General features: G+C 47.7%; 3 protein-coding genes across 8 annotated transcripts; all 3 read left to right on the top strand.

The window, feature by feature from the left end:
* The first annotated feature begins 11,713 nt into the window (after positions 1–11,713).
* On the top strand, positions 11,714–27,640 carry PORCN (porcupine O-acyltransferase). 5 transcript variants are annotated; one of them, XM_056128592.1, is made up of 16 exons: positions 11,773–11,930; positions 12,242–12,414; positions 12,579–12,751; positions 13,942–14,134; positions 14,470–14,513; positions 14,865–15,046; positions 15,127–15,257; positions 15,373–15,390; positions 16,786–16,800; positions 16,911–17,036; positions 17,203–17,303; positions 20,841–20,917; positions 21,005–21,068; positions 21,187–21,272; positions 22,215–22,325; positions 27,196–27,640. In XM_056128592.1, exons 3-16 carry the CDS (start codon positions 12,616–12,618, stop codon positions 27,295–27,297), a joined length of 1,386 nt encoding a protein of 461 aa, XP_055984567.1. In that variant the 5' UTR covers positions 11,773–11,930; positions 12,242–12,414; positions 12,579–12,615; the 3' UTR covers positions 27,298–27,640. The 5 variants fall into 5 exon arrangements, with proteins under 5 accessions (XP_055984568.1, XP_055984569.1, XP_055984567.1 ...); XM_056128593.1 differs by lacking the exons at positions 12,242–12,414; positions 27,196–27,640 and adding an exon at positions 26,107–27,177 and having other exon boundaries at positions 11,714–11,930; XM_056128591.1 differs by lacking the exon at positions 12,242–12,414 and having other exon boundaries at positions 11,775–11,930.
* Positions 27,641–28,361: 721 nt separating this feature from the next.
* EBP (EBP cholestenol delta-isomerase) lies at positions 28,362–36,877 on the top strand. Its single transcript, XM_056128597.1, has 5 exons — positions 28,362–28,565; positions 29,764–30,126; positions 34,305–34,341; positions 34,451–34,581; positions 36,368–36,877. Exons 2-5 carry the CDS (start codon positions 29,826–29,828, stop codon positions 36,589–36,591), a joined length of 693 nt encoding a protein of 230 aa, XP_055984572.1. The 5' UTR covers positions 28,362–28,565; positions 29,764–29,825; the 3' UTR covers positions 36,592–36,877.
* A 7,807-nt stretch (positions 36,878–44,684) lies between these two features.
* TBC1D25 (TBC1 domain family member 25) lies at positions 44,685–64,785 on the top strand. 2 transcript variants are annotated; one of them, XM_056128651.1, is made up of 6 exons: positions 44,685–44,894; positions 47,448–47,557; positions 49,582–49,736; positions 62,504–62,631; positions 62,762–62,950; positions 63,172–64,785. In XM_056128651.1, the coding sequence occupies exons 1-6, from the start codon at positions 44,772–44,774 to the stop codon at positions 64,537–64,539; spliced, it is 2,073 nt and encodes a 690-aa protein (XP_055984626.1). In that variant the 5' UTR covers positions 44,685–44,771; the 3' UTR covers positions 64,540–64,785. The 2 variants fall into 2 exon arrangements, with proteins under 2 accessions (XP_055984626.1, XP_055984627.1); XM_056128652.1 differs by lacking the exon at positions 44,685–44,894 and adding an exon at positions 45,835–45,891.
* Positions 64,786–70,129: the final 5,344 nt, after the last annotated feature.

The raw sequence follows: 70,129 nt of genomic DNA, 5'->3' as shown, positions 1-70,129 counted from the left end.
CCTCTGACCATAGTCAGGAGTTATTCCTGAGCAAAGAGGCAGGATTAAGCCCTAAGCACTGCTGAATGTAGCCCCAAACAAAACACAATAGAGAGTTGAGCAGCAGAATAACAACTGCTAAAGAAAAAAACCAAAGAATTTCAAGATGAGATCCAGAAAACAGCTAGAAAATAACAGAAGATGGGAAAAGTCTGAAAAGAAATGAATAGCATAACAGAAAACAATGGGATCAGTTAAAGAGGAACAATATAAGACTCATCAGACTCCCTGGAGAACAGGAAAGCAAATTTGGTGAAGAACTACTAGTTAAAGAAATCACACCTTTGTTATTTTATTAAATAACAAAGGTATAAAACAAATAAATAATAAAATAAAATAGACCCAAATTTTAAAAAGTTCCCAGAGTTGAGGAACACAGGCACTGAGATCCAAGAGACCAGAAAGTTCCAGGTAAAATAGAGCCAAATCGGGGGACAGAGCAATAGTACAGTCGATAGGGTGTTTGCCTTGCATGCAGTTGACCTAGGTTTGATCATACACATTCCATATGGTTCCCTGTTAACCTCCAGGAGTAATTCCTGAGTGCAGAGCCAGGAGTAACCCTGAGCATCATAAGGTGTGATCCAAAAAGTCGATAAATAAATAATAAAATAAAATAGACCCAAATTTAAAAAACCTCAAAGACACATTATACTCAGACAGAGAAAAGCCAAAAACAGATACAGATTTTTGAAAGCAGCAAGATCAAAAAGGGAACTTACATACAAAGGAAAGTCTATAAGATTCACTGAATCTTATGTCTATAATCTTATATCTTAATCTTAGATCTATCAATGAATGAGCTAGAAGACAATGGTGAAATATAGTGAAAAAAATCAATGAAATCAATACCTCACTAGGACTACTCTACCCAGTTAGCTTTTTTGTTAAAAATTAAGGGAGCCTTATTTCAAGCCAGAGAGATACAGTGAACAAGGCACTTGCCTTGTGTTCATCAACCCAGGTTTGATTCCCCACACCACATATGATATAGTCCCTTGATCACTTCCAGTAGTATGCCTGAAAACAGAGTTAGGAGTAATCCTTCAGCACAACCAGTTGTGCCCACCCCAAAAGGAAACCTTGTTTCAGATCAAGTGACTTTTTATTAAGTAACAAAGGTATAAAACAAATGATTTTTGTGGGGTTCTTATTTTGTGGGAGGGTGTGGGGAGGTTGGGGTCACACCTGGCAATGCTCATGGCTCTACACTCAGAAATTACAGATAGTGCTTGGGGGACTATATGGAATTCTGGGTATTGAACCCTGGTTGGCAGCACACAAGGAAAGAACCTTACACCACTGCCTTATCACTCCAGCCCCTAAATGCTTCTCTTTCAGAAAAAAGATGCATAAGTAAAAGAAAAAGATTGATGAGTGTAAAATGTATAAAAAACTAGATCTTAAGGGACACTCCTTCACTGTTGGTGGGAATGTCCACTGTTTCAGCCCTTCTGGAAAACAGTATGGACGATTCTCAAAAAATTAGAAATTGAGCTCCCATTTGACCCAGCAATACCACTCCTGGGAATATATCCCAGAGAGGCAAAAATGTATAGTCGAAGTGACATCTGCACTTGTTTGTTCATTGCAGCACTCTTTACAATAGCCAGAAAGTGGAAGAAACCTGAATGCCCAAGAACAGATGACTGGTTAAAGAAACTTTGGTACATCTACACAATGGAGTACTATGTAGCTGTTAGAAAAGATGAAGTCATGAAATTTACATACAAGTGGTACAATATGGAAAGTATCATGCTAAGCGAAATGAGTCAGAAAGAGAGGGATAGACATAGAAAGATTGCATTCATCTGGGGGATATAAAGTAACAAAGTAAGAGATTAATACCCAAGAATAGCTGAGATCAGCACCAGGAGGATTACTCCATAACTTAGAGGCCAGCCGGGTATCCTAGAGGAAAGGGCAGTTCAGATAGAGAAGGGAGCACCAAATAAAGGATGTTTGGAGGATCCTCCCAGGAGGGGAGATGCATGTCGAAAGTAGACTATGGACTGAACATGTTTGCCACTCAATGCCTCTTTTGCAGACCACAACACCCAAAAGGAGAGAGAGAACACAGGGGATTGCCCTGCCACAGAGACGGGGGGATGGGGGGATGGGGGTGGGGGGATATTATCCATGGTGGTGGAAAATGGGCACTGGTGGAAGGATGGGTATCTGATCATTGTATAATCGAAACCCAAGCACAAAAAATTGTAAATCTACAACTGTAAAAAAAAATAAATAAATAAAATAAAGGGGAAAAAATGTATAAAAAACTAGATCTTGAGGCTGGAGAGATAGACCCGGTAGGGCTCTTGTCTTGCACGCAGCTGACTCAAGTTCCATTTCTGGTATCCTACATGGTCTTCTGACCAAGGCCAGGAGTGATTCTTTATTTAAAAAATTGAATCACAGTGAGATACAGTTACAAAGTTGTTCATGATTGGGTTTCAGTCATACAATGTCCAATACCCGTCCCTTCACCAGTGTACATTTCCCACCACCAATGTCCTCAGTTTCCCTCCTGCCACCCTTCACCCCACCCCAGCCTGCCTCTATGGCAGGCACTTTTCTTCTTTTTCTCTCTCTCTCTCTAAGAGTGATTTTTTTTTTTTTTGCTTCTTGGGTCACACCCGGTGATGCTCAGGGGTTACTTCTGGCTCTGAACTCAGGAATGATTTCTGGCAGTGCTCTGGGAACCATATGGGATGCTGGGGATGGAACCCAGGTTAGCTGCATGCAAGGCAAATGCCCTACCTGCTGTACTATCATTCTGAGTAATTCTTGAGTAACCGCTGAGCATCACCAAAAATATATATATATAATTTTTAAAAAAACAAAAAGCTAAAACTTACTTTGGGGGACAGTGTTCAAAAGCTACTCCTTGTTTTGGTGCTTGGGGCATCATGCAGTGTCAGGGATCACATCCAGGCCTTCCATATGCAAAACAAGTGCATTATCCCTTTAAGCTATCTCCCTGGTTGCTAAAGCTTGAACATTTTCCACTATCACACGGTGTTCCAGCTGTTTTATATGTGAATAATGGAACAAAGCAGAAATAAAGAATATATATATGAATTTGCTTAACTTTAAAATTAGAAGGATAATCCAGCAACATTGAGACCAGTTGCTTATAGGAGTTGGTGGTATGACCTAAAAGGAATTAGAGAAAGGGCACTTTTTTGAGTGTGCTTGTTGGTACAGTTCCAATTCCTAAAACCATGTTAATATTTCACATTCACAGAAAATAAGGACGAGGATGAGGAGAAAGAATCCCAGATAAGAAACAAATGAACCTTAACTGTATTTCCAATACAGCTTCACTGAAGAAGAGTTGGACAATTAACCCCAGGAACACTTTTCCCTCCCTACCCCCTTCCCTTCATCGTTGCTGTTGTTGTTGCTGTTGTTGTTTATTGTTGTTGTGATCTGGGATCACACACATGTGGCTGCAGTGCTCACACATCTTTAGCTGTGGTGCTCACACATCAAGTTGCAGTGCTCCCACACACAGCCTCAGTGCTCACCAAGATATGCACTCCTTTAGTTGTATGCTTACATGCATGAGTGTCAGGATCACACTCTAAGTTAGTGAGCACAAGCTATGGTTGCAGAGGTCACTGGGGAGGAGGGTCGCTGGGGTGCTCACACACTAACTTACCAGGGGTTGCCCTTTCAGCAGTGATTCTCACAATATCTTTTTGATATTGCAGTGCTCAAAGAAGTCACATCCCTTTTAATGGTATCCATACACACTGAAATCACTGGCAGCATCAGTGATTAAAGACAGTAGAGTAACCAGGCTCAAACAGCATGGCTTTCAGGATTGAACTTTAGCACATGTGAGACCCCCGGGATCAGAACTGGTGACCATATGCTTTGCTTGCAAGGTAGGCGCTTTAAGACCCTTGTTATTTATCTGGGTCAACCCTCGTAACTTGAATACAGCTTCCATCGGGCTAAAAACAAAGAAGAACTTTAACAATTATTGACCTCTAGTTGTAAATTTATTTTCCACAGTATAATTGGTTAGTAAAGCTGTAAAGATTGAGCGTGAATTTTAGAATGAGTAAATAAGTAAAATACTTGTGTCTGATGAGAGATTTATCACCATTGGTGAAGACAGCTACAAATAGAGAAAAAAGAAAAGCTAAGATGAACTCTGATGTTGGATGAATTTTGAAGTTGGCAGTAGGAATTTTTGAGTTTTATTTATTTGTTTGTGCATAAACCAACCCGAGTGTGATCCCCAGTATTCTATATGGTCCTCCGAGCCTACCAAGAGTAATGTCTGAGTGCAGAACCAGGAGTATTCCCCTTAGCACTGCTTGGTGTGGTCCCCAAACCAAACCAAACCAAGCCAAACCAAAAAGACTGGGAGAAAATATTTAGAAGTGAATCTAATAAGGGACAAATAATCAAAATATACAAAGAATGCCTGAAACGTCAAACAAAAACAAAAACCAATCCCATTTTCAAATGGGCAAAGGATACACACACGCACAGAGAGAGAGAGAGAGAGAGAGAGAGAGAGAGAGAGAGAGAGAGCAAATGACCACATGAAACAAGATGCTGAACATCAGTAATCACCAGGGAATACAAGTCAAAAGAATAATGAGTTACCACTTCATGCCTATTAGGACAGCTAGTATTCACAAAAGAGAGGGGCCTGGGATATGATTTGGCAGTAAAACATTTGCTTTGCATGTGTGAAGCCCTATGTTTCATTCTACTACCGCCAACAAAAAAATGAAATAAAACAAGTCTTGGTAAGGATACCTACATTTTTGGAACTCTTTTTAGTGTGTGTTGGGGTGGGGACAGAGTTAGACAGCACCAAGCTGTGCCCAGAGCTTCTTCTCTGCACTCTACTTAGGGATCACTCCTGACAGATGTCAAGGGACCATATGTGATGCCAGGGACCAAAATAGAGCCAGACTCTTATAAAGCAAGTCCCTTATGCTCTGTACTGTCTCCAGCTCCATAGTTAGAACTCTCATGAATGCTTGGTGGGAATGTGATAGGAATAGAGCCTATGGGAAACAATATGACAGTTCTTCTAAAAATTAAAAAATAGAATCACTGTGTCATTCAATCATTACATTTCTGGAACTGAAAAACAATTTAATCCATTGATGAAAATGGATAGTTCTATTCCTATGTTCACAGCAACAATATTTACAATAGGAAAGAAATGGAAACAGGGGTTAGAGATGTGTGGCTCAGTAGTTGAGTACATGCCTTGCACTTGTGAGGCCCAAAGATCTATCCCCGGTACTGACCCAAAAAGGGGGCGCATGAAGATAGCTCAATGGGCTATTGTGTATATTTGCATGCAGGATGGGCTGGAGAGATAGCACAGCGGTAGGGCGTTTGCCTTGCACACAGCGAGCCCGGCTGAGCCAGGTTCGATTCCTCCATCCCTCTTAGAGAGCCCAGCAAGCTACCGAGAGTATCTAGCCCGCTCGGCAAAGCCTGGCAAGCTCCCTGTGACGTGTTCAATATGCCAAACACAGTAACAAGTCTCAAAATGGAGACATTACTGGGCCCGCTTGAGCAAAATCGATGATCAACGGGAAGACTGTGTGACAGTGTGCATGCAGGACACCAGGTTCAATCCTTAGCACTGCAGAGTCCCTCAAGCACCAAGCTGGAAATAGTTCCAAATAATGCTGTGTATGCCGAGGATAGTAGAAATGAGAGCCAGGAGGACTGGTCCATGGTTCGAAGCTGGCCACAAGTTGGGAGGACGTGCAGTTAGGACAGAGAAGGGACAATTATGACAATGATAGTTTGAAATGATCACTCCAGACAAGAACTGAGTGCTGAAAGTAGGTAAAGGGATATACATGATAACCTTTCAGTACCTATATTGCAAACCAAAATGCCCCAAAGTTTTAGGGAGAGAGAAAGAGAGAGAGTGAGAGAGAGATAAGAAAAGTGATTGCTTTAGATGCAGGCTGGAGGGAGGCATGTGGTGGGAGGAAATTGGGGACATAAGTGGTGGGAAATGTACACTGGTGAAGGGACAAGGTGTTGGGACACTGTGATAGAAATTCTATCATGAACAATTTTGCAACTGTGATTCAATAAAGAACAATAATTCTGGGTATGGACTCCCCACCTAAAAAAGGAGAGAGAGGGAACCAGGGAGAAATCCCACAGAACTAGAGCACAAGTTTTGCATATGGGAGCCTTGGATTTGAGCTCCAGCAAGTCAGTGTCCCTTGAGTACTGCCAGAAGAAATCCCAAACATAGCCTGAAATTGCCCCCAAGAAACACCAAGTGTGACCCACAAACAAAAGAGAAAAAAGAAATTGAGGGGCAAGAGATAGTACAGCTCAGGGTACTGGAGCCATAATAAAGTGGAAAGAGCATTAACCTTACACATGGCCGATCCAGGTTCAAACCCCAGCACACTGTATGGACAAAGTCAGGAGTAAGCTCTGAGCACTGCCTGATGTGATTTTAAAAAATTTTTGTTTTGGGACCACACCTGGGCGTGCTCAGGGGCTATTCCTGGCTCTGCTCAGGCAGGGGTGATCCCTGGTAGTATTCAGTGGACCATATATGGTGCTGGGGATTTGAACTCGGGTTGGGTGGAAGATACCTTAGCTGCTGAACTATCTCTCAGGCCTGAGAAAGAAATTCTGACCCATGTTACCATGTCATCAGAGATGAACTCTGAAGACATTATGCTACATGAAATAAGCCAATGTCGAAAGAAAGTTCTATATGATTTCAGCTTATCTGTCTTTAAATGCTTTGAGTAGAGAGTATCAAAGGGACAAGAAAGTAGAATGATGGTTTTCAGAGCTGGAGGGTGATCCACAGGGAGTTACTGTTTTGTCTTTCTTTCATTTTGGTCGATAGGTTTTCAGTTTGGGAGCCATACCCAATACTACTCAGGGACTTCTTTTGGCTCGGTGCTCAGGGGTCAGTCTGTTGGACCATCTCTTTGGGCTAGGTAGGTTGGTATTTGATGGATCTAGAGTTTAAATGTGGGAAGATGAAAAATATTCTGAATAAGGACGATGACATTGGCACACAGCTAATATGAGCATGTTTAACACGGCTGAACTGTACAACCACACACTGAAAAATGCTTAAGAGTCTAAACTTTGGGCCAGTGAGATACTACCATGGAGGAGGGAGCTTGCCTTGCACACAGTTGACCTGGGTTTGATCCCCGACACCCATATGGTCCTCTGAGCACCACCAGGAATGATCCCTGAGTGCAGAGTCAAGAATAAGTGCTGAACACTGTCAGGTGTGACCCCAAACCAAAAGCAAACCAAAAGAGATAAATTTTATTCTCTGTTTTTATCACAATTTTTAAAATGTGATGCTATTGTTATCCAAGAGAAAAGAAACAAGTATTGGAGAGAGTGTGGTAAGAAGGGAACGTGTATACGCTGTTAGTGGGAAAGTAAATTGAGGTAGCCATTATGGAAAGCAGTGTGGAGCATTGTATTTATATTTAAAAAAGCCCACGTCCAAAATAAATATAGACCTTCATACTTACTGCAACATTGTTTGCAATAGTCATGAAGTGGAAACAATCTAAGGGTTCATTGAGAAATAATTGGATAAAGAATATGTGGTAGGTAGGGAATGGGGTTTGGAGTTTTACAGTAAAGCTATTATGTTGAATGTGTGAGGCCCTGGGTTCCATCTTTGACACTTCACACACATACACACACACACACACACATACACACACGGTGTGGTATGAATATAGAGCAGAATACTACTCAGCAATAAAAAATGAACTCCTGACATTTATAATATGGCTATAGCTTGAGGGTATTAAGATTAATACCCTGCCACAGAGGCAGGGTGGGATGGGGGGGGTGGGTGTGGGAGGGATACTGGGATCCATGGTGGTGGAAAATGGGCACTGGTGGAGGGATGGGTACTTGATCATTGTATCGAAACCCAAGCACAAAAATTTGCAAATCTACAACTGTACCTCACGGTGTTTCACTAATAAAAATTTAATAAATAAATAAACAAATAAACTGATAGTTAAAAAAAAAGATTAGAGAAATAAGACAGAGAAAGGCAAACAACTTTGATTTCTCTCCTAAGAGGTATAGAGAAAAAACAAAGCGAATGGAGGGACTAAATCCAGCAAAAAACAAAAATGGTTTAGCAAAAGGAAAGAAGGAAATGGGAGGGGAAATGGCAAAAGCGGGATATGGTAAAAGATAAAAAGAGAACTTTAAGTATTATTTTCCTTTTTGGTGGTGGTGGGGAGGATTGGGCATACTCCTGGCTCTATACTCCTGGTGTGCTTAGGGGACCAATGTAGTGATGAGGTTTGAACTTGGGTCTGACACATGCAAAGCAAGCACCTGTACTATCTCTCTACCCCCTATCCATTTGTCTGGAGGCCACATGGTGTTCAGGGGTGTCTCCCAGATCTGTGTTTGAAAGCTATTCCCTTTGGTGCTCATAGGACCAATGGGTGCCAGGGATCGAACCGGGGTCAGCGATGTGCAAGGCAAGTACCTTGCCTGCTGTACTATCAGTGCAGCCCCAAGATAGTAACTTATTTTAACCTGCAAATTAAAAGAAGAACTCTTGAGCTTCATACTGATACAAATGAATAAATACTTGGGGAAGAAGGGAAAGTACTTCTTCACCATAAAATCCCAGTCACACTCATAAAAGAAAGGCATCCTTCAGCCACCATCATAGTAATTGCCTCAGGCATGGATCCCCAATGAAAGTTAAACTTGTGAGTGGACAAAAAAAATTTGCCACATCCGTCACTGTTTAGAGCTTATTACTCCAGCTCTGCGTGCAGGGATCACTCCTGGTGGGGCATGGATGAGCCTATGGAGTGCTAGGTATTGAACACGGGTCAGCTGAGTGCAAAGCAAGCTCCTTACCTGCTATACTATCGGTCGGCCACAGTAAGTGGAAATTTGAGAGAAAACATGAGACTTGCACAGTATCAAAGTATCTTCCTACAAAACAGTTATTAACTACAAGAGGGAAATCACACATTTACAGGGGAGAAACTTGGAAGACTCTGCCTTAGTCAAATGATCAAAGCTAACACCTACCATTTTGGAATTAGTCAATACCTTGTGCCTCCTTTACACTGAAGAAAGTGTCTACCATGTGGAATTCCTGCGAAAAAGGCAGAATTCAGACCTAGTCCCCAGGAAATATCAGATAAACCAAAACTGAAGGACATTTCCCCCCAGGAACTGACCTAATCTCTTCAAAACCATCAAGATCATGAAATATAAGAGAAGAATGAAACTTGTTTCAGGTTGAAAATACTTGAAAATAGAATGCATCTCATGACCTAGGATTTTCCTGTAAGAGGATAAAAAGAGCACAACTCACTCAAAGGCTAAGAATCAATGTCTGATAACAAGGATTAGCAAAGATGTGGAGAAACTGGAACCCTCATACTCGTCTAGTAGGAATGCAAAAGAATGTCTTTTTTTCTTAGAAAAATCAAACCCAAGTATTTAGTTGAAAGGGCATTGTAGCTGCAACCTCTACCAAATGATTTAGAGCTTATTACTCCAGCTCTGCGTGCAGGGATCACTCCTGGTGGGGCATGGATGAGCCTATGGAGTGCTAGGTATTGAACACGGGTCAGCTGAGTGCAAAGCAAGCTCCTTACCTGCTATACTATCGGTCGGCCACCGTAAGTGGAAATTTGAGAATGATTTAGGGAAAGGTGGTGGGGAGATGGCCCTTGGGATTGGAACACATTTGCAAAGCTATGAGTTCAATTCTCATCACTGCTGGGAGGAGGGGCCCGCTGGCTGTAGGCCCTGTGGCCACTGTCCCCCAACCTTACCACCTCTGTGGGTGGCCCCCAAATTAGATATATACAAAAATAAGTATGTTATTGTTATGAGGCTTGACACTTTTCCTGGAATTTTTTTTGCCAACCCAAAGAGTGAGAAATGGAATCTCATTGTTGTAATTTGCATCTCTTTAATTACAGAGGAACCATGAAGAATGTCCCAGAAACCATAACCCCAAAAATGATGACAAAAGCTATAACATTTCAGACGTTGGAGTGCCCCCCTCCCTACTAAATTCCAGTGGTTTAAAAAAAAAAACCCTAACAACAAAACACCACACCTAGTAAACATGAAATGGTGTCTGATTGTTTTACTCTTGTATTTCCTTGATAACTAGTGGCAGGGTGCACCTTTCATTTATTACACATGCTGGTTATTTCAGGTGAATTCTCCTGTGAATTGTCTATACAGATCACTGTCCATTTTTGAGCACTGTTTGTACTTTTCTTATAGATTTGTTGATGTCCTTTCTATGTCTAAAATCTAGACACCAGTTCTTTGTCACAGAAATCAAAAGACTAGATGGAAACAAGTCTGTAAAGCTCAGGGTGACGCATTGGTTTTAAACGCCCACTCTTGCAACTCAGGAAAATATTTCTGGCATGTGCTGTGGGTCATTGTTGACTCAACTTGAGTATGTTAGACACCTGAAGGGAAAAAATTAGAATTCAGTCTAATTCTTAAAATGTATGATCTGTTGTCTGCTGTTAAGGAATTTGTTTTCATTCATCTAGCCCATGTAGTTATTCATTATCTATATATGCTCTGATGATGTTAAATTCTTTCCTTGGTAACAGGCAGATAATCACTTATGAGTTGAAACTCCATTGAACTTCACTTGAGCGTTTCCCCCCAAGAGTCAGACATTCCAGTTTTGCCATCGGTGTTTGCAAGCAAAGAACAGACGCTCTTCTGCTTAACAGAAAGGGTTACTGACGTGCATTGAGTAAGCATGTCTTGCCCTCACTATATTAGCAGGCGTTTATTTAATTAGAATCTATTTTCCTTAACCCTTCAGCTTACTGTGGGGTCCAGCCAGCTCGACCATGACTACCTTCTCCCTTCCACAACAGAGCCAAGCATTTAGTACGCTCTCAATCAATGCTCCTTCGGAAAATGGACAGAGCAGTCCCCAGTGACTGCACAGTGGAGGAGGCCGACAGCAAGTGCTGCATAAAATCCTTAGAGTGGGTGCAGATAACGCCTCATACAAGCCTTTGTTGGGGATGCTCTAAGTACTTTAGAAACGCGCCCCCACCCCCATCCGCGGGCTCTGTCCCAGTTTCCCGGCTCACAGGGAACGCGGACAAGTTGCTGCCGTCAACTTCAATTATAGGAGGTAATTAAGTAGGCAGATTAATTTTCAGCGAACATCCAAAGAGTCCCCAGAGGAAAAACAGGTAACGAAGTCGTGCTCCTAAGGGGACACTGCCAGTACAAATACCGCTCCTGGCGCCGGGAAAGGTTGCAATTTCCTTTCCTGCTCTCAACGAATGGGAAAGAGGGATAAGAGTGGATTTTCCCATCTGTGAAGCGGGAGCACCGCCATGCACAGTAACGTCAAGTGACGTGCGCAGGTGAGCAGTTTTAGGGGGGAGCCGGCTTTCCGTCCTCCCTCCCCCAACCTTTCCTAGTTCAACTCTCAGGGGCTAGGAATCTGGCAATTCGGACGTTTGCTGTTGGACAGCCAGACTTCCTGACGCGAACGTTCAGGGGCAGGGACATCAAGGAGACCGAAAGGTGCCAGAATGAAGAATCCGCCCGCTGCGGAGCTCCGGCGCCGCACTCCTCTCAACCTCGCGCTCCTCCTTCCCTCGATCCTCCCGCTCCCCTCCTCCTCCGACCCCGCCCCGATTCTGCCCTCTCATTGGCCAAGCCCGCCGGCCGGGCCTCCCCCCGGATTTAAAGGGCCCGCTCTCTGCGCCGCCTTGGGAACCGCAGCTGGTCCCGGCCTTGCGGCCTGCGGGGGAGGCTGCCCGGAGGAGGCGGTGACGGTGGCGGCGGCAGTGCGTCCCGGGCCCCCAGGACCGTGGCTTCCTTCCTGCCAGGTAGGTCTCCAGGAGTGCTCACGCGGCTCCCTTGCTCCCATCCTGAGCCGGCCTCCCAACGCGAATCTGCAGCGCGTGCCCCGGGCCCCCCTCTCCATCACCTTTCCGACTCCCCCGCCTGCTATGTCCCCTACCACCACCTCCACCTCCCTGCCGCCCCCGGGCATGGGTAGGGCTTTGTTGGCAGCTTCGAGAGACCGGGTGGGGGTGAGATGGGGTGTGCGGAGGATACAGGACACCCCCCACATCCGTACAAGGACAGATGCACACGGCCCCGAGTGTCACAGGATCTCCCTCTCTGCCCTCCACAGAGTGACTCTACCTTGGAAACCAGGGAGCCTCTCCCCCATTTGCTATAGGGGCCTATACACCATTCAATCACCACCGGACCGGACTGTTCACAGCAAACAAGAGACATTGGTCCTTCCTTCACCACAGGTCATGGGCTGTGTGTGTGCGCACCCAGGACACCCACATGCACACAGTTCGTGGCTCAATCTGTTGTGCCTGACACTTACATCCTCCCCGAACCCCCCAGTATCCTGTCTCTGCATGGGTTGGGCTGACCCACACTGAAATCTCAGTGCTCACGTCCATCCCTTGCCCTGTGGTCATCCCAGGCACCGTCTGTGTCCCCCACTTTGGCAGGTCTACCCATCTGTCCAACCATCCGTGGGGGTCCGCAATGGCTACCTTTAGCCGCCAGGAATTTTTCCAGCAACTGCTGCAGGGCTGTCTCCTGCCTACTGCCCAGCAGGGCCTTGACCAGATCTGGCTACTCCTTGTTATCTGCCTCGCCTGTCGTCTCCTCTGGAGGCTTGGTAAGTGCCTGCCGCACCATGTGCTCCCAGCACCAGGCCATATCACATTTGCCACGTTCCTCCATGCCAAGCCCCACCTTCTCCTGCCACGTCTTGCCAGGCCAAGCCAGGCTCCAACACGTCCTGCCACCACATGCCTCCAAGCCAAGCGCCATTCCACCACGTCCAGCAGCCCATGCCACCCCGGCCAAACCACATCCTGCCAATGCCAAACTCTGCCTTTCTGTGTTCCTGGGCTCTGGGATTGTGTGGAAGGCTGAGGTTCCCGGATCTTGGAGTTCTGAAAAGGTCGCTATCCTAAGGTGGTAAGATTCTGAAATGCCAATGCCACAGGATTATGGAATCCCACAGTACTCCCCTCCCCCACCTCAGTGACAGGGCTTGAGAATTCTGACATCTGAGGCTTCCCAAATGTTGCCATTTGGTGCTGGGGATGGAGCTTAGTGGTAGAAAACTTGCCGTACACTTGCGAGGCTCTGAGGTCGTTCCCTGGCACTGTCTAAAGCCTTTATTTTGAATTTGGAGGACCTGATGAGAATCTCAGACTTGAGAATTCTAGAATGTTTTCCCATTGGTAAATAGCCCAATGATAAGGCATCCTAAAATTCCTAGAGGGTGCTAAGATTTCTGCACACCAAAACCCAAAAGGTTCAGCACTTCCTTGTTCTTTGCTTCAAAATGGCTCTTTTGATGTTTTCCCAGGTTTATCATTTTGAAATATTCCCACGTAACCAAAAAGTTGCAAGAATGGTACAAGGAACATGCATATATGCAGTCAAGATTTTGCCACGCTAAATTTAGTCATCTCTCACTCCCCATCTTTTTCTGAGTCCCTCGAATCACCTGCTGACATCATGACATTTCACTCCCAATCCTTCAGTGTGTACCCCCCCAAACAAGGACATTTTTCTCTGCCACTACAACCTCAGCCATCAGTGTCCCCGGAAATTGAATTTGGATATAATATCCAACAGAAATCGATAGGCATATTTTCTCTAAGGCTCCACAAATGCCCTTCGGAGACCTCTCTTTGCTTTCCACCCAGCCCTGTCATCTCTCCTGCTACAGCCCTACCACCATCCATCCTCAGAGCTTTGACCCAGACTGTATCCTTGGCCTAAGGGATCCTTCCTTTCTACCAACCCACCCAAACTTCCCCTGTGGTTTCCTCTCTCTCTTTCTCACCCAAGGGTTACCCTCCTACTTGAAGCACGCAAGCACCGTGGCCGGCGGGTTCTTCAGCCTCTACCACTTCTTCCAACTGCACATGGTTTGGGTCGTGCTGCTCAGCCTCTTGTGCTACCTCGTGCTGTTCCTCTGCCGACATTCCTCCCATCGGGGCGTGTTCCTCTCCGTCACCATCCTCATCTACCTGCTTATGGGGTATGGATGATTTCCCCGGGCTGTGTATGGGCAGAAGGCTGGGTGGCCCTCCTCCTCCAGGGGCTGTCCAGGGTGGGGATGGGGATGGTGGGGCGGCTCGGAGACTTGGTTGGTATTTTTCCCTTTAAAGGCTGTTACAGTATAGGTTGGGCTTGGGCTCCCCCTGGAGGAGGGAGTCTTGGAGAATAGATTCCTCCTAAAGGTTATGCGGCACCGGGAAACTCTAGCCTTCTCTGCACCTGGGTTGCTATTCCTGCCCTCTCAGTCCCCCTACCCCCATGGTCTCGGAAACCGTGGTGGTCAAGGGGGCCAAGACCACCCCCTTTTTTCCTCAGTGAGATGCACATGGTGGACACCGTGACATGGCACAAGATGAGAGGTAGGCAGCCCTGGCCCTTGTACCTGCCCCCACTTCTTCTAACTGCCTTCACCAGCTTTTCCTTCCACACTTTCCTCCCTCATCGGCCTACCCCACTGGGCCTCAGACTCCCCTGGTATCTGTGTCTTTCTCTACCATGCCTTTCCCCTGGGTCCATCTGGCCTCTCTCGTGTACATACCTGGCTCTCAGAAGTAAAGGGCGTCTGCTTGGCCTGGGCCGGTCTGTCCGTCTGGCTCTTGGCCTCCCTGTCCACCCCATCCTCTGCTTGTCCACCTCTCACCTGGTACTCCCCACCCCTCCATGCTGATCGACTCTCTGCCCGTGCACATGACCATGGGCACCACACATAGGGGCCCAGATGATCGTGGCCATGAAGGCGGTGTCTCTGGGCTTCGACCTGGACCGGGGCGAGGTGGGTGCTGTGCCCTCGCCCGTGGAGTTCATGGGCTACCTCTACTTCGTGGGCACCATCGTCTTTGGGCCCTGGATATCCTTCCACAGCTACCTACAGGCTGTCCAAGGCCGCCCGCTGGTGAGGTCCTGGGTGGACAGGTGGGCAGGGACTGTGGGAACCACCACGGGGCATTGCTCACGGAGCCTTGATCCCTACAGAGCCGCCAATGGCTGCAGAAGGTGGCCCGGAGCCTGGCGCTGGCCCTGCTGTGCCTTGTGCTGTCCACCTGTGTGGGCCCTTACCTCTTCCCGTACTTCATCCCCCTCGATGGTGACCGCCTCCTTCGCAAGTGAGCACAGCTTTCGAGGCCTCTGCCCAGCAGTGAGGGGGTCGGGTAGGGACCTGGGGTCTTACCAGCTCTGAGCCTGTCTCTTAATGCTTCTGTCTGTCTTCTGTTACTACAGCAAGAAACGCAAAGCCAGGTAAATGAGGGCAGGTGCTGTGAGTGAGCTGGGCTGATGGTGGGGTGGGAGGGCAGGAAGGGAGGAGAGGGGCTTGGGGGTGCAGTCGGTGACCGATTGGATGTTGGCATCTGTGTCCCCATTTACCCACTCCCCCACCCAGCTCAAAAGAGAGTGGGCTGTCTTCTGTGTGTTTGACCGAGCGCTGGGACTCGGTGTCACAGACTGTGTGGCTGTCCATCTGTTCCGCGGTTTGGCTGCTAGAAACGGGCTATGTGACTGCAGCAGGGATGGACAGGTGTGTATGTTTGGCGGTGCGGAGCTGATCTGTCTCTGGGCCTCGGGTTAGCAGCACCGTCCTTGTGGTTTGCTGAGCAGCCATTGACTTCCCATGTGGGAATGGCATTCTGGCTGGCTTGTCCCTTTGTCACAATGGGGTGTGTGGCTGTCATCAGAGAGAGGTCTGGCCTGTGGATAATTTGGGCTGGAAGTCAGGCAGACCGGAGGCTGTGTGTGCGTGTCTACAATCCATTCTGCTCTCTGACTGTGTGGTATGGAGCCAACAGGTCGTCCCTCTCTGCAGGACTGACCAGTGGGGGGGGCGGTCAGGGGGGGAACACTACCAAATATTTGGCAGCCAGAGAGGTAGGGCGGCGGGGATGTGCTTGCCTTGCATGCAAGCGACCTGGGTTCCATCGCTGGCACCTTCCTGAGCACTGAGCACAGATGTGGGCGCAAACTCCCACAAACCCCAAAATGTCACCCTGCTGCTTCATTATGTCACCCCTTCCTCACCCCCTGGCTGCTGATTCTAGCATATGCTGAATGAGGCTCCACAAGGTCAGGTGACTTCCTCAGTGTCACCCCAGTAAGCAGTTAGGCAGTCACCCCAGGTTTGCTTCCAGAATATCTGCCTTGCCCAGTGCAGGACACTGCCTGTTTGGGATCAGACATAGTGATTCCTTTGCAGCATATACTGGGGGGAAGTCACAGCAGGGTGCTGAGCTCTGTACCTAATTGCAAGGAGGATTTCTGTCCATCTCTGGTCACTGGGTGAAATTAGAGACGGGGCATTTGGCCACTAGGACTTATGTCTGCTCCCCACCCCTGTAGCTGGAGCAGGCACAGGGCTATGAGGCAGGGTCGCTGGCCATGGGAGGGTCTGGCTGTCCCACCAAGTGAGGCATCAAGTGAGGCTGCAGGAGCACGGCCTATTATCGGGCTGCTCCTACATCACTTGAGCCACATGCCACTAAACCAACAGTATATGTAAGTGTGTGAGTATCACAGCCCACCAATTTGTACCAACACATTTCTGTCTGTCTTGTCTACGAACCACTCGGGCCAGCCTCCAGGGTCTCTCTGACTCTCTTTCTTTTCTTCTCTGCTGCCTTCCTGACCCCTTGGGGGCCCTAGGGGCGCCATGGTAAGGTAAGTTCACAGAGAGGGGCTGGCGATACTGAGGCATGGTGGGCTGTTAGGTTGTGCTGAACCTGATGCCTACCTCCCCCTCCCCACCCCCTTCGTTCCTCTCTCCCCAGGTGGCTGCGAGCCTACGAGAGTGCGGTCTCCTTCCACTTCAGCAACTATTTCGTGGGCTTTTTGTCTGAGGCCACAGCCACGTTGGCAGGGGCCGGCTTCACCGAGGAAAAGGATCACCTGGAATGGTGGGAGGGCCAGTGTGGGGGTCCTACTGTTAAGGGTTGCTTCTGGGAAGAGCTACAGGGAGGAGGACAGGTGCTCCTGGGGGAGGGAGGAGGCCAGAGAAAAGTGTAGGGCTCAGATGGGTTGGGGGAGATCCCAAATCAATGTGTCCATCTCTTCTGCCCACAGGGATCTGACTGTGTCCAAGCCCTTGAATGTGGAGTTGCCCCGGTCCATGGTGGAAGTGGTCACCAGCTGGAACCTGCCCATGTCTTACTGGCTAAATAATTGTGAGTCACTGAGCCAGCACTCACAGAGAGCAGAGAGTCCTTTACCCAACCCCATCATGTCATACAGCAGCATCTGCTCAGTACTTGGTTCTGAGTGCTACAGGGACCAAACATTCCACATCCCTGCCCTTATGCTATCATTGTTTTCTTTGGGGGGGGGGTGTAAGGGTTGGGTCACACCCAGTGGTGTTCAAGGCTTACTACTGGTTCAGTGCTCAGGGATCACTTCACTTCTGGTGGCTCAGGGGACCATATGAGGTGCTGAGGATTGACCCCCAAGTCAACTACATGTAAATAAAATGCCCTACTCACTGTACTATCACTCCAGTTACATGGGATCATTTTTGGTGGGGCTCTAAGGACCATATACATACAGTGTTGGGGATGGAACCTGGGTAAGCCACACACAAGGCAACAGCTTTTTTCTGTGTATTATCGGCTCCTTCCCTGTCGTTAGGAAGTTGCCATTTTTATTTGGGGAGCAGATCATAAATAAGAGAGAAAATACAGGTGAGTTCAGACGGGGGACTAGAGGGAGAGGAGAGCAGGTTTGGCACTTGCCTTACATGAGATCGACCTGGGTTTGATCCTGGACACCACTTAGAGTCCCTTGAGCCCCACTAGAAGAGATCCCTGAGCACAGATCCAGGAGCAAATCCTGAGCATCGCTGAATGTGGCCCAAAAACCAAAACAAAGAAAAAAGAGTTCAGGTGGTCACAAGTGCTCTGGTAATAATAATCAAGAAAGAAAACAGGTAAAAATGAAAGTGTTAGCAGGCCTGGAGTGGGAGGAAGAGATTGGACTTTTTTTTTTCTTTTTGGGTCACACCTGGAGATGCTCAGGGGTTACTCCTGGCTCTGCACTCAGGAATTACTCCTGGCAGTACTCAGGGGACCATATGGGATGCTGGGGATCGAACCCGGGTCGGCTGCGTGAAAGGCAAACGCCCTACCCGCTGTGCTCTTGCTCCAGCCCCTGACTCCTTATTTTAAATAAGTTAACCAGAGCAAGTCTCATTAGGGAGGAAACTTTTGAATTAAGACCTGAGGAGTGTGAGGCATTAAGCAATGTAATAAGCGAGGGAGGAGTGTGAATGATGAAGTAATCAGCCAGTGCAAAGGCCCTTAGATGTATGTGGCCTCTTTCATTGGCAGAACAGCAAGAAGAACAGTGAGGCAGGAGCACAGTGAATGAGGGGGAGCACAGATAGGCAGTGAGGTGTGAAGCTGAAGAGATGACAGAGGTCTGTCCTTGTAAGATCATAGAGAGGATTGACTTTGTTCTTTTGGGGGGTGGACTCCCAAGGAGTTTTCAGGAGGGGTTTGTGTTCACTCCCAGAGATCTTCAGCAAACCTAATGGACCTAAAGGTTCACTGCTCAGGCTCAACAGTACTAGATGCCACCAGGGTCAACCCAGCAGTGTTCATCGACCTCCAGGGCCATGCCCAGTGGTATGTGGGGGGAGCCACAGTGTCCAGGCATGCAAAACATGTGCTATATAACTCAAACTTAGTGTTGGTGCAGAGAGAGCATGAGGAGAGAGCAATGCTGTGTGGCTCTGGTAACCAGCACTATAGGCCAGGCCCAGCCCTTAGGCCCACACCGCTGCACTAAATACTTCCAGGATTGATCCCCAGTCCCAGACACTGCTGGGGAGACCCCTAAACATATTTGGATTTTTTGGGGGACAGCACCCTTGCAGTGCTCAGGGGTTACTCCTGGTTTTGCTCTTAGGAATGAATGCTGGCAGGGTTCAAGGACCACATTGAATACCAGAGATCAAAGCCAAGGTCTGCCGCATGCAAGGCAAATGCCCTACCCGCTGTAATATCTCTCCATTTCCCTATACTTTTTCAAAATTTTTTTCTAAAACAGGGTTGAATGGGGGCCAATGTGATAGTATATTGGCAGGGCATTTGCCTTGCATAGGGCTGGCCCCAGAACCTGATATGGTCCCTTGAGCCCTGCCAGGAGTGATCCCTAAGCACCGAGCCAGGATTAAGCCTTGAGTACCAACTTATGTGCTGTACCCCACTAAAAAGTGAGCAGGGGCTATAGATGCTAAAAGGGCTGAAGCAAATACTTAGTATTTGAGTGCCCCAGGTTTGATCCCCAAGCCATACTCTCTCCCAAGCAGTGTTGCCCAGGATAGTCTCTGAGCACAACTGCTGAGTGTAGCCCCAAATTAAACTATAATATTTTTGGTTTTGGGTCACACCCAGAAGTTTTCAGGGCTTACTATTGGCTCTGTATTCAGGGATCACTCCTGACAGGGCTCAGGGGACCATACAGGGTACCAGGGATTAGACCTAGGTTGGCCACATGCAAGGTAAGCTCTACCCTCAGTACTATCACTCCAGCCCCAAATCACCGTCACTGTCACTGTCCTCCCATTGTTCATCGATTTGCTTGAGCGGGCCCAGTAACATCTCCATTGGAGACTTTGTTGTTACTGTGTTTGGCATATCGAATTCATCACGGGTAGCTTGCCAGGCTCTGCCATGCAGGCGAGATACTCTCGGTAGCTTGCCGGGCTCTCCGAGAGGGGCGGAGGAATCGAACTCGGGTCGGCCATGTTGTCTGCATGCAAGGAAAATACCCTACTGCTGTGCTATCACTCCAGCCCCCCAGCCCCAAATAGTTTTTATAATTTTTATTTAGAACCATAGTTAATAAAGTTATTGATAGTTGAGTTTTAGATCTACTATGTTCCAGCACCAATCACACCACCAGTATCAGCTTCCCTCCACCAGTTTCCCCAGATTTTCTTTTTTTTTCAGTTATTTTTAATTTATTTGTTTTTTATTTATTTATTTTTATTAGTGAAACACCATGAGGTACAGTTATAGACTCACAAATTTTTGTGCTTGGGTTTCAGTTATACAATGATCAAGTACCCATCCCTCCACCAGTGCCCATCCTCCACCACCACGGGTCCCAGCATCCCCCCCACCCCCCATCCCCCCGTCCCACCCTGCCTCTGTGGCAGGGTATTCCCCCTTGTTCTCTCTCTCTTCTTTTGGGTACTGTGTTTTGCAAGAGAGGCATTGAGTGGCAATCATGTTTGGTCTATAGACTACTTTTAGCATGCTTCTCCCACCCTTCCCCAGATTTTCTTCCAGACCCCACACCCCAGCCTGCCTCTTTAACAGGCTAAATAAAAATAAGATTTGAAAAAACTCAGGCTTGGCTGGAGAGATAGAACAGTGGGTAGAGCACTTGCCTTGCATGGGGCCAACCTGGGTTTGATCCCTGACACCACTTATGGTCTCCAAGCTTGACCAAGAGTGATTCTTGAATGCAGAGCCCAGAGAAGTAAGTCCTGAGTACCACCAGGTAAGGCCCCAAACGCAAAGCAATAATCATTATCAATCAAAGGAGCTACATTTCAGATATGTGATATATCCCAAAGCCACCATAAAGACTTTATCCCTGAGGCTTCCAACAGGCTCGGGGATTGTCTTCCCTCTGTACTCAGGGCCCCCAGAAGGCAGGGGATTCTCAGGAGACTCTTGACCTCCATCTCCTTCCTCCAGATGTTTTCAAGAATGCTCTCCGCCTGGGAACATTCTCTGCTGTGCTGGTCACCTATGCGGCCAGCGCCCTCCTGCACGTGAGTAAAGTCAAGTGGGATCAGGGTGGAATCGGGGCAAGGGTGACAGGGCCCCCACCTTCACATACTCATCCCTGCATCTCCCAGGGTTTCAGTTTCCATCTGGCGGCAGTGCTGCTATCCCTGGCGTTCATCACATATGTGGAGCATGGTGAGTGCAGAGCTGGGCCCAGCAGACTGGATGGAAGGCTGCTAGGGAGGTGGGAAGATTGGCACTGCCATTCCCTAAGGCTAACCTGACCCTATTTCTCCCCTTCCCCCTGCCCCAGTCCTTCGGAAGCGCCTGGCTCGGATCCTCAGTGCCTGCGTCTTGTCAAAACGATGCCCACCAGACTGTTTGCACCAGCATCGTTTGGTGAGGAATCAGCCTTGGCAGCCTGGTGTGCCCCATTACTTTCCCTCACAGAAGGCATTTCTGTCTCCATCTTAGGTCTACTCCAGGGTGCCTGGCTTCTTCTTCTGGTGCTCGGACTAGCTCCCTAAACACACCTTGAGTCACTGGCATCCGTTTCTCTAACATTTATCCAGCGCCTGCTGCATACTCTCCTGGCACTCATCTCCCACCTCCCATTGCCAGTGAACACTTATTAAGCACCTGTGGGTACAAGGCACTGTGAACCAAACTGGACAAAATGCCTTTGGGAACAAACATTTCAATAAGGGAGGCAGAATATTCAAAGCATCAGAAGTCCATCAAGCACAATAGCTTGGTAGCCTATAATTAACTCAAATGGGAAAAATATGTAAGGAAGGCCTAGAAACTGCCAAGGTGAAAGGTTTGCATCTTACCTTAGAGAGGTGCCTTAAGGTCTTTAGCCTAAATGTGGAGGGGCGAAAGGAGCAACGTGTGTCAAGATGCTTCATGCAGAGAGGCCCAGGGGTTGCTGAGAAATCCCAAAGTGGTGTGGCTTGAGCAGAGTGCACGGAGAGAGAAGGTGGGAGGAATGGGCCCCTGGGGTGCTTCCGTGCGTGTGTTTGCATTCAGCTCTTGATAAGAAGTCTGGACAACTTCAGATTTCTCTCCTGCCCTACCACCCATGCTTCTGACCATCATTCCACCTTCTCTGTCTGAATACTGTGGTCTTCCCCCAAACCTGATGCCCTTATGCTAACAGTACCTTAACAGTATCCTCATCCTTGGGTACCCCTTGAGCTCCCAGAGGAGCTCCCTACCCCAGGTGATGCCTGGGACATCATCCTTCTTGGGACCCATTGGGCCTGGAGCATCTCTCCTGGGCTCCCCTACCCAGGTAGGGTGAAGTACAAGTCCAGGTGCCAAGCCCTCTGTCCCCCACAGGGCCTTGGGGTGCGAACCTTAAACCTGCTCTTTGGGGCCCTAGCCATCTTCCACCTGGCCTACCTGGGTTCCCTGTTCGATGTCGATGTGGACGACACCACAGAGGAGCAGGTGAGGTGGGGCCCTGGGGTAGGGGTGACCCAGGGATGTTGCTACTAGCTCCTGGGAACCATGCAGGCCTGGGTGGGAGGCTGAGGCAGGAGGGCCTGTGCTGCATGTCTCTAGCTTATGCACTCAGACCTCCTCGGTTCCATCAGGCCTCTGCTTGATTCCCACTGTTGGGGTGGTGTGAAAAATATGTGAAATTAACTTACAAACTTTATTTTGTAGACACGGAGTACCAAACCCAGTTTTTACTTTGGGTAAACCCAGCATTGCTCAATGGGCTATTCCTGACTCAGTGCTTAGGAGTGACCCCTGGTGGTTCTGGGGAAGGAGGGAATCATCCCATGTGGTGTCAAAGATCAAACAAGGCAAATGCCTTCTTCACCTCTATATTAGCTCTCTGTTCCCTGGGATTTTTGCTTTTTGGAGGGTAGGGGTTGGATTTGGGCCACACCCAGCAGTCTCACTTGGCAGGGCTCAGGGTACCTTATAGGGTTCCAGAGATGGAACCCAGGTTGGCCATATGCAAGGCAAGCACCCTGTCCATTGTACTATCTCTCCAGCCCTGGTCCCTAGGTTTTATTTTTTGTTTGTTTGTTTATGGTTTTTGGATCACACTCTACAATGCTCAGGACTTACTCCTGCTGAACTCAGGAATTATTTCTAGCAGGGCTCAAGGGACAATATGGGATGCTGGGGATTGAACCCAGGTCCATGTGCAAGGCAAGCACCTTACCCACTTTACTATCTATCCAGCCCCATATTTAAATATTTTTTAATTATTTCTTTGTTTAGGATTGGCTAGATTTTTTTCCTAATTAAAATTTGAGCTATTTGGGGGCTCACACCCTGCATTGCTTAGGGGGACCTTCTGTTATACTGCTCAGGGGTCCTTCCTGTGTATGCTATGGAGACCATGTGGTACTGTGGTTTAAGCCTGTGCCTCCTTCATGCAAAGCTTTCAGAGAACCCTTTTAACTTTCTTCCTAGACCTTATTTAATTTTTGGTGGGAGAAATCATACTCAGCGGTGCTTAGGACTTAACTCCTGGTTCTGAACTCAGGGATCATTCCTGGCTTGAGTACCACATAGGGTGCCAGAGAGTAAACCTAGGTCGGCGACATGCAAAGCAAGCACCCTAGCCATTGTGTTATCACTCCAGCCTCAAAATTTTTTAAATTATTTTTGTGGAAGTAGGAGAGATAGTACAGGGGTTAAGGAGGTGTTTGCCTTGCATATGGCCAACCCTGGTTCAATCCCCTGCACTGCATTTGGTTCCCCAAGTACTTCCAGGAGTAAATAACTGCGGAGCACAGCACCCTGAGTGGCCTCTGCAAAAATTATGTTTGTGATGTTGCTCAAAGGCATATGATACTAGGAATCCACCTCAGGAACCACATCCCACCTCACACTATCCTAAAATTTTTAAACAATTTATTGTGACCAGGAAAATATTTCAAAGGGCTGAAGTTCATGCTTTGCATGCTGGAGCCCCAGGTTCAATTCCCAGTCCCAACCGGTTCTCCAAGCACTGCTGGGCATGACCCTGAGCACAGAGTCAGAAGTAACACCTGGACACGCCAGATGTTCCCCCTCCCCAAAAAAGCACCTTATTTTTACTCAGAATTAATGTGCAAACTCTGTGTTCTACTTCAAAAATGCATAATTGGGGGGCAGGGGCTGGAGCAATAGCACAACAGGTAGGGTCCTTGCCTGGCACACAGCCGATCTGGGTTCAATCCCCGGCATCCCTTATGGTTCCCCAAGCCCCGCAAGAGTGATTCCTGAGTGCAGAGCCAGGAATAACACCTGAGCCTGAGCACCACTGGTGTGGCCCAAAAAACCAGGAACACAAACCCAAAAAAGAACAACAATCCATAACCGGGGGTAGAAGATCCAGGAGATGAATTTTAGAATTATATACTATTTTTATTCATGCACAGCATGCACACTTCACTGCTTTTTAAATGTAAAAATGCTCTTTATTCATAAAGTTTTTGTTGGAGCTGAAGAGATAGTACAATGGGTAGGGCACTTGCCTTGCATATGGCTAACCCAGGTCCAATCCCTGGCACCCCATATAGTGCTCTGAGCCCACCAATAATGATCCCTGTGTGCAGAGCCAGGAGTAAACCCAGAACACTTCCAGGTGTGTTCAGAAAACAAAAATTTTTGACCTTCATTTCTTTTAGTTAGACTTTCCCCCCTCTTTCCAGCTACAACTATTGTACTTGGAGGCTATTCCTAAAAGTGCTCTGCTAGGAATCAAACCAATGGTTCCTGCAGACAAAGTCTCTTTTTAAGTTCAATTTTTGTCTGTTTATTTTACTCCCGCACCACCTTGTACTCTGAGGCTACCCTGGTTATGTGCTCAAGGGTCACTCCTGGAGGCACTTGGAAGACCACGTGATACCAGGGATTGAACTCAGGCTTCCCACATGCAAAACACTTAGTCCATTAAAGTAACTCTCCACACTTTTATTTTATTTTATTTTCAACTTTTTGGGTCACATCAGGCAATGCTCAGGGGTTGGGTTACTCCTGGCTATACACTCAGGAATCACTCCTAGAGCAGCCCAGAGGACCATATGGGATGCTGGGGATCTAACTCTGGTCAAGCTTGTGCAAAGCAGGCACCCTATTCACTGTACTATTGCTCCGACCCATCTCGACATCTTTAATTTTACTTTTTTTGATAGGAGAAGCCACCCTGTAGTGCTCAGGGCTTACTCCTGGCTCTGTGTTCAGGGATCATTCCTGGCAGGGCATGGGGAACCACATGGGGTGCTAGGGATCCAACTCAGTATGGCCACATGCAAGGCGAGCACCCTACCCACTGTATTATTTCTCCAGCCCCTAATTTAAACTCTTAGTTAAAATAAAAAATGTATTGGGCTGAGGAGATAGCTTAAATGGGTGAGGTGAATGTCTTGCATGTTCAAGGCCCTAGGTTCAATCTTTAGCACCATATGGCCCTCAAGCACTGTCAGAGAGTGACCCTCATGGCTCCCAACGTAGCGGGCCAACCATCTGTCAAACCCTAGGCTGCACTGCTCAGCTAAGTAGCATTGGAGTGACCTCCAGCCCCAATGTACTACTGGGGAGTTCCTCCTCCCCCCCCCAAAAAAAAAATAAAAATGTATCTGATATATGTGTCTGTGTGGTTTGGGGGCCACACCTAGTGGTGTTCAGGCTTACTCCTGGTTCTGTGCTCAGGGATCACTCCTTGTGGTCCTCGGGGGACCAAATGTAATGCCAGGGATTGAACCCAGGTCAGCCATATGCAAGGCAAGCACCTTTACCTGCTGTACTATCTCTCCAGCTCCTAGTTTTGTCTTAAAATAATTTTTAATTCTTGCTCAGTGAGCATGTGAAATCTGAGTTTTTCTTCTTTTTAAATAGCTTTTTAAAATGCATTAAATAACTAATGCATCTCACATAATTTCAAAACCGAACAGTATTCCAAATATTCACTGGAAGTTCTTATTGCTACCATCTCTCCCCTGCACTTTAAAGGTAACCACCTTTATTCATTCTTTAAAAATACCCTCCCTGGGGCTGAAGAGATAATACAAGGGTTAAAGTGTTTGCCTTGCAGGCAGACAACCCTGGTTCACTCCTCAGTACTGCATGATCCGCCTGAACACCATAAGAAGTAGCCCCTGAGCACTGCTGGGTGTGGGTCAAAACTCCTCCTCCCCAAAAAATCCTTCCAAAAGTTAAGCCTGACAAGCAAATATAAAAATGCATTTTAATTCCTTTACCCTGGGTTTTTTTTTTCTTTCAGTTTTTTGGCCACACCCGGTGATACTCAGGGGGTTACTCCTGGCTCTACATTCAGGAATCACTCCTGGCAGTGCTCAGGGGACCACATGGGATGCCGGGGATCGAACCTGGCAAGGCGTGCAAGGCAAGCGCCTTACCCTCTGTACTATCTCTCCGTCCCCTGACCTTGGGTATTTTTTTTCTTTTCTTGCCTTTGATGCAGCAGTGTTCATTGGTTCTTCCTGGCTCAGGGCTTGGGGGTCATTTCCTGTGGTGCTCAGGGAACCATGTGGTACCAAGGATCGAACCCAGGGCTCCTGCATGCAAAGCCTGCGCTGAACCTGTTATGTTGTCTCCCTGCCCCCCTTACCCTGGTTTTTACCTTAACACATGAACCAAATGCTTCTGCATGTTGCTTTTTTCCATAATAATTCTTGAAAATCTTCCCCATCATTCTCAGTGTCGTCATTCATTTTTTCCACCATGAGGATATGACACTATCATTTGTTCTTTATGGGATCTGTGGGCAGCTCAGTTATTTCCAGTACTTTGTTACTATATATGCTGCTGCCCCAAGTAATACCCTCCTGTAGGGTCACATGGGTTGTAGACAGAACTGTAGGATCTAGGCTGACAGTCACAATGCAGAAAATACCTTTTTGCCTTCCCACCAGCAATGCGCATTACCCCACCCAGAGAGTGCCTCTCAGACTTCTGGATATTATTTGCCATCATAATAGGAGTAAGACTATAAGTGAGGCTGACAATCTTTTCATACATTTAAGAGCTCTTCATTTTTCCCTTTACTGAGAATGGCCTATTCACTTCCTTGGCCATTTTTTGTTTTAAAAATATCTGTGTCTAGGAGCTCTTTAAGGGACAATACAGGTCAGAAAATCAGATGACCTTATCTTATTTTGTTAAGGATATTTCAAGAAGAAAACACCAAAAGGGGCAGCATAGGGGATTAATATTCACTTACAATACCAGAGTTCTTTGTGGCTCCACCTAGAACTATGAGTCATAGCAATACCTTCGAACAAAGGATGGATTTTCCCAAGACCTGCTTTGTTCTTGCTGAGCAGGACTGTCAACTCTTTCTCTCCCACAGGGCTACGGCATGGCATACACTGTCCACAAGTGGTCAGAGCTCAGCTGGGCCAGTCACTGGGTCACTTTTGGATGTTGGATCTTCTACCGTCTCATAGGCTGAGACACCTCTGTGCACCTTCAGAGCTCCCTCAAGACCCCTTCTCAGGGAGCCAACTCTGATGGGGGATGAGGGAAGGCCCTCTAACTCTTGATCCCTCAACATCCTTGATCTCCTGAACATCCCTCTACACACATGCACACACACGCACACACATTTCCATGCCTGTCAATCCCCACCCCCACCACAAGGCGGGAAGGGGGGTGGTCCCTGCTGGAGCATAGGAATAAGGATAGGGGATGCTTGGGGAAGCAGAGAGGGGGAGATCCAGGGCCTCCCCCCACCTTCCTTCTCCCTTTTTATATTCAGTTTGTTATTGTCAAATAAAAGTAGGAAATACACAAAAGGCTCTTTCTTCACTGCTCAGTGGCGAATAGAAATGAGTGAGGAAGGAGGCACAGCATGTATAAGGGTTTAGAAGCTGGAAACCATGAAGAGGGAGCAGGTTGAGACTTGTTCATGGTTCATTTATGATTGTTCATGATGAGATGGCAAATTCAAGGACACAGCATCGCTTGATTTGAGTGGGGACATGGCAGACTGGAAAGTTGGATGTGGAGAAGGTCTGGTATTAATTGGCCAGAAAAAGCAGGGATGCTTTCTAATAGATTACTCTGACCTGGGCAAAGTGAAGAGAAAGTGAAACAAATGGAAAGTTGGACAGAGGTTGTGGGTTCGAATTTTCCGGGGTCTGGGGTGGGTCCTGGCTCTGACTGACTGCTCTGTCTGGGTGCCCATTGGCTCAAGACTAAAGGATTCTGATTGTCTCTAGAGTTGGCACGGGTAGAGAGGTGAGGATTATTGCTGCTAAAATCAAGGTGCTCTGAAGGCTGAGGGAATGATAAAATGTGGGCTGTCTCGTTTTCTTGCCCATAACTCAGGATTGAGGGTTGATCCAGGAAATGATAGATGGCTCGCCTAGAAATCTAGGGCAAAGGTGAGGGGACACTCTCCGGTGTGCCGTTTCGACAGCATATGAGAGGCTGAATACCTTTACTGCTTTCCGGTATGATTGACAGATTAAAGACTCCTGACTCGGTCTCAGCCAACAGCGAAAATGGCACCACGCGTGGGGGCGGGGCCAGCAGCACATAGAGAGCTCCCATTGGTTGGAAGCGGCACCGGTCACACTCCCAGTCCCTCCATTGGTCCTATCTGTAAGACGTAGTCCCAGTAAAAGGATGGGACTTCACTAGGGATGTTAAGATACTGCAAGGCAACTTAGAGAAAGCTGGGAGCCCGTGGGAGAGGCTGCTGCGACGCGCTGGTGGGTGAGTGGTCTCCGCTCGGCCTGCCGCTTTTATCCCTTGATCTTAATAACTAGACTGCCTGCACTCAGCTCGAGACCCGTCTTCTCTCTGTCCCTCCCGCACCGCCTCCGCTACCCCGCACTCTTCTACGCGCCTGCGCAAGACACTCTCCGCGACTCCACACCCGGACCCCGCGGCTCCCGCGCGGTCAGTCGAGACCACAGCCGCACCTTCTTCCCATTGGGCAGTTGTATCAAAGGGTTCCAGTTTTCATTGGTGGTCTTTGAATTTGACCTTCCTTTTCCTCTTTCCGCGTTTTGGGCAAGGCTCCTTCCTTCCACTTTTTTCCTCTGACGGATGTTGGTGCCGTCATGTGGTTTCACCCAAAGGCTCTTAGCTCTCTGAACGCTGAATGTGAGGGCCAGAATTTGATCACCGTGTTCTCCTCTGGCTTGTGGTTTCCGGATTGGCAGGAGGGACTCTTTTCCCAGGTGATCGTCGCAACATACAGACCCTTGCAAGGAAGAGAACCAATCTGATCTCTTAAGTCTCCCAAAATTAACTTTGCCCCTTCCCCCTAGGGAGGGAAGGACTGGTTCAGAATCTTGAGTCTCCCTCCCCCCAGCTATCTGATTCCAGAAAGCCGGGATCTGGGCAGGTCCTTGAACCACCTCTCCCGCCAAACTGACCAATGAGGGTGGGGACCGTGTTTGATTTCCAGTTTCCCCCACCAGACTATGAGCAACGTGTGCAGGAACCAGGCCTAGTTCTTGTGTCTTTCCACCAAAGTGACCCTAAAGGCTGGTGTCTCAGGTTTGTTTCCTGTGTTTCATACATTACAGGGCTCAAGAAGGGCTGAAGCAAGCCTTCAGTCTTTCTGTGGTGTTTGACCTTATGATCATTTTCCTAAAACCGCATCTAATTCTATTCTTAGGTTTTTTTTCTGTTGTGGAGACCACACCTGGTGGTGGTACGGAACGGGGTGTGGGGACGACTATATAATGCTGGGCGTTGAGTTCAGGGTCTTGTATGTGCAAAATGTACTCAACAACTTGAATCACATGGTAGCCCTATAATCTGTTTAATCCAGTTTTCCAGTCAATTTACCAGAAAAGGATGCCCATTTATGTTTCTTGTGATAAAATACTTGATTTGACTTTTTTTTAACTCAATTTGACTTTGATTTCATGGTCTTATGCAGTACTTTTTCTTTGTCCAGGTTCTTCTGATCCATTTTTGTGCCTTTCTATTCTCCACGCAAGACTGAAAGTCCATAGAGACATGGCCACCAATGCCAGCCCCTCGCATCCATACTGGCCACGCCACCTGCAGCTGGATAACTTCGTGCCCAATGACCGCCCCACCTGGCATATCTTGGCTAGTCTCTTCTCTGCCTCGGGAGTCTTAGTTGTGACTACATGGCTGCTGTCAAGTCGTGCTGCAGTCATCCCACTGGGAACTTGGAGGCGAATGTCCCTATGCTGGTTTGCCGTGTGTGGCTTCATTCACATGGTCATTGAAGGCTGGTTCAGCCTCTACCACAGGGATCTTCTGGGGGACCAAGCCTTCTTGTCCCAACTCTGTAAGTCCTGTGCTCTTTGCTGAATGAAGGGAACTGTCTGGGCAGGGCTGTATTGACATGTTTATCCATTCAGTAATCTTTCCAGGGGTATGTTTAACTTACCCAACACACGAGTGACAAAACTAGCTATTTGAGGGGGCAGACAGATAGTACAAGGGTTAAGGCACATCATTCCTGGCAATGCTGGGGGACCATATGTGGTACTGGGGATCAAACATGGGTCAGCTGTGTGACCTACCCTCTGTACTGTTGTTCCGGCCCATCATTATTTTTATTTATCCCTTTTTCACAAATTGACAACAGGTTGTATACTCTTTTAAAAAATAGGCCACAACTGGGAATACTTAGAGGCTACTCCTGGCTCTGCACATCACTTCTGGTATTGCTCAGGGGACCACATGAGATGTCAGGGATGAACCTGGGTCTGCAGAGTACAAAGCAAACGTCCACCTGTCTTATTATTGCTCTGGTTTAGGAGCTATACATTTCGGTGGTTTGTTTTGTTTGTCTATTTTGTTTTGGGGCCACACCCAGCAGTGCTCAGAGCTTACTCCTGGCTCTGTATTCAGGGATTACTCCTGACAGGGCTCAGGAGACCATAAGTGTTGCTAGGGATAGAACCCATTTCAGCCACATAAAAGGCAATCATCCTACCCACCGTACTATCTATCTCTCTAGCCCTCTAGCTCTATACACTCTGAACTTTGTTTTTTCTTTTCCTTTATGGGCTAAAAATGGTAGTATGCAGAGCTACTTCCAGTGGTGCTTGAAGGACTGTGTTGTGCCAAGATTTGAACCCAGGGCTCCTACATACCAAGCATGTGCACTGCTTTTTGGGATTTTGGGCCACACCTGGCAGCACGCAGGGCTTACTTCTGGTTCTGAGCTCAGGTATCACTCCAGACAGGCTCAGAGGACCAAGTGGTGTGCCAGGGATTCAACCCGGGTTGACTGCATGTAAGGAAAGGATTCTACTCGCTGTACTATTGCTCTGACCAGTTGTTGTTTTTTTAAATGAGATGGCTCCTCATCATTTAATCAAAATCTTCAAAGCACAAATATTACAAAAGTACTTGACTTGTTTGGTACTGATCGGCATTCCCCCTCAATCTTTTGCTGTTATAAACTACTCCTTTGGAGTATCATGAATAAAACTGCTCCCTATGATTAGTTTTACATACGTCTACATGTGGACCTCTACTTTCACTTCTTTTTTGTTTTTGGGCCACACCCTATGATACTCAGGGATTACTCCTGGCCCTGTGTTCAGAAATCACTCCTGAAGGGCTTGGGGAACGATATGTGGTGCCAGGGATTGAACCTGAGTAAGCCAAATGCAAGGCAAGCATCCTACCTTCTGTGCTATCTCTACAACCCCTACTTTCATTTCTCTTCAGTAAACATGGAGGAGGAGTGGAGAGGCTGAGTCACGTGGTAGGCGTGAGTTTAAATTTATGAAAAGCAGGGGCTGGAGCGATAGCACAGCGGTAGGGCGTTTGCCTTGCACGTGACCGACCCGGGTTCGATTCCTAGCATCCCATATGGTCCCCTGAGCACCGCCAGGAGTAATTCCTGAGTGCAGAGCCAGGAGCAACCCCTGTGCATGGCTGGGTGTGACCCCAAAAAAGCAAAAAAAATTAAATAAATGAAAATAAATAAATTTATGAAAAGCAGCCAGCTGTTGTCAAAAGTGGCTGCACTGGTCTGGGAAGACTGTTCAAGGGCTAGGCTACATTATTTGCATATGGGAGGCCTAAATTCAGTCACTGATACCTCATGATTCCCTAAGCATTGCTGAAAGCAGTCCTATGTAGGACCAGGTGTGTCTATAAACCAAACAAAGACCACCAGAGATGACTCAAAGTCCATGCTTTTTATTTTCTTTTTCCTTTTTTTTGGAGGGGGGTTGGAGTTATACCCAGTGGTACTCAAGGCTTACTCCTGGCTCTGCTCAGGGAACATGTGGATTGCTGGGGATCAAACCTAGGTCTGCTATGTACAAGGCAAGTGCCCTACTAGCTGTACTATCTCTCCAGCCAAAACCACCTTGTCAGGCCCTGAGCACTACAGCGTATAACCTCTGAACCAAAAAAAAAAAATCAGAAAAATATGGCCGTGCCATTTTTCTAGTCCTACCCATAGCATGGGCTGGAGCGATAGCCCAGCGGGTAGGGCGTTTGCCTTGCATGCGGCTGACCCGGCAGACCCAAGTTCAATTCCTCCACCCGTCTTGGAGAGCCCGGCAAGCCAGCGAGAGTATCTCGCCCGCATGACAAAGCCTGTCAAGCTACCCATGATGTATTCGATATGCCAGACACAGTAACAAGTCTCACAATGGAGACGTTACTGGGCCCACCGACCAAATCGATGAACAATGCGAGGAGAGTGAAGTTCAGTGCTACCTATAGCATAGAGTGTCTTAGCCCCTTCACATCCTTGCCTCCACTTGGTATGATCTATTTATTTATTTGTTTTGATTGGGACCTCACTCAGCGGTGTGCAGGGCTTACTCCTCTCCTGGCGCCACACTTGGGGATCACTCCTGGCGGGCTTGGCAGACCCTGTGGGGTGCTGGGGATGAACTTGGGTCAGCTGTGTGCAGGGATGCCTCCTATGTGCTGTACTATCTCTTCAGTCCCCGTCTGGTGTTTCTTGTTGGGACTGGAGAGATAGTACTAAGGGCAAGACAATTGCATTTGATGCAGCCCACCTAGGTTCCATCCCTGGCACCCCAAAGGATACCCTTAGCCTTCCAATAGTGTCCTCAAGTGCAGAGCCAGTGACCGAAGCTATGGTACTGCAGGTGGGGCGTTTGCCTTGCATGCAGCCAACCTGGGTTCAATCCCCAGAATCCCAAAAGGTCCCCAGAGCACCACCAGGAGTGATTCCTGAGCAAAGAGCCAGGAATGAGCCCTGAGCATCACTGGGTGTGGCCCAAAAACTAAAACAAAATTTTTTTAGTGATTGTAAAAGGTGCGAGTGCTTTGTTGTTATGGTAATAGTTTTCCTTAATGACATATAAATTTGAACATCATCCATGTGTTCAGTGGCCATTTGTAAATCCTGGGGGGAATATATTCTAGTCTCCCTTTTAAAAATTTTTGGCCACACCTAGCAGTGCTCAGGGGCTATTCCTGACCCAGTGCTATGCCTGGCAGTGCTTAGGGAAATGTGAGGTTCCAGAAATCAAAACCAGAGCTTCCTACTTACTTGCAGGCCAAGTACTCTACTATTCAAACATATCCCAGCCCCTTTCCACCTACTTTTATATATTTTTTTATTCTATTTACTCATTCACTCATCTTTTTGGAGGAAGGGGATTTGGATCACACCCAGCAGTGCTCAGAAATTACTCTTTGCTCTGTGCTTAGGGGTACCTCCTGGCAGGGTTCTATATGGTATCAAAGATCAAGCCTAAATTAGCTGCATGCAAGGCAAGCACCTTTCTTGCCATGCTTTCTCTCCACCCTGTCACTCTTTTTTAAATTTTTAATTGAATATTCATGAGATAGACCATTAGAAAGCTGTTCATAATTAGGTTTCAGTCATACAATGATCCAGCATCCATCCCTCCACCAGTGCACATTTCCCATCACCAATGTCCCCTATTTCCCTCCCTCCATCCCCCAACACCCCACACCCCACCCCCAGCCTCCCTCTATGGGAGGCACTTTCCATCTTACTCTCTTCTTTTTCTTTTGTGCATTATGGTTTACAATACAGGTACTAAGAGGTCATCGTGTTTGTTCATGGCATTCAGTATTTGTATCGGGATGGTAAAGCTGGAGTAGCTCTTTAACTGTCCACCCTGTCACTCTTACCTTGCACACTCCAACCTGAATTTGATCCCTGGCACCTCACAGGGTCCCCCAAGCCTGCCAGGAGTGATCTTCCTCTCATTCACTTGTTGGTTAGTCATTCACTCTATCAGCTACATATTGCCCTTTGCTTAGTGCACAAACCTTGATCAACTACCAGGCTGTCACAGCAATACGTGCTTCTGTTTCCAGTTGGCATGTGCTTGCTTGTAAACAGGCTCAAAAGTCTAGAATTCAACAAGCCACCCCATTTCGCAGACAAGGAAATTAGGTGCAGAGGGGTAATGACATAACTGTGTTACATGGGCTCTGGCCTCATCCAAGGAGTTCCTCTTCATGGATGTGTCTTATCTTCTTTAGGGAAAGAATATTCCATGGGAGACAGCCGCTACCTTCTGTAAGTCTTTGTCTCTTGTCAATGGAGACCTGTTTTGTTTGTTTTCGTGGGGAGGTTGAGCAGAGCACAGTGACACCAATGACTCCCACTTCTGTCTTTTCTCTCACAGCAATGACAACTTTGTGATCAGCATGGAGACCATCACGGCTTGTCTCTGGGGACCGCTCAGTCTCTGGGTGGTGATTGCCTTTCTCCGCCAACAGTCCTTCCGTTTTGTCCTACAGCTTGTAGTCTCAATGGGTGAGAAAAGGGGTCCACGGTGGACTTTGGAGGGACTAATGGTGGATCCACTGACCAGGGTGGGGGGTGTCCCTGCTGATGGAATGTTGCATTGGTGTCCATTCGGGGCTGAGGTCAACTACTTTTTGGTTGTTTGGTTGTTTGGTTGGTTGGTTTGGGGGCCACACCCAGTGGGGCTCAGATTACCGTATGAGGTGCCAGAGATAGAACCCAGGTCAACCACGTGCAAGTCGAACACCCTACCTACAGTCATATATCCCCGAGGCTGAGGCAGACTGAATAACATACTTCTGGAATGGCCAGGCTCGTTTGTGGGCTGCTCAAGTGGGCATGCCTGTTTCTCCTCTGCTTCCATCCCAAGCCACCTCACTTATGTAAGGGTGGCCCAGGATGGTGAGAAACCTCTATGATCCTCCCAGCTTGGAATTCTGAGTTCCCATCTTCCTCTGGGATTCTATCCTTTTGTGCTCTGCACCTTTTTGTTGTCTTTAGTTATAGAAACACAAGTTCTCGAGTCCTGGAACCCACAGCTGTCTTGAATTCTCTGATTTTCGAGTTTCCTTAAGTTCTGGAGAGAGACACTTAACTGAGTTCAGAAGCTCTCAACTGCAGTTTCTGTAATTCTCCCTTTAAGACTTCTCTGATTTTTTTTGGTGGGAATCGCAAGGCGGGTTGGGGGTCACATCTGGCAGTGCTCAGGGCTTACTTCTGGCTACTTTTACTCCTGCTTCTACACTCAGGTAGGTTTAGGGAACCATATGGGGTGCCAGGAATCAAACCTGAGTCAGCCCTACCCACTGTACAATTGCTCCAGCCTCTAGACTTCCCTGATATTTAGCTTACAGCATTTCATATTTTATTTGTTTGGTTTTTTTAGATCACACCTGAAAGAGCTCAGGGGCTTGTTCCAACTCACTGCTTGGGGTTGCTGCTTGAGTGCTGGGAATTCAGCCTGGCCTCCTATATGCAAAGCACATACTCCATCTAATTGAGATATTTCTCTGGCTCAATTATATTTTTTGTTGTTGTTCCTTTGGGCTGGAGCTATAGCACAGAGGGTAGGGTGTTTGCCTTGCATGCGGATGACCCGGATTCGATTCCTCCGCTCCTCTTGGAGAGCCCGGCAAGCTACCGAGAGTATCTCGCCCGCACGCCAAAGCCTGGCAAGCTACCTGTGGTGTATTCGATATGCCAAAAACAGTAATAACAAGTCTCATAATTTTTGTGAGACATTACTGGTGCCTGCTCGAGCAAATTGATGAACAACGGGAGGACAGTGCAGTGCAGTGCAGTTGTTGTTCCTTTGGGGGCTGTACCCAGCAGTGTTCAGGGCTTTTTCCTGGCTCTGTGTTTAGAACTAACCCATGCTGGTATTTGAGGAACCATATCTGGTGTCAGAGATTCAAAATAGGGTCAAAAACAGAACAAAACAAAAGGGGCTACAGAGATTTACAGCAGGTAGGCCACTTGCCTTGCATGTGATTGGCCTGGTTCAATCACTAGCACCCCATATGGTCCTGAGTTCCACCACGAGTAATTATTGATCTTAGAGTCAGAAGGAAACCCTGAGCTCTGTCATGTATCTCTCTCCCTCCCTCTCTCTCTCACACACACACAATCAAATTAGGGTTAGCTGGTGGTATAAGGCAAGCACCTTAACCCCTGTATTCTGTTTGGCCCCTAATTTAGAGTACTTGGGGTTATTGAGCCCTGATTCCTTCAATGATGCCTTGTAATAGCTCCTTGTCTTTATAGAGTATCTTCTTTCCTCTCCTTCTGTGCACAGGTCAGATCTACGGTGATGTGCTCTATTTCATGACCGAGTACATTGATGGATTCCAGCATGGGGAGGTGGGTCACCCACTCTACTTCTGGTTTTATTTTGTCTTCCTGAATGCCCTGTGGCTGGTGGTGCCAGGGATCCTTGTGCTTGATTCAGTGAGGCAACTCGCCCATGCCCAAAGTATGCTGGATACCAAGACAACAAAAAACAAGAGGAAGCAGAACTAATGAACAGTGAACTGGACTCACACGGTGAACTGACAGAGAACCCTCTAATGGCCCGGAGAGAGCAGTCCTGTTTCTACAGGTTGGAGGGACAAAGCAAATGGATTTCTCAAACTCAGGCTGATGGGAAGAGATGAAAAAGGACCAAAGATAAGGGTGGGGGGTAGAGAAAAAAAGGAGCTGTTTAGGGCTCCTGCCAGAAGCCATTGGGACAAAGGTCCAAGAGAACCTAGGAGGTCCATGACAGTGGCATATTTTAAAATCAGGAAATAAAAGACCTTGACCCTAACACTGAGAGATCTTTCATTACTAATGCCAAAAACATCCCATGACTGACCCCACAGACACCTCCATCATTCATTTATTCCATAAACCACCATTCTACCAGCCATAGAACTCCATGATAATCAGAGACTTCTAATCTATGACCTCCCTGACCCCATCAGAGACCCCATTGAGTCCTGTCACTCACTGACCCCGCCCCACTCCAATCTCCTTGTCTTAGCTTGGGCTGCCATGTTAAAAATACCACAGAGGGGCCAGAGAGATAGTACAGTAGATAAGGCACTTGCTTGCATGTGGTCAACCCTGGTTGAATCCATGGTCCCCCAAGCCTTGCCAGGAGTGATCCTTGAGCACAGAGCCAGGAGTAAGCCTGAGAACTGCTGGGTGTGGTCCAAAAAAAAACAAATTAAAAAAACGTCACAGACCAGGCTGGAGATTGCTCAGTGGACTGGAAAGCAGGCTTTGCATGCAGGAGACCCAGGTCTGAATACCAGCACTTCATGGTACCCTGAGCACTGCTGTGAGTGACCCCAAAGCATGGAACTTAGGGTAGTAGCCCCTAAGCACTGCTAAGTGTGACTCAAAAACAAACACATTCCATAGTTGGACTAACTTTTTTTTCTTTCTTGGAGGCCACACACACAGTGATTCCTGAGGGCTACTCCCAGCTCTGCGCTCAGGAGACCATGCATTGCTGATGACTGAACTGGCGTCAGCTATATGCAAGGCAAGCAACTTAGCCCTGTACTCTCTCCAGCTTTAGACTGGCTAATTTAAATGACGGGAATAACTTTTCTCATAGTTCTGGGAGCTGGGAATCTACCATTTAAGTGTCAGCCCAGTTTCTTTCTCCTGGGGCCTCTCTCCTTAGTTCCCAGGTGACCACTTTCTTATTGTGGCCTCAAATGGCCTTTCTCTGCTGGTACCAATCCCTGCTGTCACTTATTTGTTGGTTTGTGCGGGTGGGTTGGTTTTGTGGTTCCAGAGATGAAACTCAGGGCCATATGCAAGATTATATCACTGAGCCATAATCCAGCCCTGTTTCCTCTTTTATTTTCCTTTGGGTGTGGAGCCAAACCCAGTGACACTCACAGCTTCCTCCTGGCTCTGTGCTCAGGGATCATTCCTGGCAGTGTTCAGGGGACCATATGGTGTGCTAGGAATTGAACTGAGATCAACCGCATGCAAAGCAAGTACCCTGTCTACTGTACTATCATTCTAGGGCCTTCTTTCCTCTTATTATCTCATTTGACCTTACTTAACTCCTTAAAAGTTGGGGCTGGAGCAATAGCACAGTGGGTAGGGCATTTGCCTTGCACGCAGGTTTAATTCCCAGCATCCCATATGGTCCCCTGAGCACTACCAGGGGTAATTCCTGATTGCAGAGCCAGGAGTAACCCCTTTGCATCGCCAATGTGACCCAAAAAGCAAAAAAAAAAAAAACTTACAAGTCCTACGTCCAAGTCCAGTTACATTAGGGATGAAGGCTTCAACATATGAATAGAGGAAGGGGTGAGACACAGCTGAGTTCGTGCACTTCTCAGGACTCACTCCAAAGACCTCATCATTTCTCACAAATACTACACCCTGGCCCCTCACAGATGCCCCATTATTCAGCCTCTTGTCTCCTGATTAGACACCCAAACACCAGCTTCACAGGCCTGCATCACTCACTTCAAAGACTCTCACTACTGACCCCACATATCCATCATGACCTGAAAGATCCCTATTACTCTAAAGACCACAAAACTCACCACACAGGGTCTGAGAGATAGTTTGGTGGACTGAGCACATGCTTTGCATGCAGGAGAAGGCTCAAGTTCAATCCCTCACACTGCATGGTCCTCCCAGCAATGCTGGAAGTGACCCCCAGGGCTAGCCCTGAGCACTGTTTGTGTGGCCCCCACAAAAATAAACACCCCGGGGCTGGAGCGATAGCACAGCGGGTAGGGCGTTTGCCTTGCACGCAGCCAACATGGCCGACACCAGTTCGATTCCCAGCATCCCATATGGTCTCCCGAGCACCGCCAGGAGCAATTCCTGAGTGCATGAGCCAGGAGAAACCCCTGAGCATCTCTGGGTGTGACCCAAAAAGAAAAAATAAATAAATAAACACCCCACATAACCCGTCATTAACTCCAAGACACTGTCATCATTGAGTTCAAAGCAATAATTCAGCCAATGGGACATTTGTATTGCACATGGCTGACTCGGGTTTGATCCCTGGCATCGCATATTGTCCCCCAGGCAGCACCAGGAGTAATTCCTAACTGCAAAACTAGGAGTAAACCCTAAGCATCACCAGGTGTGGTCCCCAAACAACAACAAAAAAAACCCATTCTGCCCACAAATAGCCTTTGATATGGACTTCAGATGGCCCACCTTACATAACACCTTAAAAGGAGTTCATCTCCATCATTCCTACCCCAGACTCTTCTCTCATGAAGACCTCAATAGCCTACAATCCCATGAATTTACCATAGGGTGCTATAATTATCACACAGAACTTCTCACTCCCCAAAGTTCCTAATCATTTACCCCATAGACTTCTCGCCACACAGATCCCCACCCCCGCCATTAGTCACCGTTTTATAACTTCCCAATTTCCTTGTAGATGCTATCACAAACCCTTATCATGAGCCCCACAGACTCCCAACTACCCAGTGATCTTCCATCATCCCTCACACCACACTCTATCATTCACCCTTCAGACCCCATGAGGTTAATGGCAGAACCAGCAGTCTGCCATTAACCTCAGTGACCTGCAGTCATAAAACAGCACTGAAGAAACTGGGAGGAGAGCTGAAAAGATAGCACACATGGTAAGCCACTTACCTTGCATGTGGCCAACCTGGGTTTGATCCCTACACTACATATGATTCCCTAAGCTCCAAAAGGAGCGATCTCTGAGCACTAGCAAGTATAACCCAAAACCAAAAGTAAAAGTTTTCTTTTTAAAAAGGGCTGGAGAGATAGTACCAATGGTAATACACTTGCCTTGCACAGAGCTGACCCAGCACTACACAGGGTCCCCTGAACACTGCCAGGAGTGACTTCTGAGTATAGAAACAGGAGTAAGCCCTGAGCACCGCTGAATGCCTCCCCTTCCCTAAAAAGGAATGAATGACCAAGAATGAATAATAAAATTGCACATAGCTGACAGGTTCCATGTAAACTGTAGAACTTCAGTGGGACTCCTGGTTCTGCTGGAGACTACACTAAAGCTTCTGGAAAATGTTTGTCAAGGCCAAGGTCAGTTGTGCATTGCTTCTCACCTCTTTTGCATCATTTTTTTTCGGCTTTTTGGCACACCCAGCGATGCACAGGGGTTACTCCTGACTCATGCATTCAGGAATTACTCCTGGCAGTGCTCGGGGATCATATGGGATGCTGGGAATCGAACCCGGGTCAGCCGCATGTAAGGCAAAAACCCTCCCGCTCCAGCCCCTCTTTTGCATCACTTACCTCATCATTTACTTAAGGTTTTCTGGCCTGCTTGCTCTTTTTCAAAAAATGCCAGGCACAGCTTCACCTTTCATGTGTTATGCCTCCTATTCTCTCTGTGCCACTTGCTTAGACCTTAAACATGGATTAGGGTTGGCCACACTCAGTGATGCTCAGGGATCACTCCTGGAAGTGCTTGGGGGGCCATATATAGTGCCAGGGAATATAATTTGGGCTTGTCGCATGCAGAGCAAATGCCTAACTTCTGTACTATTTCTTTTGTTTGTTTTTGGGGCACACCCAGAGATGGTCATGGAGTACTTCTGGCTCTGCACTCAGAAATTATTCCTCATGGTACTCAGGGGACCATATGGGATGCCAGGGATTGAATGAGTGTGAGCGACGTGCAAGACAAGCTCCCTGTACTATTTTTCCAGCCCCTCTGTATAACATCTTTGCCCTGCTTTAATATTTCTCCTTGGCCTTCAGTGCTCTCATTTGTAAAATGCTAATAATAAGAGTACCTACCTCATGGCATTTTAATGCAGATTAAATAAATTAATATATACAAACTGACATATACTTTGTATTTGTTGAATGATAGAATAAATACATGAAAGAAAATGTCCCCCGCTGGAACTGTGGCAAGGACTACTCCTTTTTGTTTAGAGTTTTGGGTCACACCCACCAGTGCTCAGGGGCTACTCCTGGTGGTATTTGGTGAGCCATATACATTACAGGGATCAAACCTGTGCCTCCTGCATGCAAAGAATGTGCTTCAGCCCTTTGAGAGATCTCTCCAGCCCAAGTACCCCCCCCCCTTTTGATCTCCTTCTAGTATCTTTCTATCCCAGGTTATCTAAGCAACCCAAACACAAGTACTTGACAACATACTTTCTCCCACAGGAAACCTGTGTCCTTGTTGGTGGAGATGGCTCAAGGGCTGGAACACATACTATGCATGTGTGAGGCCCAAGTTTGATAGCCTGGACTACATAGTGGGTATGGCCCTGCTTTCACAGTAAACTCTTAGCTGCAGGTAAATGTTCTGTTCACCCCACTCTATAATGGGTTTTTGTTTTGTTTCTGGGCCACATCCAGCTATGTCCAGTGCTTACTCCTGGTTCTGAGCTCAGAGATCACTCCTAGCTCCTGGCAGTGCTTGAGGGTCCACAAGGAGTGGCCAGGATCAAACCTGGGTTGGCTGTGTTCAAGGCAAGCACCCTGCCCACTATTCTATGTATCTGCCTGCTCCTGTACCACGATAGTTTTAACAGGCCATAGACTCTCCTTGTTTCCATCAGAAAAATCCAGCAGTTCTGGCCCTGTGATCAGGTGTCACTCCTGGTGGTGCTCAGAGAATCATGTGCAGCGCTGGGGATCAAACCGAGCTCAGCCACAATACAAAGCAAGCACCTTAATCTTTGTACTCTCTTTCTGGCCCCTGAAACTTACTTTAAAAGACATCAAAATAGAGGGCGGTGGAGAACAGATGACTGGTTAAAGAAACTTTGGTACATTTACACAATGGAGTACTATGTAGCGGTTAGAAAAAATGAAGTCATGAAATTTACCTACAAGTGGTACTTCACATTAAGCGAAATGAGTCAGAAAGAGAGGGATAGACATAGAAAGATTGCATTCATCTGGGGAACATAAAGTAACAAAATAGGAGACTAACACCCAAGAATGGCCGAGATTAGTACCAGGAATTTTGCTCCATGGCTTGGAGGCCAGCCACACATGCTAGGGGAAAAGGGAGCTCAGATAGAGAAGGGAACACCAAATAAAGGGTGTTGGGAGGATCCTCCCAGGATGGGAGAAGCATGCTGAAAGTAGACTATAGACCAAACATGATTGCCACTCAATGCCTCTTTTGCAAACCACAACACCCAAAAGGAGAGAGAGAACAAAAGGGAATGCCCTGCCACAGAGGCAGGGTGGGATGGGGGGATGGGGGGTGGGAGGGATACTGGGATCCGTAGTGGTGGGAAATGGGCACTGGTGGAGGGATGGGTACTTGGTCATTGTATAACTAAAACCCAAGCACAAAAATTTGTAAGTCTACAACTGTACCTCATGGTGTCTCACTAATAAAAATTTTTAAAAAGTAGAGGGCCGGGGAGATATCACAGAGGGTAGGGTGCTTGCCTTGCACACAGCTGACCTGAGTTCGATCCCTGGCATCCCATTATGGTCTTCAGATCACAGTCATGTATAACTCCCAAATGAAGGGCCAGGAGTAAGCCTGAGCACTGCCAAGTGTGGCCCCCAGAAAAGATATATAAAAAAAAAGAATTCATACTTGCTTGTGACACTATGGGCAGTACCCATTCAAGATCACAATAGCTGAAATACAGGTACCTTACAAGACTCCTTTATTAGAAATTACATTTGTAAGGGTAAAAGGTAAAAGGTAAAGGCCCTCCCGTCGATCGTCGATTTGCTCGAGCGGGCCCAGTAACGTCTCCATTGGAGACTTTGTTGTTACTGTGTCTGGCATATCGAATACTCTCGGTAGCTTGCCGGGCTCTCCGAGAGGGGCGGAGGAATCGAACTCGGGTCGGCCATGTTGGCCGCTTGTAAGGCGAACGCCCTACCCGCTGTGCTATCGCTCCAGCCCTTGTAAGGGTAGTCTGTATTTTTTTAAATTTTATTTTCATAAGTTTGTTCACATTAATTGATTACATTCAATCTTTCAACACCTATCCCACCACCATTACACCTTCCCATCACCATTATTTTAAATTTTCCCACCACCATTCAAGCCTGCCTGTCAGGAACAGATGCTAGATGATTTATTTACTATTGCTTATGATGTATATCATGAGAGGTTGCGTGGTCGCAAAAGCAGCTGCGAGCTTCTGGATTCTAAAATTGTAAATGGTTGGGGTCCAGAGACATCTCTGTAGCGAGGTAATCCATGTGGAGATTCATTTGGGAGTCTCTGGATCAAGGCCATCGATGCGCTGAGATGGCACCTAGAAGCAGATCATGGGTGTGACAGCTAGGACCTCAAGCAGGCAAGGAGATAGAAAGGGTCAGCCCATCTCTGCTGCCGCCATGTGGCCTCGAGTCTTAGTCCTTGAACCCCCTTAACTGGGTTTTTCTTCTGGAAGCTTGTGGCCATCAGGGTTTCATCGGGGGCAGTCAGTATTTTGTCTAAACCATATACATGCTGTGCCATGAAGTGAGAAAGCCCTTTTTATTTTGCATAAATAAAGTTCCTCAAAAGATTGGACCAGAGATTTAGCATAGGGATTAATATGCATGCCTTTCATGCAGCTTACCCAGGTTGGATTCCTAGTACTACATGGTCTCTCAAACATTGCCATGTACACTACTGGAGGCCCCTGAGCACTACCAGAGTGGCCCCAAGAAAGTACCACCACAGGGCCTGAACAGCACAGGAGAATGGAACAGAAGTTCCTCAGAGGAGTCTGACATAATTTCAGTCATTCTGCTGATATTTAGGAGACACATACCATTTAGTAACAGGACCCACCCCAAGTGTTGTATTAAATAAGATTAAGACAAACTAAAAAGCTGGACCATCATGGAGCGTAAGAAAGAAGTAATATTATTATTATTATTAGCCTTAGGGTCACATCCAGTCATGCCAACAACTCCTGGATTGGTATCCAGGGTCACTCCCAGGACTTTTGGGGGACCATGCTTCACCGGATATCTTTTTTTTTTTTTTGCTTTTGGGTGACACCTAGCGATGCTCAGGGGTTACTCAGGAATTACTCCTCTATGTTTCACCGGATCTTTTTTTTTTTTTTCGCCCTACCCGCTATCGCTCCAGCCCCGCTTCACCGGAGGTCTAACCAAGATATAACCCCATCTTCAGCCTTTTAAGCTATCTCTCCGGTCATCATTTGTAAAGTATTTAATGAAATACAACATACAGAAACTACAAACATCATACATGTTTCTCCATTAATTCTCACGCTGTAACTTTTTGAAGCGATTCTGGAAATTTTTTTTTTCATTTGAACCGAGGGCCACAGGCATTTGAAAGAGATGACATCATCTGTCAGCAGAGGCACGTGGCGACTCGTGCAGGATGTGGGGTCCAGTTCTGTCACAGCCACTTCCTTTTCCCCGCCCTCTTCTCTGGTCCTTGAACACATACCTAGGTGAGTGCGGAAATAGGCAGCCAAAACAGCCTAGCCACGAGCGAGGGCAGGCGGGGCTTCAGCTCGCAGCAGCGCACTAGCTGCCGTGAGGCCATTTGCCCGACTTTCAGCGCCCGACAACACATTAGGCGCATGCGCAAAGACGACCTCCAGCGAGAGCCAGGTGGGAGGGGTCGTGAGGGGGCAGGGTCGATCGGAGCTTTCTGCGCCTGCGCCGACGCGCTAGGTGGGGCTGCCGGCGCCGGCACTCTGGAGTGTTGGTAGGGTTCGGGGGTGACTATCAACCGTCACCCTAAGGCGGGTGGCGGTGCAATGGCGACGCTCCCCAGTTATTCGGACTTGACTGTCTCTGGAGCGCCCCCGCCTGGTGGGGGAGCCCAGGCGACGGCGGCGGTGGAGGAGGAGGAGCGAGAGGTGGTACGGGTCCGAGTCAAGGTGAGGCTGACAGCTCGTGCGGGGCTCCCTAAGGAGGACCCGCGGTGGCTGTGCTCACATTGGGGGGGGGCTGAAATTTGGAGTGTTGCCTAAGGGGTGAAGGCTGGAGGGCTGAGTGATGGATGGAAAAGAGAAGGGTAAACCTGGGAAGGAGGCGGTGGAAAGAGGGAACAGGGCCTCGGACCTGGGGTGGTGGTGGGGAGGACTGGGAATGGAGGGAAGGGGCCAAGAGATGGATGGGAGGAGATTCTGGCTGGAGGAGAGGGGTCCTAGAGAGAGAGAGAGAGAGAGAGAGAGAGAGAGAGAGAGAGAGAGAGTGTGTGTGTGTGTGTGTGTGTGAGGGGTGGCTGTTGCTGTCTGCAAAGGTGTCAGGGGTGCCAGCCTATGTGTTGTGTCCAGTTCCCACCCTGAGTGTGCTCTGTGCTCCTTGGGGAGGCAAACAGCTCAATCCAAGTGACGTTTTGGACACTGATGAATGTCAAGGGGTAGTGCCATAAAGCGAGCTATCTAGGAAGTTATTTTAGCCACAGTTTTGCCAAAAAGCTAGAGCTATGGCTGTAGCAGAGACCCGAAGGAAAGGGAGTCTTTGGTGGGATACAGGCAGTCCGACTGTACAGCAAAGCCTATGCGTCAACACTAGTGTTGGCCTGGGACCCAAAATAAGAACATTTTCCAAAATGAGGTTGCTAAGGAGGTGGGGGTGAGGTGGGAGGGAACCTGGAGTTATTGGTGGACGGAATGTTGACACATATGGAGGGGGTTCAGAATTGAATGCCAGAAATTCTTAACAGCATTGTCAACCAAGGTGCCTAAATTTAAAAAAAAAGTTTAAAAAAAAAAAAGGAGTTCATTATGTGCACTTAAGTATTCTACTGAGAGGAAACAGCAGTGCTAAAGCCTGGGAGGTGGGGATGAACTTAATATATTCCCTCAGGTTCCTGTATATTGTAGGAGCTGAAACAATGAGGGGAACATTGGTAAGAGGTGAATCCTAGAGGTAAGTGGGGTGGGGAGGGGGTAAAGGACCTTTCATGTGTACACTCTGAATAGGAAAGCCATTTCAATAGTTGCAAGACAACAACAATGATGACTTGGACTTAGGTTGCAATCAGGTCACTTCAGTGGCATAGTGGAAGCTCTAAGGGACAGATTTTGAAGTTCAGAAAAGATGAGGCCTGCCAATGAGTGAGAAAATTTGTTGGAGAACGTGGGGAGGATGTCCCAGACAGGCTTGGCCCAAGTAAATGCCCAGAACTGCCATGTGTTCCAAGGAACTTCCTTTTTGGGGGGGAGAGGGGTGTTGGTTTAGGCCACAACTGTCAATGACCAAGACTCACTCCTTGCTCTGTGCTGAAGGATTATTCTTGGAGGGGTGCACTATATAGGGTACCAGGGATTGAACCCGGGTTGGCCCTACACACTGTATTATTGCTCTGGTCCTGAGGAATTTATAGCAGTCCCAGAGTATGCAGTTTAAAAAGGGCTGAGTGGCATTTTCCTTGCATGAGGCTGACCCAGGTTTGATCCTCGGCACACCATAGGCTCCCCTGAGCACTTCCAGGAGTAATTCCAGAGAGCAGAGCCAGAAGTAACCCCTGAGCATTGCCTGGTGTGACCCAAAAAGCAAAAAGCACTGAGTGGAGAGAGGCTGGCTATGATTTTTTAAGCCTACCTGCTGGGGACCCTGGGGTTATTTTTTTTTCTTGATTTGGGGCCACACTTAATGGTATGCAGGGCTTCCTTCTGGCTCTGTGCTCAGGGATCAATCCTGGTAGTGCTCAGGAGACCATATGGAGTGCCAGGGACAGAATCTGGGTCGTCTGTGTACAAGGAAAGCACCCTACACCTAGCCTTTGAAGAAATTTAAGCAGATGATTTTGGAGTTGAAACAGTGAATGTCTTAAACTCTGTGATCAACAGCTTTGTCAATCACAGTGTGCACAGTTTAAAAATTCAAAGAATTGAGGCCAGCATGATAGAACAGTGGGTAGGCATTTGCCTTGTACGCACAGCCAACCTAGTTTCAATTGCCAGCATCTCATATGGTCCCCCAAGAACCACCAGGAGAGACCCCTGAGTACAGAACCAGGACTGAACCCTGAGCACAGCCAGGTATGTCCCAAAAACAAAATCATTAATCAAATAATTTTAAAAAGAGAGACTTATAGCCACTAAGAGATACAGATAGATATGCTGCACTGGGACACGGGTTTAATAGGGGCCAGACTGGACATGACGATTCTGAAAACCAGAGCTGAGGAGACACAGACAGCACAGGTGACTGGACTACTATAGTAGCATTCTCTTCACTGCTTTGTTCCTTCCTCGCCCCCACACACATTCTATTCATTGCAGAGTACCATGAGGATCCCGCTAAATCAGACCACGTCCTGCTTCTGCTCAGAGCCTCAGTGGCTGTCCCCCACCCCCAAACTGGCCCCAAATGCCCTTCTCCCTCTGGCCCCTGACACTCTCGCCTTGCTCCTACAACTCACTTGGCTTCACTCTGGTAATGGGCACCCCTGTGGCCTGCCCCATGTGTTCTCTTGCCAGAAATGTGAGAGCTTCTTGCAACCCGAGTTTCGCTCTTTTGCTGTGGACCCCCAGATCACCTCACTGGATGTATTACAGCATATCCTCATTCGAGCCTTTGACTTGAATGGGTGAGTGATGGGATACTGGACACTGGTCAGTTCGGCTACTCACCTAACAGTGGTTGCACAGCTTTTGTAGTGGCATGTGGTAGGGTTGGTTGGTTTGCTTTGGGGAGGGGGTTGTTTGTTTTTGGCCCATGCCTAGTGGTACTCAGGACTTACTTCAGGCTTTGTGCTCAGGAGTCACTCCTGGCAGTGCTTGGGGGACCATAGGTGGTGGCAGGGATCCAACTAGAATTGGTTGCATGCCAGTCAAGTGCCTTACCCCTGTACTATCTCTTTGGCTTCTGCTTAATTATTAGAAATAATCCACTGGGAAACAACCACATATATGTATCTTCGACTATTTAGGGAAGTATGTTGGGATTAGGTCCTAGCAATGCTATTACTGTGCTAAACAGTATATATGCTTTCATTGCAATGGCTATTTCCAAAATGTTCTCCAGACAGGTTTCACATATTTATTAATTTTTGGTTTTGGGGCCACACCTGGCTATACTGAGGGGTTGCTCCTGGCTCTGCACTCAGGAATTACTCCTGGAGGTGTTTGGGGGACCGAGAATCGAGCCCAAATTGGCCACATGCAAGGCAAACGTCCTACCCACTGTACTATCTCTTTGGCCCCAGGTTTTACCTTACAGTCTCCCCAGAAGCAGCTAAAGTGACTTTCCCTCACCTCCTCACAAACACTGATTTCTAGAAAACACTGAAAAATTGACCAAGGGGCTGTAGAAAGAGTATAATGGGTATGGTGCTTACCTTGCATGCAGCTGACCCAGTTTGAACTCTGTCACCACATGTGGTCACTGAGCACTACCAGTGGTCTCTCCTGAGCACAGAGCCAGAACTAACCCCTCACCACCTCTGAATGTGACCCCCAAATTTGCCACCTGGTAGATGAAAGGTGGAATCTCTTGTTGCAGCTGTGATAAGGATTTTGTTGAGGTTGTTTTATGTACACAGTAACAGTTCCCAGTTCAGAAGTGGTTTAGGTATTTAGAATTTTCTCATGCTTACAAGGGTTATTATATAAAGGGTTTTTTTTATATAGTTGCAGAAGAAGTGTATGTGAAGAACAAGTTTTTTTATTTTGTTTTTGTTTCAGGAATCGCTCCTGGCAGTGTTTGGGTGGGGGAGGACCAAATGTAGTGCCGGGGATCAAACCCAGGTCAGCCAGGTGCAAGGCAAATGGCATACCTGCTTTGCTATTTCGCCAATCCTGAAGAACAAGTTCTTATTGTTACTTGAATTTTTGGTGGGGAGTGGGCTGAGGGGAGAGTACGAGCATTGTTCATTGTGAAAATGAATGAATATCTACGTTCACTTTTTTCTCTTTTTTTTCTGGTGTCAGGGATCAAACCCAGGTTGTCCTACCTGCAAGGCAAGTGCTCTCCCTCTGAACTACATTCCTGGCCCACTTGATTTTCTAATGTAGGAATAAGGTTGCTTTAGAGGCTGGGATGGCAGCTCAAAGGACTGAAGCACATGCTTTGCATGGAGGAGGCCTGGAAAAAATCCCCAAGCACCACACAGCACCCCAAGCACTGAATCAGGGGTAGTTACAGAACACAGCTGGTTATGGCCCATATATCGTCCCACTTCTTTCCTTCAACTACCGTATTACCCAGCCCAATGAGGCCAACATTTTATCAGTTTCCAGTGTACCTCCCACATACATGCTAGTGTTTGATCATCTGTGTAACCACTCAGCTAACCTCAGGATGTTGGAATCTTTGATCCAGTGCCCCAAACATAGTAGGAAGTGACCCTCAGCACCTTATCTTTCCTAGCTTTATTTTGTTCTTTTGTTTCTGGGCCACTCCCCATGCTGCTTAGGGCTTACTCCTGGCTCTGTGTTCAGCCCTCACTCCTGGCGGGGCTCAGGGGCCCTAGAGAGTGCTGGGGATCGAACATGGGTCAAGGAAAACACCCTACCTGCTGTATATCTTTCCAACCCCTTCTGGCCCTTTTGCAAACCACCCCTGCGTTGCCAGGGCTCGGGGCCACTGAGCTGACCTGCTTCCTCTGTCCAGAAAGAAGAACTTCAGCATCAGCTACCTGGGCCGGGATCGGCTAGGTCAAGAAGCTTACCTCTCACTTCTGTCTGACTGGGACCTCAGCATGGCCTTTGCCACTGCCTCCAAACCTTACCTGCAGCTGCGTGTAGATATTCGGCCCACTGAAGATAGTGAGTACTCAGGGCCCCAGTGTTGGGCAGGGGTAGGTGGGTTGCTGCTGTGGGATGCAGAGGGTGATTCCATCCCTCAAAATGCACTCTTGGCAGGCAAGGTGGGAAGGTCTCCTAGTTCCTAGTCATGGCTTGGCCACTGGATCAGGGGGCCAGACTGTTGCATCAGCCCCTTCTTTGCTGGAGCACTCTCCTACCCTTAGCCTCCAGCATCTTTTCTTTGCATCTGTAAAGCAGACATAGCAGTTGCTTAGGACTGTTAAAGGGGATTCACATATAAAACTGGGAAAGGGGAGCTGGAGTGATAGCACAGTGGGTAGGATGTTTGCCTTGCATGCAGCCGACGTGGGTTTTATTCCCAGAATCCCATGTGTTCCCCTGAGCACTGCCAGGATAATGCCTGAATGCAAAGCCAGGAGTAACCCGTGTGCATCTCCAGGTGTGACCCAAAAAGCAAAAAAAAAAAAGCTGGGAAAGGAGTTGCAGCTATACCACACATGCTCCCAATTTGAGCTCCTGTCGGGGAGAGATCTAGATGCTTAGCACATGCTTTGCATGCAGGAACTCCAGGCTGGATCCTGACACACAGTCCCCCAAGCACCACTGGGAGTGACCCCTGAACACAGAGCCAGGAGTGTCCCCAAGAAACCCCCCCAAAGGCATTGCTTTCAAAATAATGATCACAGAATGATAATACTACAATAGCACTATCTCATAATAGAGGATATGGTTCTATAACACAGGGTCACAATAGAGCTGTACAGTTATGTATTCCAGTTACAAGAATATATCACTGTAGTGATGCTTATGGGGCTAATGGTACCTCTGTTCATTCATCCACTTACTTTGCGCACATCTACATTTGTTTGCACTCTGACTCTTCCATTTATTTTTTCCCTTGGTCTTACTAACTACCTATTTTTTTGTTTTGGGGCCACACCCAGCAATGCTCAGGGCTTTCTTCTGGCTCTGCACTCAGGAATCACTCTTGGCAGGGCTTGAGGGACTACATATGGTGCCGGGGATGGAACCCCAGTTGGCTGAGTGAAAGGCAAATGCCCTAGCGACTGTACTATCTCTAGCCCCACACAGTTAAGTATTAAGGGAAATGTCATGATGTTCTGTGAATGTTCAACAAAAAAACCCAAACCAGAAACCAATAGTATGCATACATATAGAGAACAAAATGAAGAAATGTGATAAAAGTGTTCGGAGGAGGCCAGAGAGAGCCCAGTGGTCAGAGGCACATGCTTTGTATGAGTTAGGATCTGAGTTTGAACCCCAGCACCACAGACCACAGCACCCCTCCCAGCACCTCTGGGTATAGCCTCTAAACAGCACATCTGGGGTGCACAGCAGGACCTGAGCAGCTCCATATCTTCAGACCTTAGCACCAAACTGCCTGGTCAGGTGTCATGAGAAGTGTCCCCTACGCTACCTGAGCACTGTTCTAAAGACCCCGGAAATCTTAACAGGAGAGTTAAATGAATGAGGTACAGGTTTTCAGTGTATCCTTCATTTTTTGGGGGGGCCACACCCAGCAATGGGATTTACTCCTGCCTCTGTGCTCAGGAATTACTCCTGACAGTGCTCTGGGAACCATATGGGATGCCAGGGATCAAACCAGGGTCACCTTTTAACGAGGCAAATGCCATACCCACTGTACTATCTCTTCAGCCCCTTTTTATCCATCTTTTAATTTAGCTGTGGAGGGAAATTGGGCCACACCTGCTAGTGCTCAGAGGTGATTCCTGGAAGTGCACTGGGTGCCCATGCAGTGCTAGGGATCAAACTGTGTCAGCTGCAAAAGGCAAGCACCTTAACCACTGTACTTTCTCTCTAGCCTCTGTGTTCATCTTTTAACTATATTACTGATTTGAGGAAAAGGTATTTTATTTTGGGGGCTACACCTGCAGATGCTCAAGGGCTATTCCTGGTGTGATGGGTAGGAGCGAGCCTTGGTGGTGCTCGGGGAAATCATGTGGTACCAGGGATTTGAGCCAGGATGGACTTGCATGCAAGGAAGGTGCCTTATCCCTGTGATATCTCTTTTGCCTTGATTTGACAAGTTTTTTTTTTTAACAAAATGTTGTGAAGGGCTGGGAATGTAGCCCAGAATTAGATCTGGTGCATAGTATGTGTGAGTCCCTGGGTTTGATCCCTAACACACAATAAAATGCAAAACCTGTGGGGCCAGAGAGAGTACAGTGGTTCAGGCACTTGCCTTGCATGTGGTAAACCTTGGTTTGAATCCCTGCCATGGCATATGGTTCCCCCAAACACTACCAGGAGTGATCATTGAGCTTAGAACCAGGAGTAAGCCCTGTGTACCACATGGGGTCCTGCTCCCCTTTCAAATAAAAAACCCAGGGCTGGAATGATAGTACAGCAGATAGCTTGGATACATCCAACCTGGGTTCAATCCCTAGCATCCCATATGGTCCACTCAAGTACCACCAGGAGTGATTTCTGAGTGAAGAGCCAGAAGTAACTACTGAGCATGCCAGATGTGCCCCAAAAAGCAAATAAAAGTAGTGATTTCTGAATGCAAAGCCAGGAGTAACCCCTGAGCATTGCCCAATGTGACTAAAAAATTAAAAAATAAAAAAAGGAAACAAAATCCCTAAAAATTCGTGAGGGCATGTATGGGTCAGTGGTAGAGCATCGACTTGCATGTATGAAGCCCTGGGTTCCATTTCAGATACTTTACTTTCCCATGAACATTGAGAGGAGGAGTCACCCCAATGAACATACCTGGGGAGTAAACTCTGAGCCACACTAGGGTGGTTCAAACTATTTTTCAAGTTGCAAATTGGGGGCTAGAGAAATCAGGCAGGGGTAAAAGCCCTTGCCTTGCACATAACTAACCTGGTTTTAATCCCTGACAGCACATAGGGTCCCCCGAGCACAGCCAGTCGTAATCCTTGAGCAGAGCTCCAGGAGTAAGCCCTAGACACAGCCAGATTTGGTCCCACACAACAAACAAAACAAAACAAAATAAAAATTAAAAGTTTCAGATTGGAGGACAGTGTCCATCCCTTAGATGATGTTGATGTTATAACAGGCTGGGAATGAAGTTACTAACCTAAGCACAGCTGTCTTGACTCCCAAGCCTATTTCTTTACCTGTAAAATAGATCCTTGTATTTCAAGAAGTTATTCTGCTTGACAAATAAACATGTAAATCCAATTGCAGGGGCTGGAGCAATAGCACAGCGGGTAGGGCGTTTGCCTTGCACGCGGCTGACCCGGGTTCGATTCCCAGCATCCCATATGGTCCCCCAAGCATCGCCAGGACTGATTCCTGAGTGCAAAGCCAGGAATAACCCCTCTGCATCACTGGGTGTGACCCCCCCCTAAAAATCCATTTGCATAAAAACCGAAAGGAAGATAAATAAAGCAGATACAGATATTCATTGATTGGCAAAGAGATTTTTTTTTGTTTGGGGGACCACATCTGGTGTTGCTCGGAGCTTACTCCTAAATATACTCAGGATCTCTCTAGCAGGCAGGCATCTGGGCTTCCATAAGACCATATGAGAGCAAATTCTGGTCAGCCACATGCAAGGCAGGCTCCTTGCCTGCTCTACTTTCTCTCTGGCCAAAAAAGACATTTTAAAAATATCACTCCTAAATGAAAAAGGAAAAGAAGGGCTTGAGAGTGAAGTATAGTGCATATACTTTGAATGAAGGATGCCTGGTTTTGATCCCCCTGCACCACATAGTTTCCAGAACACCACTGGGAGTGCCCCTAAGCACAGAGCTAGAGTAGTCCCTGAGCACCACATGGTGTGACCCCCAAACCAAAAAAAGAGCTTAAAGATCACTGTTTTCCATGCAGTGGTGACTCAGGAGATTTCACTGCCTACAACAGTCTTCACTGTCTTTTTTTTCATTAGTGAAACACCATGAGGTACAGTTGTAGACTTAGCAAAGAGGTAGATTATTATAGTATTACAGGAGATTAATTTGAGAACAGTGACTATGTTTCCAGCTTCATATGAGAAACAGACACCATAAGATATTTTTTGGAGAAACCATTATTAATAATAGCACTGTAAACCACAGAATCTCAATAAAAAATTAAAAATAAGTAAAATAAAATAAAGATCACTATTTTATTTCACTTCATCTTATTATATTTTTACTGTATTTCATTTTCAGTTTTTTTTATCTTTTGCAGTGCTAGGGATAGAGCCCCAGGGGCTCACACATGTGAGGCAAGTGCTCCACTATTGAGCCCTAATCCAAAGTTTTCTCTTTAAAGAGAAAATCAAGACTCCTACACATGCTTCAAAGGGCTAGTGTGCTGTGTTTTTGTTTGTTTGTTCAAAGACCACATCTGGCTATGCTCAGGCCTTACTCCTTGCTCTGTGCTCAGGGATCTTTCCTGGTTGGGCTGGCAGGACCCTATGGGATGACAGGTATTGAACCTGGGTTGGCTGTGTGCAAGGCAAGCACCTTACCCACTGTACTATTATTCTGGCCTCATCATGCACTGCTTTTTATGAAGGAGGCCAGGATCAATCCCCCATAGGGTCACGCACACCTTCCACCCCCCCCCCCAGATAAGTAAAGAAAAAAATCAACTTTCCACTTATCTCTGAGTGGGGGGTAGAAGGTGTGCTTGAACCTATGGAGGATTGATCCTGGGCTGCCTTCATTAACAGCAGTGCTTGATGCGGCCAGAATAATAGTACAGTGGGCTGGAACAATAACACAGTGGGTAGGGAGCTTGCCTTTCATGCAGCCAACCTGAGTTCAATTCCCAGCATCCCATATGGTCCCCGAGCACTGCCAGGAGTGATTCCTGAATGCAGAGCTAGGAGTCACCCCTGAGCATCACCAAGCATGACCCAAAAGTTTTTTAAACATTAAAATGTGCGGGCTGCCATTCGCCCTCTCCTCTCTGGAAAGAAAGATGGCGGCCACATGGGAGCCTTGTGGACAGCAGGTATGAGCCGGGAGTGTGGGGGCGACTAAAACCTCATGGGAAGGGGGGCGTTTCGCTCCGCCCTTCACGCCCTACCGAGGCCACCAGTTGCCCCCCACGAGCGGCTCTCCAGCACGGCCACGACTCCAGAACACAGAAACCAATTTCTTAACTATCTGACTTTCAGTAGAAATACTTCCAGGGTCAATAAGTAAAATAGCAGAAATCCAAAACCAACATTTAATTCTTGAACCCAGCTGGAGAAAGCAAATCACTTCACAATGCTTTTTCAGCATGTCTGATTTGGGGGGGGGGGGTAAACTCTAAATAATAGTGGTGAATCTTTTATTGAAACAATCTAATCAAAGCGGATAGAGTGTTAACTAGAATTCATCTGCCTCACAGGGACGGGGAGGGGTGGGGGGTGGGGTCTTATTGGGGTTCTTCATGGGAAAAATAAGTATTGGTAAAGGGAAATGTGTTTGATATTTGCATGACTGAGACATAAACCTGAAAGCTTTGTAACCTTTCCCACAGTGATTCAATAAATAAAAAAAAAAAAAAAGAAAAAAAAATGTGCGGGCTGGAGCAATAGTACAGCAGGTAGGGTGTTTGCCTTGCACGCGGCTGACCCGAGTTCGCTTCACAGCATCCCATATTGTCCCCTGAGCACCGCCTGGAGTAATTCCTGAGTGCATGAGCCAGGAATAACCCCTGTGCATTGCCGGGTGTGACCCAAGAAGCAAAAAAAAAAATTAAATGTGTTAAAAAAATTAAAATGTTTATGCTGTTTTAGAGATCTCTTTACCTTTATGATTTTTTGTGGAGAGTTTGGGCTCACCTGGCAGTGTTCAGGGCTTACTACTGCTGACTCTGAACTCAGGGATCACTCCTGGCAGGGTTCAGAGGACCATATGTGGTCCTCTGCTTAGGGATGGAACCTGAGTCGGTCATATGCAAGGCAAGTGCACTACCACTGTACTATTGCTCCAGCCCCTCCTTTATGATTTGTTTTATTCATATAAATCTCTATTCTGTCCACCTACTTATAAATATTCGCAGGCCAGAGAAAATGGTACAGTGTGTAAGCCTTGCACACAGCTACCCAGGTGTGATCCCTAGCACCGTGTATGTTCTTCTGAGCCCCAACAGGAATAATCCCTGAGCACAGAGTCAGGCATAAGTCCTGAGCACCTCTGGGTGTGTTCCCTCCCCACAGAATTAATGCACTTGTGGAGGATTTAGTGTAGTAGCTCTGTAACTGTAAATAACAACTTCATTATTATTGTAAACTATGATATTTCAATTTTTTTCGCTTTTTGGGTCACACCTGGCATTGCACAGGGGTTAACGTCTTGACTTTGCACTCAGGAATTACTCCTGGCGGTGCTTGGGGGACCATATGGGATGCTGGGAATCGAACCTGGGATTGGCCGCATGCAAGGCAAACCTCCTACCCACTGTGCTATTGCTCCACGCCCAATATTTCAATTTTTTAAAAAAGAAGAAATTGCCAATAGTCAGTGATACCAGCATCATTTACAGCATCATTTATTATTATTGGCATATCGAATACTCTCGGTAGCTTGCCGGGCTCTCCGAATTATTATTATTATTAAAGGTAAGGTAAAGGCCCTCCCGTTGATCGTCGATTTGCTCGAGCAGGCCCAGTAACGTCTCCATTGGAGACTTTGTTGTTACTGTGTTTGGCATATCGAATACTCTCGGTAGCTTGCCGGGCTCTCCGAGAGGGGCGGAGGAATCGAACCTGGGTAGGCCATGTTGGCCGCAATTATTATTATTATTATTATTATTATTATTATTTTTGTTTGGGGGCCACACCCTGCTGTGTTCAGGGCTTACTCCAGGCTCTGCACTCAAGGATCAGTCCTGGTGGTCTCTGGGGACCATGTGGGGTGCCGGGAATTAAAGGCAGCTTGGTCGCTTGCAAGGCAAGCACCCTACCTGCTGAACTATCTTTTGCTCCAGTCCACCAACATCATTTATTAAATAAATACATTTTGGAGCTGGAATGTGACTCGGTGGTAGAGAGCATGCCTTAGTAACAGCCTCCCTCAAATTAAATAAATAACCAACTTTTCGACATTGAATTGATTTTTTGTTTGTTTTGATTTTGGGGTTATACCTGGCAGTGCTCAGGGCTTACTCCTGGCTCTGCTTAGGGATTACTCCTGGTGGTGCCTGGGGGACCATATTCAGTTCTAGGGATCGAACCCAGCTCAGCTGCTTACAAGCCTAGCACCTTACATGCTGTACTATATCTATCCGGCCCCTTAACATTGATTTGAAATGCAACATTTGTCATACATTGAATTTCCTCATATATTTGGGTTTTTTGTGGGAGGGACACGCTCTGTGCTCAGGGATTACTCTTGGCTCTTTATTCAGGGATCACTTCTGGTGGGGTTCTGGTGACTGTATGGGGTGCCAGGGATCAAACCAGAATCATACCCAGGTTGGCCACATGCAAGGCATGAGCCCTACCCTCTATACTATCTCCGCAGCCCTTGATATATTTGGATATATTTCTGAGTTTTCTATTGCATTCCACTAGTGAATTTTATTTGCCTCTTTATATGTTAATACCATAATTGGGAGGTAGGGTTTGGGCCATTTTTCAATGTGTACAGGGTTTACTCCTGTCTCTGTGCTCAGGGATCACTCCTGACAGTGCTCAGGAGATCATATGTGATACCTGATTGAAGCAGAGCTGGCAGTAGGTAAGGCAAGGCCCCAGATAATGCCATATTTTTACCCACCATGGTTTTGTGGTAAATAAGGCAAACATTTCCTGCCTCCCACTGTCCTTTTTCTTAGGTCTTCTTTTTTTTAAATTAAAGTACCATGATTTACAAAGTTATTCATAGTTGAGTTTTATGCATACAGTATTGCAGCACCAATCCCACTACCAGTGTCAAACTTCCCTCCACCGGTGTTCCCAAGTTCCCTCTCATATCTACCCTCCGCAGCCTGCCCTCTTGACAGGCACCTTTCTGAGTTTGGTTGTTAAAGTTTGGGTCTCTGGATTTCAGTGACTATTATTTTTGACTCTGTGGTTTGGATATTTGGCTCTTATCATTCCTTAACACCACTTTTGTACCCAACTCCCTTGACCTGGCGTCCATTGTTTCTCATCTGTCTCTCCTTCCCCTCTCCTCCACTCTATTTTCTCTTTTCTTTTCTTTTTTGGGTCACGCCTGGCGATGCTCAGTGGTTACGCCTGGCTCTGCACTCAGGAATTATTTCTGGCAGTGCTCAAGAGACCCTATGGGGTGCCAGGGATTGAACCTAGGTTTGCCACATACAAGGCAAACACCCTACCCACTATACTATCGCTCCAAACCATCCCATCCACTTTTTCTTTCCTTCTCCTGTACTCTGGGGCCAAGTTTGATCTGGGCATTTCCACCCTTTATCTTAAAGTGTTATGAAGCATAAGATAATCTTATCCAATCCTAAAGGGAAAACCCTTTCAATTTCTGAAGGGCATAGCACAGTATTTATATAGTAAATGAGGTTTGGGGGAGTTTGTCAATTCTATGATAAGGAGATACTGTTCACATAGCATATATTATATAATGCCACCAGTGGGGCAGCCATCCTTAATAAAACTCTTGGTTATTTTTTCTTTCAGGGAAATTTTTGTGTTCATCATTTGTGGATTATTTAAAGACTGAAATGGTGGGCTGGAGCAATAGCACAGCGGGTAGGGCGTTTGCCTTGCACGCGGCCGACCTGGGTTCGGTTCCCAGCATCCCATATGGTCCCCTGAGCACCGCCAGGGGTAATTCCTGAGCGCAGAGCCAGGAGTAACCCCTGTGCATTGCCAGGTGTGACCCCCCCAAAAAATTGAAAAAAATAAAGACTGAAATGGTGATCACACAAAATGTGTCTGATTACATTTTGCCATAAGATGAGTTTGTGGGTGCCAAAGAGATAGTACAGCGGACATGGTGCTTACATTGCACACAGCTGATCCACATTCAGTCCCTGGCACTCCACCTGGTCCTTCAAGCCCCTCCATGAGTGATTCTGAGTGCAAAGCCAGAAGTAATCCCTGAGAACTCCTGGGTATGCCCCCCCAAAAATAAATAAAAATAAGTTTGTACTTTTTCCATTTCATTCATTGGTCTGTTCTTCATTTTTCTTTATTTTGGAGCCTAATGATGCTTAGGGTTTCTCCTTTGTCGGGGATTATTCATAGCAGTATTCAGGGACCATATGTGGTGCTGGGCATTAAACCAGGTTCAGCTACAATGCAGGGCAAGCACTATCTCTCTGGCCCTATTTTTTTTTCTTTTTAAAAATGAATAATTAGGGTGAGATTTGGGGGCCATGCATGGAAGTTCTCAGGGTTTACTCCTGTTCTACACTCAGAGGTCACTCCTGGTGGAGTTAGGGAGATCATATGGGGTACTGGGGATTGAACCCGTGCTGGCTGCGTGCAAGGCAAGTGCTCTATCCACTGTACTATCATGTCTGCCCCTAAAATGCATATATTAAGTCTCTCTTGGCCTATGATACCTTAGACATGGAGTGCTGTTTATTCCCACAATCCTGTTGTTGCTCTTTTTAACTGTTCTTACCTTTAGGGTTCTTCCATTTTCAATCTTTATTACCTAATAAGGGCTGGAGCGATAGCACAGCGGGTAGGGCGTTTGCCTTACAAGCGGCCAACATGGCCGACCCGAGTTCGATTCCTCCGCCCCTCTCGGAGAGCCTGGCAAGCTACCGAGAGTATTCGATATGCCAGACACAGTAACAACAAAGTCTCCAATGGAGACGTTACTGGGCCTGCTCGAGCAAATCGACGATCAACGGGAGGGCCTTTATATTATTTATTTATATTATACCTAACTTTCAGTGACTGTCATTAAAAACCTCATCATTGAATTTATGCTTTTTAATATGCAAATGACAGTGAATTTTGTAGATCATCTTCCCCCTCCAGTCTCATCCATCTCTTGTTAATTGTGGGTGTCATTCCCAGCAGTGCTGGGGTGTGCCCATACATGCATACATGGATCAAACCTAGGGCCTCATACATATAAGATTTTTGCTCTTCCTAAGCCCATCCCTTCCTGAGGCTTGTCATCCCTTTGTATTGGTTCTGTTTGGGGGCCACAACCTGCAGTGTTCAGGGATTACTCCTGGATTTGTGCTCAGGGATCTCCCCCTGTAGGGTTCAGGGTTCCATATGGGGTGTAGGGAATCGAAACCTGGTCAGCTATGTGCAAGACAAATGCCCCACTTGTACTATCACTCTGGCCCCATGTCATCTCAATTTATTTTTTGCATTTTGGGTCACACCCAGCAATGCTCAAGGGTTACTCCTGGCTCTGACCTCAGGAATTACTCCTGATGGTCATCAGGGAACCATATGGGATGCTGGGGATTGAACCCGAGTCGGCCATATGCCAGTCAAACATCCTCCCCACTGTACTATTGCTATAGCCCCTTTTTCTTAAAATAAAAACATAGAAAAGAGTCTTGAGAGATAGTACACTGGGTAAGGTGCTTGCCTTATATATTGCCAACCTGGATTTGATCCCCGGCATCTCATATGGTTCCCTGAGCTCTGCCAGGATTGATCCCCAAGGGCAGAGCCAGGAGTAAGTCTTGAGCACCCTAGATGTGACCCCAAAACAAAAAATACATAGAAATATTGTAATTTACATATTATCATAGGGCTGGAGCGATAGCACAGCAGTAGGGTGTTTGCCTTGCCCACAGCCAGCCCGGCTGAGCCGGGTTTGATTCTTCTGCTCCTCTCAGAGAGCCCGGCAAGCTACTGAGAGTATCTCGCCCACACGGCAAAGCCTGGCAAGCTACCTGTGATGTATTCAATATGCCAAACACAGTAACAACAAGTCTCATGATGGAGACGTTACTGGGCCCACTCAAGCAAATCGATGAACAATGGGAGGACTGTGACTGTGACATATTATCATGAATCAATACCAAGGTAGAATTCACAGTTACATTCTTAAAAATTTTCTGCATGGGTCAGAGTGACAGTGCAGTGGGTAGGTAGGGCTTGCACGTAGCCAACCCGTGTTCAATCCTAGCCACCCCATAGGGTGCCCCCTAGCACTACCATGTGTGATCCCCGTGTTTAGAGCCAGGAGTAAGTCCTGAGCACTAAGAGAGAAAGGCTGTCTTTACTCCGTCCATGTTCTCAGCTCCTTGGTTGACAATTAGTTGACCATAGGTATGGGGATTTGTCCTTGGGTCCTCAATTCTAAACATTGGTCAGAGAATTTATTCTTATTCCAGTACCATGCTGCTTTGATCACTGTAACTTTACAACACTGAATACATGTTATTCAAACTACAATGACCAGACTTTTTTTTTTGCTTTTTGGGTCACACCTGGCAATGCACAGGGGTCACTCCTGGCTCATGAACTCAGGAATTGCTCCTGGTGTTGCTTGGGGGACCAGATGGGATGCTGGGAATCGAACCCAGGTCGGCCGCGTGCAAGGCAAATGCCCTACCCACTGTGCTATTACTCCAGCCCCTAACCACACTTTTAAGGTAAAGGTAAAGGCCCTCCCGTTGATCGTCGATTTGCTCGAGCGGGCCCAGTAACGTCTCCATTGGAGACTTTGTTGTTACTGTGTCTGGCATATCGAATACTCTCGGTAGCTTGCCGGGCTCTCCGAGAGGGGCGGAGGAATCGAACTCGGGTCGGCCATGTTGGCCGCGTGTAAGGCGAACGCCCTACCCGCTGTGCTATCGCTCCAACCACACTTTTAAAATTTTAAAAGTCTGTCAAAGAAGCAGACTGGATATAGGAGGGAATCTGGGGTCACTGGTGGAAGGAAGCTGACACTTGGTGTGGGGCATTGTTACTTGAACATTATTGTTTGAACAGTGAATGCCTGAAATTCAGCTATGACTAACTTTGTAAATCATGGTGACTAAATAAAAAATATTTTTAAAAAAGATTAGGGGCCACAGCAATCATATAGTTGGTACGGTGCTTGCCTTGCACATAGCTGACCAAGACTCAATTCCCAGCATCCCATATGGTCCCCTGAGCCTGCCAATATTACTCCCTGAGCATCACTGGGTGTGTCTGTAAAATCAATATATGTGTGTGTACGTGAACATATATAGGTTTGTGAAGGACTCATGGGAGTATGATCTAGCCTTATTATTGTTCATATCCAAGTTAAGCCCTGGTCTCATGCATTTATTTGTTTGGTTTTTTAATTTTTGTATTGTTGTTTTGTTTGTTTTTATTTTTCTGGGCCACAGCTGGCAATGTTCAGGGGTTACTCCTGGCTCTGTACATAGGAATTACTCCTGGTAGTACATAGGGGACCTAACCCAGCTTGGCCACATGCCAGGCAAGCGCCTTACCCACTGTACTATATTGTCAGCCCCTATTTGTTTATTTTTAATGTTTGACCAGGAGGAGCAAGTCTGTAGGTGCTAGGGGGTGGTGGTAGGAAGTTCTCCTGCCTTAGTGCTCATGGACCCATGAGCTGGGACTTGAACCCAGGGCTCCTGCATACATGCCTGCACTCCAGCCAATTGAGCTCTCTCCCTTGCCCCTCACATTCCTTTCTGTCCTTGACCTCTTACTTTCAGATCTGCCTAGCCATTTTGTGAGCCAAAGTTTCTAGCCAAGGATTAATTAGGCTTTTTATTTTTTGCTGTGATTTGAATGACCTGGGAGGAAGCAGTGAGGGTGGTGCCCTGGCAGGTGGGCACCCTGGATTCTAGCACAGGACGGGATCTCAGCCCTGATTTTCGGGGTTCTCCCCTGCCTTCTCATTTCACTGCTCTCTTATCTTGCTCCTCAGGCCCACTGCTGGAAGACTGGGACATCATCAGTCCCAAGGATGTCATTGGCTCCGACATGCTGCTGGCTGAGAAACGCTCATCACTCACCACAGTGGCCCTACCCTTTACACAGTCCATTCTCTCTCAGGTGGTTTCAGGGACCCGGGGGTTGGGGGGCAGCTGTGGTTGGAGGGCAGAGCCCACCTGGCACCCCTGATTCTCAGCACCTGTTCCCCACCCCACTGACCAAGTAGCCTTCTTCCCACCTTCACCTGCAGGTGGGTCGCACCTTGTCAAAGGTTCAGCAGGTGCTAAGCTGGTCCTATGGGGAAGATGTCAAGCCCTTCAAGCCACCTCTCAGCGATGCGGAGTTTCACACCTACTTGAATCACGAAGGCCAGCTGTCCCGCCCCGAGGAGTTGCGTCTGCGCATCTACCACGGTGGCGTCGAGCCCTCCTTGCGAAAGGTGAGCCGGACTTTATGGGGCCACCTGGAAGAGCCATGACACCAGTGTTCTTCCAGGCTTGGAAGTTCTCCTGTGTGATCCCCTCCCCCCCCAACATCAAGAGTGAGAGGTAAGAAAGCAGACTTGGTTAGGCAGGTGGCCAAGTGGACCAGGACACACAGACCTATGCATGCTGATGTTAGTGGACACCTGCAATATCATCCCCTCTTGTCCCTGGCCAGGTGGTGTGGCGGTACCTGCTGAATGTGTACCCGGATGGGCTGACAGGCCGTGAGCGCATGGACTACATGAAGCGCAAGAGTCGCGAGTATGAGCAGCTGAAGAGCGAGTGGGCCCAGCGGGCGAGCCCGGAGGACCTGGAGTTCATCCGCAGCACCGTCCTCAAGGACGTGCTTCGCACTGACCGGGCCCACCCCTACTATGCGGGGCCTGAGGATGGGCCGCATCTGCGGGCCCTTCATGACTTGCTCACCACCTATGCTGTTACCCACCCGCAGGTCTCCTACTGCCAGGGCATGAGTGACCTGGCCTCACCCATCCTCGCTGTCATGGACCACGAGGGCCATGCCTTTGTCTGCTTCTGTGGCATTATGAAACGCCTGGCCGCCAACTTTCATCCTGACGGCCGTGCCATGGCCACCAAGTTCGCACACCTCAAGCTGCTGCTGCGACATGCTGACCCTGACTTCTATCAGTACCTGCAGGAGGCCGGGGCCGACGACCTCTTCTTCTGTTACCGCTGGCTGCTGCTCGAGCTCAAGCGCGAGTTTGCCTTCGACGATGCCCTCCGCATGCTTGAGGTCACCTGGAGCTCACTGCCCCCCGATCCGCCTGAACATGAGGTCGAGCTTGTGGGACCTCTCAGCCAAATGGCTGACACCAGCTTCAGTGGCCACCGGGGCCGGCCTGTGCGACAGCGGCACATGCTCAGGCCTGCCGGTGGGGGAAGTGAAGGTGGTGCCTTGGAGCAGGCTTTTGGCCACTTGGCCATGACCAGCCAGGGCCCCGGGGGTGGGGGACGGCTTCTGAGACAAGCCAGTCTGGATGACCTTCAGCAACTCAGGGATCATGCAGGCATGAGGAGGAACCTCAAGGCCCAGCTACCCCACCCAGTTATGTTGATCAGTTCCAAGTCCCTCTCTGAGCCCTGGCTGAACTCCCCAGATCCATTGCTCTCCTCTTCTTCCCGCCCCGATTCCCCATCATCCTCCTCTCCATCCTCTACCCAGGAGGCCTCCCCTGCTGGGGATGTGGCCACAGGCTCCCTTTTGATGCCCGAGGTGGGCTACGTACAAGAACCTGGGAAGTCCCTGACCAACTCCCCGCCCCTGGGCCTGCCCCCTCCACAGGAGTTTGGCCGGGGGAATCCGTTCATGCTCTTCCTCTGTCTAGCCATCCTGCTGGAGCACCGTGACCACATTATGCGCAATGGGCTGGACTACAATGAGCTGGCCATGCATTTTGACCGACTGGTGCGAAAACACCACCTGGGCCGTGTCCTCCGCCGAGCCAAGGCTCTGTTTGCTGATTACCTGCAGTCTGAAGTGTGGGACTCGGAGGAAGGGGCCGAGGCCACGGCCCCATCTTGATCAGCCGTCCTGTGAGCCCTCCTCTCAGTCCTCTGTTCTTTGTCATGAGGACCTTGTCTCAAGAGGGCTGACCTTACTTCCCTGCCTGCCAGCCTGTGACCACTCCAGGTCCTCTTTCCCCTGGTCTGAGAATTTAGGGCACCACCCATGGAGGCCAGTGACCTCTTGGTTTGCTCTTGTTTCATTTTTAACAACTGTACTTTGCACACCCTAAGGTCAATGAGGTCTGTGTATTTCTCTGCCGCATTCCTGGTTTTTATTGTAGACGGAGACCCTGGGGGCCTTTTTTACCGGACAGAACAGAAAGACTTGGGTGGGTGGAGGGCAACCCCTGCTAACCCAGAGAGTGAATAGGTTTGGATGGGTGAACCCAGGTTGAAGACTCTTGGAGAACCCTCTGTCTCCCTCTAAAGGTCTGGGAATATAGTTTTCAGGACAAGACCATGAGTGAGGACTAAAAGAGAAAATATCCCTAATTCCAAAAAGACAGAGCTAAGGATAAAGACTGGACAAAGACAGGCTTCTTACAAACACTGAGCCAGTCACCTCTGGCAAGCCACACGTCACTATTCCTAGGATCCAGACCATTCCCTCTCTGTCCTTTTCACCCTTTGGTTTTAGGGCCACACCCGCAGTGCTCAGGGATTATTCCTGGCTCTGCACTCAGGGATCACTTTTTTCATCTTGGTTTGGCTTTGGGGCCACACCTGACAGTGCTCAAGGCTTGTTTCTAGATCTGTGCTCAAGTATCACTCCTGGCAAGGCTCTGGGAGCCATATGCGGTGCCAGGGATCAAACCCCAATTGCCTTACCTGCTTACTATCACTCCAGTCCCTCAGGGATCACTCTTAGTGGTGCTTGCGGGACCCTAATTGGGTGCCAGGGATCGAACTCAGATCGGCCACGTGCAAGCCTGTACTATCCACTCCAGGACCTTCTCTGCATCTTAAACACTACTCTCATGCCAGAGAAATAGCTTGAGGCTGAGCACATGCTTTGCACACAGCAGACCAGGATCCCAGCCCTAGAACTGCATCCCCCAGCAGACAGCCAGGAGTAGCCTCTGATCACCTCTGGGTGTGCTCCCTGTTCCATAAAAAATTAACACTAACTTTGGCAAGTATTAGTTGTTTTTTAACACTAAGTGGGCATGGTTCTAAGACTTTTTTTTTGCATTTTGGGTCACACCCAGCGATGCTCAGGGGTTACTCCTGGCGGTGCTCGGGGGACCATATGGGATGCCAGGTATTGAACTCAGGTCGGCCGCATGCAAGGCAAACGCCTTACCACTATCACTCTGGTACTATGGTACTTTCACTCTGGCCCCTAAGACACTTTTCTTGTCATTTGTTTTGGGGCTTACTTGAGGGACTGTGGACTTGCCCGTGCTTTACTCTTAAGCCCTAAACTGGGTTTTCAGCTCCTGGATACCTGTCTTAACCATTTCAGAAATAGAAGCAGTTTGCCTGCTTTTTCCATTCTACCAGTGTGGAGAGAGAAATCAAAGCACCAATGAAGTTCAGGCCCCATAAGAAGCCCTCAACTTCTTTGGAAGGGAATGATTCAATGCAGGTTCTTTCCCCCACTTCATCCTCTCTCCAGAGGCAGATACTTTCCTGTTCCAGCTACTGTTCTCTCCCAAGGACATAGCAGGTGATAGGCAAGCTATCTGAGGGTTACTTAGGCTATATCCTCACCATGTCATGTTCTGACCCAAAGTTGCTGCCCTGAGCCATGCTGACAGAGATGGGAGCATGAGGTAAACCACCTTCTCATCTGTTTCTTCCAAGAATGTCACAGAACACTGGAGAGAATCTTCCGAAGCGCCTAGTCCCAGCACTGGAGAAGAAGCTGGCCAGTTGTTTGATGCGAGGTCAGGGACTGGAAGAGTAATACAAAACCAAGTATTATGACCATCTGCCCTGGGACTGGGGTGTTTTAACCTGGAATAAGGGGGGCTGGAGATGGGGCCATAATTATAGTACAGTGGTTAAGTGCTTGCCTTCCACATGGTTGACCCAGGTTTGATCCCTGACATCCCATATGGTAACCCCAAGCACCTCCAGGAGTAATTCCTGAGCACAGAGCCAGGAGTAACCCCTGATCATCACTGGTTGTGGCCCAAAAACCAATTTTTAAAAAGAGGGGCTAGAGATAAAACAGCAAGTAAGGCACTTGTCTTAGACGCAGCCAATCCACGTCAGTCCCCAGCACCCCATATGGTCCACAGAGCCCTGCAAGTAGTGATTCCTGAGTACAGAGCCAGAAGTAATCCCTGAGTATCGCTGGGTATGGCCCAAAACCAAAAGCAGTGTTCAGTCACTTTCCTCAGCCATCCAAGGTTTGGGTGTATCTGATCCTCTGAGGACCTGAATTGACTGTTTGGTCAGTGAGCAGTTAAAATCCCCAGGCACACACTGATGAGTGAGGTCAGAATTGAGAGGTCAGAAAAATCCCCTCTGCAAATGGCTGCCAGTAAAACTGTGGGCCAGCCAGGGAAGTCCTGTCTGGATCTGACATTTGGCTACCCTGAGGACAGAAAACTCTATTAGTCCCAAAGATTTCTTGCTTCCTGCCAAGATGACAAACATCACAAGTCACTGATTCCCTTGTCCTAACCCAGAGCTTCTGAAACTCTCCACTCAGGACTCTTCTTGCCCAAGAGATTTTAGTGTAAACCAAATAAAATAGGATACAAGGACTGGAGCAGTAGCACAACAGATAGGGCATTTGCCTTGCATGCGGCCCACCCGGGTTCGATTCCCAGCAACCCATATGGTCCCCTGACCACTGCCAGGAGTAATTCCTGAGTAAAGAGCCAGGAGTAACCCCTGTGCATCATCAGGTGTGACCCCAAAAAAGCAAAAAATAGGAATACAAAGGAAAAATTGACTGAGGCTGGGGAGGTTTTACAACGGGTAAGGCGCTGGCCTTGCAGTTGGCAAATTTTAATTGGATCCCCAGCATAAGGTCCCATGAGCCCTGCTAGGATTGATCCCTGAGACTGTTGGGTATGTCCCAAAGCAACAGCAACAAAAATCAGAAGAAATAGAGGCTGGAGTGATAGCACAGAGGGTAGGGCGTTTGCCTTGCATGCGGCCAATTCGGGTTCAATTCCCAGCATCCTTATATGGTCCCCTGACCACCGCCAGGAGTAATTCCTGAGTAAACTGTGTGCATCGCCGGGTGTGACCCAAAAAGCAAAAAAAAAAATCAGAAGAAATATTGACTAATAATTTTTGGGGAGAACATTGTCTGTGAGCCCCCACATTCAGTTCTGTTAACCCCTTGTGGGGTATGACCCACAGTTTAAGAAGCCAGGCCCCAAGCTGGGGAGACAGCTCCACATACTTAGTGCATGCTCTGCAGGCAGGAGGCCTGGTTCAAAAAGCACAGCCTTGGACCAGAGCGATTTTACAGCAGGGAGGGCATTTGCCTTGCACATGATTGACCCAGGTTCAATCCCCAGCATCCCATATGGTCCCTCCAGAACTGCCAGGAGTAATTTCTGAGTACAGAGCCAGGAGTAACCCCTAAATATAGCTAGGTGTGACCCAGAAAGCCAAAAAAAAGCTCAACCTTTGCCAGCCTTGGAAAAGGTACTGGGAGAAACATGGCTATGCAGACTGCAGCTCAAGAGTCTGGTGGGGTAAGGAGTTGTCTTTTGTGTTTGCATGTTTGTTTTGGGGGCCACACCCAACAGTGCTCAGGGTTTGCTCCTGGCTCTGTTCAGAAATCACTCCCAGTTTGGGGGGTGGCCTGTGGTGACTGACACATGCAAGACAAGTATCACTCCAAGCCCCAGTGCCTTTCTCTATGATTGGAGGTAACAATTTGACAAAGGATTGAGATTTCACTTCTGGCTTTGACCACTGCAGGCCCCATGTAAAGCACTTACTGGGAGAGGTGTCTGGAGCCTAATAAGAGGAAATGAAATAAGCTGCCAGGGACAATCACCCCTCCATTCCTCGAGACAGAAAGGCTAGGATGCCAGCAAGGGAGACAGCTTCCTTTTAAGGTGTGAAGATGAAAGCCCACAGAGAAACTGGAAAGCAAATGATAGAATTCACAATCTGTGGTACCTGGGTCTGTTGACCTACCAGGACTTCCACTACCCTGCAACTCCACATGATAGAGCAGAGTTCAGTCTGCCCTTCAACCTTCCTTCATATTTTACAAATTAGGACTGTTGCCTCACATCAGGGGAAGAAGATGTCAACTTCCACCCCCCCCCCCATTCGCCTCCACAAATCACAAGATGTCAGGGCTGCACCACTATCTCGAGGACAGAACTGGACGGTATTAATTATCTCTGACTGTATAATAAGTTAGCCCTCAAGTTCATTTATAGCAACAAATGTTTCTTTGCTTCTGAAATTCAGAGAACAGGAGAATAAGGAATTTGCTGAGCTGGGTGTTTTATTTTTACTTGTGAGGGATGTACTGGTTGTACTCTGTGAGTTCTTGCAGTGCTCAGGATCAAACCCAGGGCCTTGCACATAAAAGACAAATGTTTCACCCCTAAACATTAGCCAGGTGAGGGCCCAAGAGATAGTTCAAAGGAGCTCCAGGTTCGATCCTGCACTGCATAGTTCCAGTGAGCACTGCAAGGAGTAAACACAGAGCCAGGAGTAGCCCCTGAACACCAATGGTTATGGTCCCCAAACCAAGAAACAAACCAACTAACCTTAGTCAGGTGGTTTAGATTCAAGCACTTGCCTGAGGTCCTAGTTGTGAGTTAAGGAGCTTGAGCTCTATAGTGGGAAGGGCACTTGCCTTGCATGTAGCCAATCTGAGTTTGATCTGCAGCACCACACAGGGTCCCCTGAGCTGACCAGAAGTAATTCCTGAGGACATATTCCTTGAGCACCCTAATTCCAAAAAAAAGCTGGTCAACTAGGGATTCACTGCCGACATAAACTTTTATATGGCTATTAATGGGAGAGTTCAGTTTCTCACCACTGTAACCTCTGTGGAACACTGTGTAGCCAGTGAATCAGCAAGAGATCATGAGTAGACACTGCTGTGGTGTCCATTACAAATCAACCTTAGAAGCAACATGCCATAAGGGGCCAGAACAATAGTACAGTGGGTAGAGTGTTTGTCTTGCATGAGGCCGACCTGGGTTCAATCCCCTACATCCTATATGGACCCCAAGAAGTGCCAGGAGTAATTCCTGAGTGCAAAGAGCCAAGAGTAATCCCTGAGCGTTGTGAGGTGTAGCCCTAAAACAAAAACAATATAGAAGTGGTAGGAGCAGCAATGAGATAGTAATGCAGGTAGGGTACTTGCTTTGATGTGACTGATCTAGGTTTAATCCTTGGCACCCCATAGGATCACAAGCCCCTCCAGGAGTGATCCCTGAGCACAGAATCAGTAATAAGCCCTGAACACCACTGAGTGTGTCCCAGAGGCCCCTGAAAAAGTATTTTTGAGAATATTATTGACAGAATTCTGTCAGAATTTTTTTTTTTTGCTTTTTGGGTCACACCCAGTGATGCTCAGGGTTACTCCTGGCTCTGCACTCAGGAATTACTCCTGTCAGTGCTCGGGGGACCATATGGGATGCCGGAGATCGAACCCAGGTCGG

Source organism: Sorex fumeus, unplaced genomic scaffold, assembly GCF_029834395.1.
Source record: "Sorex fumeus unplaced genomic scaffold, SorFum_2.1 ptg000065l, whole genome shotgun sequence".
NCBI classification, from domain to species: domain Eukaryota; kingdom Metazoa; phylum Chordata; class Mammalia; order Eulipotyphla; family Soricidae; genus Sorex; species Sorex fumeus.
Note: the sequence above shows the minus strand (reverse complement) of the source record. Positions and strands in the feature narration are given on the sequence as shown.

What these genes read in the sequence shown, in the direction of transcription:
- PORCN (XM_056128592.1), top strand. Translation starts at nt 12,616, where the DNA reads ATGGCTACCTTTAGCCGCCAGGAATTTTTCCAGCAACTGCTGCAGGGC. An exon ending in TCGTCTCCTCTGGAGGCTTG is followed by an intron (nt 12,752 to 13,941) that starts GTAAGTGCCTGC and finishes TTCTCACCCAAG; the next exon opens with GGTTACCCTCCTACTTGAAG. An exon ending in GAAAAGGATCACCTGGAATG is followed by an intron (nt 17,037 to 17,202) that starts GTGGGAGGGCCA and finishes TTCTGCCCACAG; the next exon opens with GGATCTGACTGTGTCCAAGC.
- EBP (XM_056128597.1), top strand. Translation starts at nt 29,826, where the DNA reads ATGGCCACCAATGCCAGCCCCTCGCATCCATACTGGCCACGCCACCTG. An exon ending in GGAGACAGCCGCTACCTTCT is followed by an intron (nt 34,342 to 34,450) that starts GTAAGTCTTTGT and finishes TTTCTCTCACAG; the next exon opens with CAATGACAACTTTGTGATCA. An exon ending in ACAGCTTGTAGTCTCAATGG is followed by an intron (nt 34,582 to 36,367) that starts GTGAGAAAAGGG and finishes TTCTGTGCACAG; the next exon opens with GTCAGATCTACGGTGATGTG.
- TBC1D25 (XM_056128651.1), top strand. Translation starts at nt 44,772, where the DNA reads ATGGCGACGCTCCCCAGTTATTCGGACTTGACTGTCTCTGGAGCGCCC. An exon ending in CACAGTCCATTCTCTCTCAG is followed by an intron (nt 62,632 to 62,761) that starts GTGGTTTCAGGG and finishes CTTCACCTGCAG; the next exon opens with GTGGGTCGCACCTTGTCAAA. An exon ending in TCGAGCCCTCCTTGCGAAAG is followed by an intron (nt 62,951 to 63,171) that starts GTGAGCCGGACT and finishes GTCCCTGGCCAG; the next exon opens with GTGGTGTGGCGGTACCTGCT.